This window comes from Chlorocebus sabaeus, chromosome 11 (genome assembly GCF_047675955.1).
Source record: "Chlorocebus sabaeus isolate Y175 chromosome 11, mChlSab1.0.hap1, whole genome shotgun sequence".
Taxonomy (NCBI): Eukaryota; Metazoa; Chordata; class Mammalia; order Primates; family Cercopithecidae; genus Chlorocebus; species Chlorocebus sabaeus.
Window position 1 is genome coordinate 68990616 of NC_132914.1, and position 72089 is coordinate 69062704.

At 37.9% G+C, this 72089-nt stretch overlaps 1 protein-coding gene across 1 annotated transcript; it reads left to right on the plus strand.

Moving 5' to 3' along the window:
• Positions 1-11236: 11236 nt before the first annotated feature.
• On the plus strand, positions 11237-42510 carry RAB21 (RAB21, member RAS oncogene family). Its single transcript, XM_008004034.3, has 7 exons — positions 11237-11647; positions 25676-25735; positions 26475-26582; positions 29813-29876; positions 37628-37682; positions 38160-38248; positions 41136-42510. Exons 1-7 carry the CDS (start codon positions 11495-11497, stop codon positions 41276-41278), a joined length of 672 nt encoding a protein of 223 aa, XP_008002225.1. The 5' UTR covers positions 11237-11494; the 3' UTR covers positions 41279-42510.
• The last annotated feature ends 29579 nt before the right edge of the window (positions 42511-72089 follow it).

Genomic DNA, 72089 nt, shown 5'->3' on the forward strand with positions numbered 1-72089 from the left:
TATTTTTAGTAGAGACTGGTGGAAAGATCTGAGAATCTGAACATTGGACTTAAATTCCTTCTTTGACAAGCATATGTAAAGTTTCTTGGGACACTTTTAGTTAACAACTTAGGGAAAAATGGCTTGTGAACTCTACCTTCTCCCCTCTTCCACCCAAGAGTCATAGGGTTTTGGAATATTCTTGTTTTCTACAACTCAGAAGAAAATCTCCCCATAGTTTCCTTCTTTTAAATGTTGAAAAGGACACCTAAATTTTGAATTACATTGGCAGTTTTAAATGTATGCTGGCCAACCTGGTAAATTTTATTGAGCGGCTAGTGCCTCTCTGTGGCCAGTGACTACAATTACAGCTCAGTTTATTGCCAGTAAGAAGTATTGGAAAGGTTGCTTAAGGTGTAGAAATAGTGGCTTTGGAAGCTGCAGAGGCCAGGCATGGTGGCATTCGCCTGTAATCCCAGCTACTCAGGAGGCTGAGGCAGGAGGATCACTTGAGCCCAGGAGTTCTAGACCAGCCTGGACAACATAGTGAGACCTCCATCTCTGTTAAGAAGGAAAAAAAAAAAAAAAAAAAGCTGCTGCGAAGAACCTAAGGGAATGAGATTAGAACTGACCCAAAGCTGTGGGGACCTGGGCTACACCGGGGAGGGTAGATACCTAAACAGGGACTGGATTCAGATTGAAAGGAAAAAGGGGTGTGTATACTGGGTAGATATCAAACATGATCACTGCACATATTGTGTATTCTTTCTGTGTTGCCTCCCACACTACAACATGATCACTACACATATTGTTGTGTATTGTTTCCGTGTTGCCTTCCACACTAGAACATGATGACTACACATATTGTAATTGTGTCTGTGTTGCCTCCCACACTAGAATATGACCTCCATGATGGCAGAGACATCTTGCCAGGCACTCAACAACAAAGGTTGTTGAATGATTAAGCAATAAAGGAATAAATGGGATTCCTTCATAGAAATTACACATTAGTTGATAGCTGCTATCCTATTACTCTTATTAGAGGCTTAAAATGGAAAATCCTTTGAGTAAATTTTTTCTTTTTTTTTTTTTTTGAGATGGAGTCTTGCTCTGCCGTCCAAGCTGGAGCGCCGTAGTGCGACCTCAGCTCACTGCAACCTGTGCCTCCAGGTTCAAGCGATTCTCCTGCCTCAGCCTCCCGAGTAGCTGGGATTACAGACACACGCAACCATGCCTGGCTATTTTTTGTATTTTTAGTAGAGATGGGGTTTCACCATGTTGGCCAGGCTGGTCTGAAACTCCTGACCTCAGGAGATCTACTTGCCTCGGCCTCCCAAAGTGCTGGGATTACAGGCATGAGCCACCACACCTGCCTGCTTTGAGTAAATTTTATTTAACAAGGCTCTATATGCCCAGGAGTATTTCTCAAACCTCATTTTCGATACACAGTATTTTATAGGCTTAGCTCCATTCATTCCTTTGTTTCGGTTAACACATATTAATTGAGCACTGCATTCCACGAACTGGAGATACAAAAATGTGACAGACACAGTTCTAGCCCATATCAGACAAAAATCCCTGCCTTGCTGGCAAGCCTCCAATTTCAGCTTCCACCACTCTGGCGGCTGCAGGAATTGTGTTTTGTTTTGTTCTTCTTCAGGTTCCTTTATCTCTTTTGTTATACTCCTGTTTTTCTACACTTTAGCTCCTAATACTCAATTTATTCTTTTTTCAAATGATGCATATTATAGTATATTAACCCCACTTCCTTGAAATTTCTTGTACTTGTAGAAAAGTGATACAGAAACAGCGCATCTGTAAGTACTAGAATTTCTCTAAGTAGTTATAAAAGTGTTTTTGAATTCTCCTTTTGTCTCTGAGGAAAAATCTAATTGGAACAAGAATGTATTCTCTGTAACAGTTGCTAAAAGGAACCAATGTTCAATGGAGGATTAAAAATGCCTTGGGGATACAGACAATTCTATGTGGAGAAATGAAGCTGAGAAAAAAATGGCGATGTGAAAGACATGCATAGATAATAGTGGCAAAGTTGGAAATAGTTGCTTCCAGCTTTTGAGTTTCTCATTCTTTTACTACTTGTTCAGCCCTACTCTCTGTTTGCCTCCATAACTTAATATAACCAGTGGATTTATAACGATGATGGGCTGTAAAAATATACACACTTCATTAGGCTAAAGTAGGGTTTCTTGACCTTGGCAACATTGACATTTTGGGCTGGGCCACTTGTTGTAGGGCACTGTCCTGTGCATTGTCAAATGTTTAAATGCATCTCTAGCCTCTTCCCACTAAATGCCAGTGGGCAAAATATCACCAGACATTACCATATGTTCCCTGAGGAGCATAATTACCCCTGGTGAAGAACTAGTAGACTAAATCAACCATGTTTAGTTAAGTTCCTGAGCAAGTTTATTTCAGCTCCTACCACTCAGTTGAAACTGTTCAAATCAAAATTTCCAATTGCTCTCTTGTAGCTAAACCAGTAGATACTTAAGACACATAAAGACCTGTCCATACTTAACTTCACCTCTCAGAAACATTTCATGATTCCCTTTTGCTTAAAATGTTCTCTTCTCCTTGACATTAACTTCCCCAGTTTTCCTCTAATTTCTTTATGTATCCCTTTGCAGCTCCTGTTCCTCTACCCATCTCTTAAAAGTCATTGATCTCAAGTGCTCTGTCCTAGGCCCTCTGACCCTCTCACTTTATACACTCTCCCTGGGTGATCTCCTCTACCCCTATGGAAGCTATTTCTCTCTGTGCATTGATGATGTCTTTGTCTTTTTCTCAAGCCCAGATCTCTCTCCTAAGTTGTTGATTCATAAAACCAATTGCCTACTAGATATTTATACTTGAGACTCCCTCAGGCACTTCAAAATCGAAAAAGTACAATCAAAAAAATGTTTTTTTCTCCTGTGTTTTCTATTCCAGTGAACATCATCACCATTTACCAGTTGCCCAAACCAAAACTGCAGGATTCGTTTTTGATTCCTCCCTATCTCTCACTTTCTCACTTTTCGTAACCATTGCTCCCCAAGTCTTGTTAACTCTACCTTCCAAGTCAGTGCTTTACAAACTTTACCATGAATAAAAATCACAAGGAGGGCTTGTGAAAGAAAAGGTTCTTCTTGGATTCAGTTCCAGAAATTCTGATTTATTGGGGGTAGGGAAATGGCAGAACTGTATTTCTAACAAGCTTCTAACTGCTGCTGTTGCCCTGAAGACTGCATTTTATGTCACACTGTCCTAAAGGACTTCTCATTGTTCCTACAGTAAGGCCCGAGCATGACTTTTCAAGCTTGTATAGAATCTTATTTACCTATTTACAGTCATCTCTCACCACTCCTCTGACTTGCAATCTATATTCCAGCCTCACCTACTTTTAGTTCTCTCATCTCATGCCTGGTACTTGTCTGCCCTGAAATTTGAAAACCTATCACTTTGCTTGTCTGATTCCTCCTTCTCCTTCAATGTTTAGGTCATTTTTTAATTCTAATATTCTAGAAATTCAGGTAGATGAGTTTTTTTAGAAAAAAAAAATTTTACTTTTCTAAAATTAAACTTAATTGTTTGGTTACTATTCTACTGGGTAATATAAACCACATCTCAATGTGAGTAATCTTAATAAATTCCATCTCCTCCACATCTTGCCCAGGTTTTATCTATGTTTGAGGAGACCTATGAAGTTTCAAGATGCTAGGCAGTGGGATCTCAGTTATCACCATCCATATATGCTGGCATCCACCATATATCCACAGTCTCATACGCACTTGGCCTTCAAGTGTTGCTCCATCCTTTTTGTTCCATCAGTAAAGTCCTTTAACGTAGGGTTACCAACCATCCTAGTTTGTCTAGGAATGAGGGGTTTCCCAGGATGCAGGAAATTCAATGTTTAAATCAGGAAAGTGTTGTTCAGCTTGTAAGAAACATATGAAGACTCTGTGTAGTGCTGGCATTGAGGACACTGTGTAAGCCTATTTCAGGCTTTCTGTCTAGACACTCCATGCAGCTCTCTCTACTCTATGCCTCCTGGTCCATATTAGACACAAGTGAGCTTCACAAAGCTTGTTACCTTCTTGGATTTCATTGAGGAAGGGAGAAATATGCTTCCTTTGGTCTTGGATTCCTCAAAATTACTTGAGATGTTATCATTATGAATATATTGGGCTGCAAATAATAGACAACCCTGCTACAGTAAATTATTATATAAGTTAGGTGTTTTTCTCCAATACAAAATCTAGAGACAGGCAATGCAGGATTAAGAAGGCAACCCAATTGGGAGGCCAAGACGGGTGGATCACGAGGTCAGGAGATCGAGACCATCCTGGCTAACACGGTGAAACCCCGTCTCTACTAAAAACACAAAAAACTAGCCGGGCGAGGTGGCGGGCGCCTGTAGTCCCAGCTACTCGGGAGGCTGAGGCAGGAGAATGGCGTAAACCCGGGAGGCGGAGCTTGCAGTGAGCTGAGATCCGGCCACTGCACTCTAGCCCGGGCGACAGAGCAAGACTCCGTCTCAAAAAAAAAAAAAAAAAAAAAAAAGAAGGCAACCCAAGACTATCTTTCTGCTCTGCTGTCCTTAGTGTGTGATTTTTATTTCATAGTTGCAATACAACTGCTGTAATTCCAAGATTATGAATGCAAGTATATCTTTTTTTTATTTATATAGTAGAGAAAGGTAAGGCAGAAGAGTTTGGAATGTTTGAGCAATATACAGTACCTCCCACAAGAACATTAGCGATGTCTAACTCTACTGCTTTTCCTGTAACTCTCTTTCACTAATACTTATCAATCAAGTAATGACTCTGATGGCTTATGTATTTATATTTTATGTTTTTTTGTTTTAAAAAAAACAAAAAACAGGTGGCTTGGGCTTTGGAAAATCAAAATTTGAAAACTAACAGCTAATATCTTATCAGAATCTCCCCCTCTCCTTTTTATTTAGAGACAGGGTCTTACTCTGTTGCCCAGGCTGGACTGTAGTTGGTACAATCATGGCTCACTATAACCTCAAACTCCTGGGCTCAAGCAATCCTCCTACCCCAGCCTCCTGAATCATTGGGATTACAGATTTGAGCCACCATGCCTGGCCACAATCTCCCTTGATACATAGGATGCCTCATGGTACATAGAAGTATTAGGGGCATATACCCACAGGTTAAAATATAAAAATATTGTCCCACCACAATTCATGCAACAAAGTTTTAAAAAAAATTTTTTGCAGGGACAAGTTTTCACTGTGTTGCCCAGGCTGGTCTCAAACTCCTGGGCTCAAGCAATCCTCCTGCCGCAGCCTCCCAAAGTGCTGTGATTACACGTGTAAGCCACCATGCCTGGCCAATAACACATGTTTATTGAGTGACCACTGTATGTTGGGCACAGTGCTAGGCCCTGAAGACACAATAGTATACCAGATATCAAAGCATCTAATAGAGCTCATAAACATGGAAACAAATAAATATTAGGAGTATGATAAAAAGTATGAAGAAATCTAGATCACTTTAGAAAGTATGCTGAGGGCAATCTCCTTGAGGAAGTGATATTCAAGGTAATATGTGAAGAATATTGAGATTAAGCTAGCCACATAAGAGGAGGCACATAAGAGGAATAGAATGGAGGCGTGTAAGCCTGGAGCATAGTGATGAAAGGGAAGAGCAGTATGAGATGAAGGAGGAAAGTAGGCAACATCTTGATTATGTGGGGAATTCTTAGGTCATGGTAAGGAATTTGAGTTCTGTTTTCACTTGTTTTTTCTAATCTCTGGCTACTGTTTGGAGAAAGATTGCAGTAGGTGGTGGGGACAATTGGAGGTAGGGAGATAAGTTGGAAGGCTATTGCAGTAGCCCAGGAAAACCCTGACAGTGGTTTGGACTAGAGTGGTGGTGGAAATGGAGAGTTGATGGATTCAAGGTCTATTTTGAAAGTAGAATTGACTGGATGTGGGGACATGGTAATCGGATCAGATCATGGTAATCGGTAATCTTACTCTTATGTAAGGAATAAGAGAAAATAAAAAGATGTTGACTGGGTCTTAACTTCAGCAAATAGATGAATGATGTGACCATTTACTGAGATGGGAAAAACCAGGGGAGAAGCAGCTTTTGGAGGAAATTTGAAGGATCCATTTTAAGCATATTGTATTTGAGATGTCTACTTGACACCTAAGTGAAAATGGTAAGTGAGCAATCGCTTATACACACGTGGTACTCAGGAGACAGATTAGAGGTGAAAGATATAAATTTAAAAGACATTAATATACGAGGATATTTCAAGTCATGGGAGTGGATGAGATCACCCAGGGAGACAATTTTACTGGAGAGACCTGAGTCTGGCATCCAACTAACATTTAAAAGTTAAGAATGGGTAAAGGACCCAGAAAAGAGATGGAAAAGAAGTACCCAATGAAGGAGGAGAAAAGGAGAAGATTGCAATGATCTGGAAGACAATAGAGGAGCATGTACCATGAAAAAGAGAGTGGTCAGCTGAGTCGAATCTGCTGAAATGTTAAGAAAGTGAAAGATAAGTATGTCTTGATCTGACTTATCTTCTCCTGGAATAGTTGGGTTAGTTGCTGCTCCTATGTGGTTCCATAGTTCCATGTACATGTTCTATAGTATCACCTGCCATACTTTATTGTAACTGTTTTAATTACCTGTAGCTCTCATTAGATTGTAAGTTCCATGAAGACAGAAGCCATGTCTGACTGAATCACATTTGTAGTACAGTGTCTGGCATATAGTAGAACCTGAATATATATTTTTTCAATGGTAAATGAATGAGTGAAGGATGAATGAACCAGAGTTATACAAAGACCACTGACAATCCTCCATCCCAAATGAAAAATAAGAATTATCTGACTCCTCGACTCTAGCTATTTCATCAAAATTCAACAATTGAGGTCTCTACATGGTTATATGATCATACTGGGATCATATTGGTCTTTTTTTCCCCCCCTTGCAGATGGAGTCTTGCTGTATCATCCAGGCTGGAGTATAGTGGTATGAACATAGCTCACTGTAGTTTTGAACTTCTAGGCTCAATTGATCCTCCCGTACAGCTGGGACTATAGGTGCATGCCACCATGCCTACTTAATTTATTTTCTAAAATTTATTGCAGGGCCAGGCACAGTGGCTCACTCCTATAATTCCAGCACTTTGGGAGGCTGAGGCAGGTGGATCACTTGAGCCCAGGAGTTCAAGACCAGTCTGGGCAACATAGTGAAACCCCATCTCTACAAATACAAATAAATTAGCCAGGCAGGTTGGCGTGCAGCTGTAGTACCAGCTACTCAGGAGGCTGAGGTGGGAGGATCACTTGAGCACAGGAGGTCGAGGCTGCAGTGAGCCAAGATTGTGCCACTGCACTCCAGCCTGGGCAACAGAGTGAGACTCTGTCTCAAAAAATATATATTGTAGAGACAGGATCTTGCTATGTTGCTCAGGATGGTCTCAAACGCCTGGCTTCAAGCGATCCTCCTGCCTCAGCCTCCCAAAGTGCTGAGATTACAGGCATGAGCCACCACGCCCAGCCCAGGATAATGGTCTTAATTCACAAGTGTAGTGCAAGAAGAGGGGAGAAAGGAAGAGTCACTCCAAAAACTAGATCTCATATACATTATAAGTAGTCCATAAACTCAACTTTATAACACTGCAAAACTGGTGAGGTTGTTCTTTCCCTCCTATAGTAATAGAGCTGCATTTTACCTCTGTGCAACAATTTTCCCCCATTTGATATTGTGCTACATGTTCATTGTTAACTTGATTTCACCTGTCTAATTATTCCTGTTTTTTTGTTGGGGGAAGAGGAGCTACATGAATTTGCACCCTATCATGCCTCAGTCCTCACCAGTCAGGAATATATTTTGAGTTATGCACTCACTGAAGTGTCCTCACATTTTTGCAGCTCTTCTCTAAGGAGGAACTAGAGTTCTAGTTTTTTGTTTTTTGTTTTTTGTTTTTTGTTTTTTTTTTTGTGGCAGTCCTTGTTAAGTTTATACAGACCAATCATAGTTGACTCTAAGACTGACCTAAATTCTTAGGAGCACAGACTATCCCAGAATTGGCCTGAATTTCTTTCAATCCTTGGACTATTATGGGCTACTTGTTTTCTCACAATATACTTAAGTATGTTTCTTATGGCTGCTGTAACAAATGATCACAAACTTGGTAGCTTAATACAACACACATTTATGCTCTTTTAGTTCTGGAGGTCAGGAGTCAAAACTAGTTTCACTAGGTTAAAATCAGTATATCTGCAGGGCTGAACTCCCTCCAGAGGCTCTAGGGCCTCCTTGTCTTTTCCAGCTCTGGTGGCTGTACGCATTCCTTTGCTTATGGCTACATTGCTCCATAATCTGCCTCTATGGTCACACTGCCTTCTCCTCTTCTGGGTGTGAAGCATCTCTTTCTGCCTCTCTCTTATAAGGATGCTTGTGATTGCAGTTAGTGCCCACCCAGATAATCTCCCCATCTCAAGATCCGTAGCTTAAATCAAAAAGACCCATTTCCTAAATAAGGCAACATTTACAGGCTCCAGGATCTAGGAGCTGATATCTTTAGGGGTCGTTGTCAGCCTATCACAATTTACATCTATATTTACCCACTCTGTGCTCAAAAGTATGCCAACCTACTTATTGTAACCCATGAAAACTTGCACTACCTTCTTAAATGTCAACATAAGCTAAATGTAAAAACTTATTTTAACTTCAAAAATTATTTTGGCTGAGTATGGTGACTTATACCTGTAATTCCAGCACTTTGGGAAGCTGAGGCTGGAGGATTGCTTGAGTCCATGAGTTCAAGACCAGCCTGGGCAACATAGCAAGCCATGCAAGATACCGTCTCTACAAAAAAAAATTTTTTTAAAAATTAACCAGGTGTGGTGGCACACACCTGTAGTCCCAGCTAGTTGGGAGGCCGAGGTGGGAGGATTGCTGGAGCCCAGGAGGTTGAGGTTGCAGTGAGTCATGACTGTGGCACCACACTCCAGCCTGGGCAACAGAGTGAGATTCTGTCTCACAAAAAAATTACTTTGTTTTACAATAAAAAATTTTTTAATTGCTTTGATTTAGTGACAAATGCAAAGTAATGCATTTAGGTTCTTAGATGACCAAGCTGTTACATGATCAAATGCACATGATTTGAACAGTGGTTGAAAGGATTGGCAATATCGAAAAGAAGAAAAGAGAAGACTTAAAGGAAGAACATACAGCTTTCTTCATATGTTTATAGGGAATAGGGATTCGACATGTGCTCTATAAATAGAAACAGAAATAATTAATTGCAGGTGAAGAGAGGCAGATTTCAATCCAATATGAGGAAGTGCTCAGAGAGAACAATGGAAGGTGCTCTCTCAAAATGAAGTTCTTTCCTAGTTCTGGAAGTGTCTATAAATGTGCAAAGGCCCTAAGGGGAGGAATGTGGAGGAGAGAGGTAGAAAATATATCTTTAGATACAATCATGAGGATATTTTATAAAACATAGAGTCTCTTTAATGGTTGGTTCTAAACAAATCTAAAATATTATCCTTCTCCAATTCACTTTTCAAATTATAGCCAGAGTGGTCAAATTTGATTATGTCAGTCCTGTTACAAAAATCCTTCATTTGCTTAAAGACCCTTTCAGTGTTGATCCCCAACTTCCTCATGGTCTCTTCTGGAGTTTTTTCCTCCCTAAATTCTAATCACATTTACAGTTACTCAACTTTAGATGCTCCTTCCTATCTGAAGCCATTGAACATGCTGTTATCTCTCTTTGCAAAGCTCTCCCGTCCTTCCTGCCTAGGTTACTCTTACCCAAAGATAACTTTCTGCAGGGAAAGCTTCTCTAGCATGCTAAATCAGTTGGGTTCCCATATATGCTTGCAAGATACTCTGAACTGTTTCATCAAGATGAAAGCATTTATTGTATAATTGACTATGTTTGTCTCCCCTGATAAAATGTAAGCTCTATGAAGACAGAGACATTTTATCTTGTTGAGCCCAGTGCCTGGCATATGGTGGGTACATTTAAACATTTGTTGAATGAATTAACCAACTCTTTTTTTTTAAAACCTGGTTTGAAGTGTGAAAGAAGTTTGATTTTTTAAAAAATGTTTACCTGACACCAGGTTTCTAGTTACAAATTTTCAGAAATACTAGTATGATTTCTTGGAGGAGTATGGTTTCTTGGAGGCAGGCTGGGCGTGGTGGCTCACACCTGTAATCCCAGCATTTCGGGAGGCCGAGACAGGTGGATCACTTGAGGTCAGAGTTCAAGACCAGCCTGGCCAACATGGTGAAACCTTGTCTCCAAGAAAAATACAAAAATTAGCGGGTCGTGGTGGTGGGCGCTTATGGTCCCAGCTACTCGGGAGCCTGAGGCAGGAGAATCACTTGAACCAAGAGGCAGAGATTGCAGTAAGTCGAGATCACGCCACTGCACTCCAGCCTGGGCGATAGAGCGAGACTCCGTCTCAAAATTAAAAATAAAAACAAATAAAAAAGAATGGGGATGCAGATAAGAAAAAACAAGCAATCATCAAACAAGCTGCCTCAAGGTGGAGTACCATGGAATGTCAGAGGCTTCATGAAAGACAGAAAAACTGAAGAGTCCTTGGGGTTAGGAATTCAGAGGTGGGCAGGTCTTATACAGACCTCGCCCTCAACAAACCTACAGCCTAATAAGAGTCGATAAAATAATTTCCATGGAGTGTGTAAAGCCCTGGTAAAGGAGATATACTGGTGTTAGGAAATACCTAACTTTGTGGGGTGGGGGAATGGAAGGATGGGGGAAGGATTGGGTGGTCAGAGACGCGGTTTAACCTGAGACTTGAAAGATGATGTAGTTGACCACGAGGTCAGAGGAACTGGGAAGCGCTATGATTCGGGATCCCACAGAGAGAGATTCGAGGGCACCTTGACAGATTTGGTTTACAGTGACCTCTGGTGTAAGAGATCATTAGCCTTGTGAACATCCCCTCGGCAAACAACGATGAAGTTCTGCACTTCATTTCACCAGAGGTGGGCTCACCTCAAATTCCTGGTTCCTTATTCCCGCAGGCTCCCACCAACTGCAGAGCAGAGGTGGCTCACAAGCGGCTGGGCTCTGCCCTAGATTGCCAGTAGGCGCTTGACTCACAGCTCCACCCCTGGAGATGCTCCAGAAGCCCCGCCCACGTCCAGGCACGTTCTTCTGTGGCTAGTCGCAGGGGCCGCCCCGGCCGCGGCGCTCACGTGACCCGAGGTGTGACGTAGGAGGAAGGAGACGCCATTAGAGGGAGGCAGAGAGGGATCGTTCTTCGTCTTTCCTCCGGTGCCTGACGTGGTGGGCTGGGGCCCTTCCTTCTCGGACTTTCCGTCAACCCTTCCAGGCCTCGCCCGAGGAGGGAGTGCGGACAGCGCCCGGGTCGGCGGAGCCGGGGTGGTGGGGGCTGAGCCGGCTGTGGTTGTGAAGGCGCTGCCGCGGCTGTGGGGAGGGCGGCGCGACACTCGGGCTCGGGCGGCCGGGAAGCGACGGGATGGCTGCGGCCGGCGGCAGCGGGGCGGCGGCGGCGGGCCGAGCCTACTCGTTCAAGGTGGTGCTGCTGGGGGAAGGCTGCGTGGGGAAGACGTCGCTGGTGCTGCGCTACTGCGAGAACAAGTTTAACGACAAGCACATCACAACTCTGCAGGTGCGGACCTCGGGGAGCGGGAGGGGGCGCCTCAGGGCCCCTACCCCTCCGGGGCTGGGGAAACTTTGCCGCCCCGGTCCCCTGGATCTAGGCTGGTAAATCTCAGGCCTGTCATCTCCGCCTTCGGTTTACCTTTCCGAATTCACTCTGGGGAATCACCAGGTCGGGGCAGCCTGTAGACGCGAGGACAGGCTGGTTGGGAGGGAAGTGGAAGGGCCCTGAAAAGTCCCCAGTGCCCTCCGTGGTGGCTGCGCACGTTGTGGTCCCCGTCCGTGGGCTGTTTTTTTTTCCCCATTTACTGCACTTCCTGGGCCCCAGGTGTCTTCAGCGTTGCAGTCTTCAAATGTTAGCTCCTTTTCTTTGTTTCATAATTAGAAACTTAGCTGCGAAATCGATTTTGCGAATTAGGTGATTTGTAACTTCAGCGCTTACTGATGACTAAGTGTTTATGCAAGTTCCATTTTGTCCTGAGTAACAGGAATGGCAAAAGAGCCATCTCTGGAGGTTTTTTGAAATGACCGCTTGCCCAGGCGTGTTACGCAGTTTCATTGCAGCCTGCGTGGGTCTGACTTGTGGGTCACTCATATTCTGCGAGGTCGATTGACCCACGCTGAAACATCAAGTGAATACTGACCAACAATTGGTCCCCAGACTAAAAGCCGTTGCTGTTACTCATTTTCTTTACCTGTAATAAAAGGCCGGCTTCTACAGGTACATTGGAAAGGTGTTAACATGTTATCATTGATTGAGAGTGAAGCCAGGCCTTTAAGGGAGTTGTACTCTCACCCCACTCTCCCAGAGAAATCAGTTTTCATGTATTAAAAGAAATTTATCCTACTAATTTCACTTATCAATTTGGCCAAAGGCAGTAAAGACTAGTGCACTTTTGAGCCTGATTGTCTAGGTTCATGTCTCACCTCCAACCATTTAACTAGCTGTGTCATACTGGGTAAGTTACTTAACCTGTCTGTGCCTGTTTCTTCTGTTAAAATGGCCATAATGGTAGTATCTAGCTCATAGGGTTGTCAGGATAAATATACAGAAAAAGCCTTGATGACCTGGTCCAGTGTAAGTTGTCTGTCTTTACTGCCCCAACTTGCACAATAGGTCTTAATTAGTAAATGTGTAGTATGTGAGAACATCAACACCACTTAATAGAATGCGTAATCTCCTAATTGTTGTGACTTTGGATGTTTGTTGCTATTATTAAACTGAGTCTAGAATTTACAAGACGCTCTGGCTCTGATTCCATGTTCTATTTTTACTCTTCTGTTTTTACTCGTATGTAAAGCATATCTGAAAAAGTGAGTACCAGGAAACTGCATTAAAAAAAAATCCTTGTACCAGAGCACTAACAAAATTTTAATAATGAATTGTTATTGTTCAGTGTCCCATTAGTGAGAGCCTTGTGTTTTGGATCAAGAAAATTCACTGGACAAATACCCAGGATTGTTTAGAAGTTTAGAGATTTACTTAGGTAAAGTGGTAACAATAGCTAACATTTAGTGAGTTCTTACTGTGCTGATTATTTTGCTTGATTTCTGTCATTTAATTCTTATAACACCCTATGAAGTGGATAGTTTAGTGGATAGCCCTACAGGTGAGGAAACAGGTTTAGTTGAGTAATTTTGCTGACAGTAGTATTACCACAAGTCAGTGGTACAGGAGTGTCCAAGCTCAAATTTGAACCCGTGTCTGACTTCAGATTTTGAGCAATTAAATCACATTACCTCTGGATATTGGTAACTAACCCATCTAGTGTTTTCCTTTATGCAAAGATCTAAGATAAAAGAAAACTATTGTAATTGAGGTCTTCGCGTTTTTTTCAAAGGATAACTTGAATCTTGCCCTTTCACCCAGGCTGAAGTGCAGCAGTCTTCACTCACTGCAACCTCCACCTCCTGGGTCAAGTGATTCTCCTGCATCAACCTCCCAAGCAGCTGGGATTACAGGCACGTGCCACCATGCCTGGCTAATTTTTTTGTATTTTTAGTAGAGATGGGGTTTCACCATGTTGGCCAGGCAGGTCTCGAACTCCTGACCTCAGGTGATTTGCCTGTCTTAGCCTTCCAAAGTGCTGGGATTACAGACGTGAGCCACCGCGCCTGGCCATACCTTTTCATAAATTTCTAAAACATTCTTGAAGCTAAAAGCAAAGTAAAAGTTTTTAAATACATGAAAAGCCACTGCATTCCTACACAGGGGAGGACGAAGTTGTTGTAGATATCCAGTGTTAATATCTGAATTATATTATAGAATTTAGGATTTTGTTGTACACCAATGTATGTAAACAGCAATGTGTCTAATCCCTTTCAGAGATACCAGTTCACCTCATCTTTCTTAACAATTTTTCAGAGGAATTTGATTTATGTGACTTGTAAGACACAGCTTTGTATCTTTTTAATTTCCAAATGGAGAGGAAATGGTGTCAGAAGATATGAGAGGAAGACTTCACCTTTTTTCTTGTCAACAGAGTACCTATCTCTGTAAACTACTTTGTATTTCTATAAAGTACATTCTCATACATTTCAAAGAATTGCAGGATTGACAGGAATTTAAGGTAGTTTATGTATGGATCACTATTTTGGTCTTTTAATGTTTAGTCAAGTGGTTGTCCCCGCCCCTTTTTTTTTTTAACATCTTGCTGGTGAAATGAACTGGTATTATGGAAAGTGGAAAGCTCACTATGTCCTAAGGTGGCCCATTTCATTTAAAATTTTGTTTTGTTTTGTTTTTGAGACAGAGTCTCACTCTTACCACCCAGGCCGGAGTCTAGGGGTACGATCTCAACTCACTGCAACCTCCATCTGGATTCAAGCGATTCTCCTGCCTCAGCCTTCCGAGTAGCTGGGACTCCAGGCGCGTGCCTCCATGCCTGGCTAATTTTTGTATGTTTAGTAGAGATGGGGTTTTGCCATGTTGGCCAGGCTGGTCTGGAACTGCTGACCTCAGGTGATCCACCTGCTTGGCCTCCCAAAGTGCTGGGATTACAGGTGTGAGCCACCACTCCTGGTCCCATTTCATTTTTAGACAGGTCTAATTTCTAATAAGTTTTTCTGTATAGAAAGCCAAAATCTGTTTCCCTGTATTTTTCAGTCCTAATTCTCCCTTCTGAATCTTGGTATCTCATATGACATTCCTTCTGAGAGTTGAAGATGACTATCTAGTCTTCTCTTGGGTAAACAACTCTAGTTCCCTTAACTAGATTTCCAGTGACAGTGACATTGTTTTAAATCCTTTCACTTTTTGTTTTTGGAGGCAGAGTCTTGCTCTGTTTCGCAGGCTGGAGTGCAGTGGTGTTATCATAGCTGCCTGCAGCCTCCAACTCCTGGGATCAAGTAATCCTTCCACCTCAGCCTCCAAGTAGATGGGACCACAGGTGTGCCACAATGCATGGCTAGTTTTTTTCTTTATTTTTAGTAGAGTTGAGGTTTTGCTATGTTGCCCAGGCTGTTCTAGAACTCTGAGCTCAAGCAATCCTCCTGCTTTGGCCTCCTGAAATGCTGAAATTACAGGTATGAGCCACTGTGCATGGCTCTTTCGCTATCTTGTTATCTCTTCTAGACACTGTTTAATCGTTTTCCCTCTTTCCTTAAAGTGTGATTCCTTGAGCTGTAGAAATAATTCCAGGCGTGGTGGTTTGAACTGAACAGAGAATTGCAGGCTATCACCTCACCTGTTGAGAATCCTTTTCCTCAGAATCACAGAAGAAGATTCTGTGAGCTTTTGGGGAAGCTCTCACTTTGGTAAACACTGAATTTGCTGTCAATTGAAACATCTTAGTCTTAATTGCTTCAAAAAAAAAAAAAGCATTATTTGTATCTCTCAAATTCTCTTTTCTTTGGTATTGTAGTTAAGCTTTTTCTTTTGTTTCTAATACACTTGACCCATTAAGGTTGACTTTGGTAGATTTACTCCAGTAGGTAAGCCTGTTAATGTCCTTTTTAATTTGGATTCTGTAATTCACGAAACACTGACTGGGCTCCTGTGGACCAGGCACTGGGTTGGGTCCTGGACATGCAAAGAATAAGGTGTGGAATCTACTGTCTGGATTAGCTACTTTTTAACTTTGCCATCTGGAAGTTAGGTAAGAATGCCTTTAATATTCCCAACAGGTCATTATTAAAGACTTTGAAAGAAAGCAGGGAGAGAGAGGGCCAAGTACAAAGCTCTGTAGCAAGTCTTACTATAGTCCAGTGATGCATGACCGGAAGTTCTATTTTCTGTAGACATATAGAATCTTAGGGAGGGTACAGGCCATCCCCTCCTCCTTCCCTTGAGTAAGAAACAGTTATTAATGGAGTGCTATACATATCAATAATAATGGAAGACTGACTCTATGGGCTACTACCTAGTGGACACAAATCCCTTAATAAAATGTTAACAATTACTCCAGCATTGCAGTACTCCTTTTTGCTCAAGCCACATCTGTCTTGCCCACAAGGTTATCATGAGATGCTTTGTCAAATTCTTGCAGAAGACAAGATACGCTGTTTCTGCAGTACTCAGATATATGAGGAGGCCATATAATGTGATGAAAAGAGAATGGACTTTGAAGTTAGACTGGGGTTTGAATTCTTACTCTTACTTCATAGCCCATCATTATCCTGACAGGATATTCTAATGCCTGTAAGCGAGCTCCTTTTCTGTAAAATGGGAGTACCTTACTTATAGGACTTTATGTGGATTACATGGACAGCCATCATGTGTAAAGCTCCTAGCACAGAGCCTGGCACATGTTTGTTTAATAAATGTTTGCTGTTTGCTGTTAAATGAATAGATGATGCTAGATTTATGTTTTTCTTTCAAGGTAATTCAGTCAAAAAAGGTAATGGGATTATTTTCACGTGAATTATTTTGAGAACTCATGCTGTCTCTGAGGGGTCATTACATTGTAAAATTGCTTATAGATTAGATAAATATTTTTAAAATAAAGCAAATCCATTCTGGTGTTTTCACTGATATCTACATTTCTGCAATTCACTTTCTTTTTTTCTTTCTTTTCTTTTTTTTGATTGTGACATTTGCCATACTTTGGTGTTTTAGTGTGGCCCTCTTTTTCCAGAGCTGCTCCAAGGTTACTGGTAGTTATGGAGTAATCCTGTAGGTAAGCTCTCTTAACTTATATAGAGTCCCCAAGCTCTCATGTGGTTTCCTCGCTGGTTTGAGGCTTTGATAAATTTGGCAGAAGTAAGAAAGACAATTGGAGTGAGGGAGTACTACTGTTTCTCTGGAATTTGTGAAGGCAATACTGTTGAATCTATGCAGTTAAATTCAAGAAACATTTATTTTATACATGGTATATGTCAAACATTGTATTAGCTGGGGAATATAAAGATGAGCAGGGTACTTTAAATATCAGTTACTTTTCTTGACTTTATTCTTAAAGGATTGTGCCATTTTGGTTTTAACCACTTCCTCAATTTGGTATGCCCTCTTTATATCTGTGTTTCTAGGTTATGTACTCCTTTTTTTTTTTCCCCCTTATTGAAGGTGCTTATTGAAGATTAATCGAGATCAACAGTCCCCTTTCTTTTTAGAGTCCCAACTATAGAATTCTGCCTGTCTCCTGAAGTCTAGGATAGGTGCCTGGGTGATTAGCAAAGTAGTGCTATAAGGTTGGCTAGGCAGGTAGTACCCTGACAGTCTGGCAAATGAGGAAACTAAGACTTGGATTCAGCCGGGTGCGGTGGCTCGCACCTATAATCCCATGCTTTGGGAGGATGAGGTGGGAGGATTGCTTGAGGACACAAGTTCAAGACCAGCATGGGTGACGTAGCAAGACTCCATCTCTAGTTAAAAAAAACAAAAAACAAAAAACAGCTGGGCATGGTGGTGCACACTCATATTCCTGGATACTCAGGAGGCTGAGGCTGGTGGATCACTTGCGCCTAAGAAGTTGAGGCAGCAGTGAGCTATGATTGTGCCACTGCACTCTAGCTAGGTCACGGAGTGAGACTCTGTCTCTTAAAAAATAAAAAATACTTGAATTAAATTTCCAAGGTCCCACAAATGGAAATGGTGTACCAGCTAAGCATAGTGGCCCAGTAATCCCAGCACTTTGAGAGGCATAGGGAGGAGGATAGCTGGAGCCCAGGAGTTTAAGACCAACCTGGGCAACATAGCGAGACCCTGTTTTTAAAAAATAAAAATAAAAGGGCCAGGCATGGTGGCTCACGCCTGTAAGCCCAGCACTTTGGGAGGCTAAGGTGGGTGGATCACCTGAGGTCAGGAGTTCAAGACCAGCCTGGCCAACATGGTGAAACCTCGTCTCTACAAAAATACAAAAATTAGCTGGGCATGATGCTGGATACCTGTAATCCCAGCTACTCGGGAGACTAAGGAAGGAGCATCACTTGAACCTGGGAGGCAAAGGTTACTGTGAGCCAAGATTGCACCGTTGTACTCCAGCCTGGGTGACAGAGCAAGACTCCATCTCAAAAAAATAAAAATAAAATAGTAAAAAATAAATCAATAAATTTAAAAAATAGAAATGGTGTGCTTTTTTTTTCTTAAGCCTAGTCTACTGCTTTTTTAAAGTAAATCAGTGGTTTTACATTTTGCATCATAGTCTTAGTCTAGGAATCTTGGTTTCTTTGTTTGCACAAAGAATATTTTGAGTGTTCAGAGTGTCTTTTAAGTATCCTTGAAAGCCACATTACTGTTGATTTAAGTGATTTATTATAATATCTTCATATAGTATAATAATTGAAGTTATTTTTAAAATCTTTTTGCCCTTAGTATTTTATGGAAGTTTGGGTGATTTTACTTAAGAAATGAGTTTTTCTGAATGTGGCCACAAATTTCTATATCTGACTGCCATTTTCTGCTTTGTGCTTTTGAGTTACTCTTTAAATGTGATTCTTTGACTTTCCTTTTGAAAGTCTTTATTTGGACTCTTAAACTAATTAAAATCCTTGTTTTTAGGAACTAAGAAGAAGTGTGGAAATATTCAAGCACCTAGCTTAGGTTTTTTTTTTTTTTTTCCTTTTTTTTTTCTCTGAGATGGAGTATCACTCTTTCGCCCAGGCTGGAGTGGAGTGGCATGATCTTGGTTCACTGCAACCTTTGCCCCCTGGGTTCAAGCAATTCTCCTGCCTCAGCCTCCCAAGTAGCTGGGATTACGGGTGCCCACCGTAGCGTGCAGTTAATTTTGTATTTTTAGTAGAAATGGGGTTTCACCTTTTTGGTCAGGCTGGTCTTGAACTCCTGACCTCAGGTGATCCACCCACCTTGGCCTCCCAAAATGTTGGGATTACAGGAATGAGCCACTGCGCCCGGCTTAGCTTAGTTTTTTGATAGCTAATTTTTATTGCCTTGCTAGAGAGGGCCAATTTTATAAATTAACCTGCCTGAATTCTGTCATGTCTTAAGTCTGGAAGTGGTAATGCTTTATTCATTTATTTTTTTATTTTATTTTAAAAATTGACAATTGTACATTCTTTAAATACTTAAATCTGTACCAGTATTAGCAACTAGCAAGAATATTTATTTTGCACACACACACTCTCTCTTACTCATACACTCCCCCACCCTAGGCCCCCAATTAATGAAGTCTATTGAATTTAGTTGATACTAGATAAAGCCAGGAAAGTATTTGTTCACAGTGTAGTTACTATGTTGCTTTCAACAGATACCTTATAGTTGTTAACTACTACTTTAGGTGGTTTGCTTTGCCAGAACAGTAGTTAGCAAGCACAGCAAATGGTCTGGCTAAGAGAACCAAAAAATTGATTAAACAAGTTATGAACAGACTTTAATTTGGCAGATATATTTTTTTCCCTATTATTTCTTAGTAATCCTTTTCTTTTTAGGTTTTTAAATTTTTAATTTTTTTCCTCCTCCCTGTGATTACCTGTCAATTTTTTTTTTTAATAGCATTTTCTTTTTTTTTTGGTCATCCACCATGATTTCCGGTAAGCAGTTGGGTAAACAAGAATCAGGCGTTAATACAAGTTACAGATGACAACCTGAGCTAATAAGATTGTTAATTTTTTAATCTCACTAAAGCATAGGAGATGAAATAATTGGGATTAGAAGATGTACTGGCGAAATAACTCAGGATTTGAAGGAGATAGGGTGGAAAATGTGCCATTACTTACTTGGATCCTTGCTAGTAATATTTTGTGCCTACCCTGAGAATATTTGGGGAGGTTAGGGTCCAAGAACACTTACTGTCCAAGTGGAGGAGTGCCAGGTTAAGAAATGTGTGTATATTCTAGAATAGTTAGCTTTGTACAGTGGAAAAACTATTGTGGAGTCAGACAAGCTTCCACCCACTGCAGCACCCAGCTGAGTTGTCTGACCTTCCGTGAGTCACTGTATTTTTTTAAATATATCAGGTTCACAGCTGTAAAGTAAGACTAAGTATCTGCTTCACAGAGTTGTTGAAAATTAAATGAAAAAGCCCAAGCACAGTGCTTGGCACACAGTATGGTTGTTTTTTGTTTTTTTTGTTTGTTTGTTTTTTCCACCTTCCTATAGTCCTAGAACCCTTTGAATTGGCTATTGTTCAATGTCACTCTCCCTCCTTCCCTTTGTACACTGGGGGTTCTTTACCGAGATGTTGCCAGGCATTTGTAAATCTCTTGGAAGTACATGGGAATTGTTTTTAGTATGTGCATATGAGGGTGTTTTGGGGAGTTAGTAGGTTCATGGCTTTCTTCATATTCTTAAAGAAGTTTGTAATTACTTCTCCCACCTTCACTACCATGTAAGAATTAAGAACCACTGCTCCAGAGTAATTTATAACTTCAGTGGTATCTCAGTAGTCTGGCCAAATTAAGTGTGCCTGGTAGAGGTGATTAAAAAAGAAAAGACAAATTTCAGCCTTTTGATTGTTTTCTGCTATCTTTTTTTATAAATTAATTTTTATTTTTATTTCAATAGTTTTGGGGGTATAGGTGTTTTTTGTTACATGGATAAGTTCTTCAGTGGTGATTTCTGAGATTTTGGTGTACCTGAGCAGTGTACACCATGTTCAATATGTAGTGTTTTATCCCATACCCTCCTCCAAACTTTCCTCCTTGAGTACCCAAAGTCCATGATACCATTCTTATACCTTTGCATCCTCATAGCTTAGGTCTCACTTGTAAGTGAGAACATACAATATTTGGTTTTCCATTCCTGAGCTACTTCACTTAGAATAATGGCTTCCAGCTCCATCCAAGTTGCTGTAAAAGACATTATTTCATTCCTTTTTATGGCTGAGTAGTATTCTATGGTATATATATACTGCATTTTCTTTATTCACTTGTTAGTTGATGGACACTCAGGTTGGTTCCATATCTTTGCAATTGTGAATTGTGAATCGTGCTGCAATAAACTGTGCATGTGACTTTTTCATATGATGGCTTCTTTTCTTTTGGGTAGATACTCAGTAGTGGGATTGCTGGATCAAATGATAGTTTTATAATACTTTTAGTTCTTTAAGTAATCTCCATCCTGTTTTCCATAGTGGTGGTTCTAGTTTACATTCCCACCAGCAGTGTAAAACTGTTCCCCTTTGGTCACATCCACACTAGCATCTATTGTTATATTGACTTTTTAATTATGGCCATTCTTGCAGGAGTAAGGGGTGTCTCATTGTGATTTTAATTTGCATTTCCCTGATAATTAGTCATGTTGAGTATTTTTTCATATGTTTGTTGGCTATTTGTATATCTTCTTTTAAGAATTGTCTTTTCATGTCCTTTGCCCACTTTTTGATGGGATTATTTGTTTTTTTCTTGCTGATATGTTTGAGTTCCTTGTAGATTCTGGATATTAGTCTTTTGTTGGATGCTTAGTTTACGAACATTTTCTCCCACTCTGGATTGTCTGTTTACTCTGCTGGTTATTTATTTTGCTGTGCAGAAGCATTTTAGTTCAATTAGATCCCATTTATTCATTTTTGTTTTGTTGCATTTGCTTTTGGGGTGTTAGTCATGAATTCTTTGTCTAAGCCAGTGTCTAGAAGAGTTTTTCCAATGTTATCCTCTAGAATTTTTATGGTTTCAGGTCTTAGATTTAAGTCTTTGATCCATCTTGAGTTGATTTTTATATAAGGTGAGAGATGAGGATCCAGTTTCATTCTTCTACATGTGGCTTGCTGGTTTTCCCAGCGCCATTTGTTAAATAGGCTATCTTTTCCCAAATTTCTGTTTTTATGTGCTTTGTCGAAGATCAGGTGGGTGTATTTGGCTTTATTTCTGGGTTCTCTATTGTTCCATTGGTCTACGTGCCTATTTTTATACCTGTTTGCTGCTATCTTGATGTTTCAGCTTTCTTCTTAAATATATTCATAATTTTAGAGCAGGGCTTAAGTTTTTCATTATGAAGGAAAAGAAAAATGTACTAGGGATCCTTTGATAATATGCATCATATATCTGAGTTAAAATAATTTGATTAGTAAGGAAACTTAGGAGCCTATCTCCTACTAAATTGAATTATACCTGCATCGATTTACCAGGGCATATTGTAGATGTGCTTATCTATAACAACAGTATTTGACTGTCTATTATAGGCAGGGTACTATGACTTTCCCCACTTCTTCCACAAGAGAGGAGGTGTTAGAGAACTCAGATCTTAGTCTGGGAAGTATCGTAGCATAGTAGTTACAATTACTATCTGGAGCCAAACTGCCTGGGATTTCAAATGGCACTGTGTCACTTACTGTGTGACCTTGGGCAAGATATTTACCCTCCTTATGCCTCATTTTCCACGTCTGTAATACATAGATAACAATTATTTCTGACTCACAGGGCATTATTGGCACCTGAGAATTAAATGAATTAATATTTGAGAAGCTCTTGGAACACTGCCCATTTCATTGTAAGTGCTGTAAAAATGTTAAATAAAAATATATAATCTAGTTAACAGAATACTTACACCCATGAAAAGATAATTTATAGTATAAGATAGTATAAGCTGCAGTAAATGTAGAGTTGATTCCCTAAAATTCTTTAGGATAGGAAAATTTAGTGTGCATTGCATGCATGAGTATAAGAGAACATGAAATTTCAGGGAAAAAGAGCCATATTTGGATAAGTGGAATTTAGATAGAGAACAGAGAATAGGCCCAGATTAGAGGGGAATTTTATGGGCAGAAGAATTGAAGAGGATGCAAAAAAGCCATACAAGTTGGAGAATAAGTAAAGAAATATTGGAAGCTATCGTAAGAAGATAGATGTAGACACATTGTGGAAGTCTTTGGATATAAAGTTAAGGCTTTGATACTTTTAATTGTAAATGCAGGCTCCCCAACTTTTATAAAGAAGCAGCTTATTAATGATTTTGTGAAAAGTGCATAGCACAGTACTTGGCAGAAAATGAACATTTAATAAATGTTAGCTCATATTAGCAGCAGTAGTAGAAATGACTGTCTAGTGTTTTTACTGCATGGATGGGCTATTTTTGTGAATTTTTAACTACTTACCTATTAATTGAACACAGATAATTTCATTGTTTTTGTTTTTCTGTATAATCAATGTTGTGATATGTACCCTTTCCGTAAAAGTGTTTTGTGTATCCATAGTTCCTTAGGGGAGACTTAATACTGTCCTTTAAATTTACCATGGGAGAGTGGTGGAAAATTTCGGAGGGGACAGTAGAAAAGAAATGAGGGAGCTTTACCAACTCTGATGCACTCCCTTCTTCTGAGAAATCTCTACAACACTCATGACCAAAAGGTTATGATATTAGCTGTCAGCAGGGATATTGAAGCATACTTATTAAAAATGATAACCTATCAGGGAATCCTTCGATGAGTTGTAAGTTGTTGTTGTTGTTTTTTTTAACCAGGGAAGCTTTGGGAAGATAATATGGCGTGCAGAGTAGGGTGTGAGGTGAACCAGAGGTATTTATGTTATGACATAATAAGAGACTTGTGGTCATAGACCCCAGAGGAAATGTGAAGGCAAGGCTTGGTAGATTTTGGAAGCATATAGACTGACAAGGGTTTAAGAAGATATTTTTAAGGTTCTAAACTTCAATGAGAAGGCAAATGTGATCAAAATACTAAAATCAGAATGAAAATCCAATTTTGGGGAGAAGATTGGTTCAATCTTACATGTATTTGAAAAAGAGGCATTTAAATTGACCTATCCATTAAATATTCGGATAGGATTCAGATTTTGTTTTTTTTCCGTATGGCATTAATACTGAAACCATGAAAATGATTGAGTTCAGATAAATTACACAGCTAGTATGTAGCAAAGCTGAGATTCAGATCCACAGGTTCTGCTCCAAAGTTCTTATTCTTAGCCCCTATGCTAGCATAAATGGGAGAAGTCATTCATTGTCATAACATGTATTTGGTCTTTGCATTTTTCAGGTTAATTTGCTGTTTTGGCATTTAATTTATTTTTCTCCTTTTCTGTATAATTTTTATTTTATTTACTAAAATATCTTGAGGATAGCTGGGGCCTTGAGGGCAGACATACATGTGTTTGAACCCAGCTCTGCAATTTATATTTATCTGTAGACTCCTTAGTTAATCACTGCATCCAGTGCCCTTTTCTTAGTTCTAATTTTCTGTGGTGTGCCCATAGCAAAAAGACCTTCCTGAAATTGAGATTTCTTGCGTTTCTTTCCTTCAGTAATTCACTATCCTGACTTTTTATCTGTTTCACCTTTTTTGTACTTACTTCTATATAAATACACCTAAATGTGACTGTCTCTACACAGGTCTTAACTCACCTCTCTATTCCTTTTTTTAAACTTGTCAGCTGACTCTGGATTCTGGATATATTTTGTCTTCAGTAACTCTTGATTCTATTCTTTCTTTCCTATCTTCATGGTCTTAGTTCAGACCTCCTTTTTTATATTTTTCCCTAATTTTGTAATAGTGTTCTTTCTACCTGTCTTTTCTAGTCCAACCTCCCTTCCTATCCCAGGGTCATTCTCTTAAAATATAGATCTGTTTCCCCATTGTTTGAAACCATTCAGTGATTCTCCATTGTCAGTAGTCCTGTGTGTTCAAACAGTTGTTCTTTAGGATGAATTAGGTATTTTTCTAGGAAAAAAAGGTTCAGTGCTATACAGAAGAAAATCAGGGAAAAAGAGTTCAAATGAATTTGGGAAATGCTTGTATAAATACAGTCAGCTAGCCTTCTGTTTAGCAGCATCCTAATGTGTTAATGTGCATTGTTAGTGTATAAAAATCAATAAATAGCATTTCCAAAGTATACCTAGCATGTGTGTGTCTAAATACATGTCTGGTGTCTTAGAACAGGTTTTATTGAGACTATAAGGTAAAGTCCATCTATGTAGTCTCATCTCTGGTATTGACCATACCCACTTGGAGTTCCCTGGGGGATGGGGTCATGTGTTTGAGGCTTCGGTGGCATCACTCATCTATCAGAAAAAACCCCTACTGCTCCTAAAGGGGAGATCATTACCTTCTCTCTGAAGCCTTCTTTGACTCATTCAGACAACTGTTACACTTCCTTTCTCAGTGCTATCTTTACAGTGTATTTGGCAAACCCTCCATTTTAGCAGTTATCACATGGAATTGTAATTCTCTTTATTTTTGTTTCTCTAATAGAGTATGAAAGCTAGAACCATGTCCTTTCATTTCTCTGACTTTAATGTTTAGGATAATTACTGAATATATGTTAAACAATTGAGTTATGAAGTAATTGTGGAACCATTTTGAATAATATTGATATTTGTACATTAAGTAAACCACCAGTAAACATTTATTTTATCTTAGAAATCTCTTAAACTCTTTTTGTGAGTAGATAAGGTAGCATCAAATTAAATGCTCTAGGGAAAATTTTGTTCCACTTAGATAAGGAAAAATATTAAGAAAAAAGTACTTATTTTCTATGTATTTTTAATAACCTATGTTCAGAAAACATGATTTTTTTTAGGTAAAAATGTAAATAGTATCTTTAATGAAACAATTTCGATCATTAATTTGAAACTCAGTGATTACTTTTTCTCCCAGATAACTTTTACATTGAGATGATTCATTCATCTATAGTTGTTAGGATAAAGAACCTTATTTTATATGAAACATTGTTTAATGTATATTTCTCTTTTTAGGCATCATTCTTAACAAAGAAGTTAAATATTGGTGGGAAAAGAGTAAACCTTGCCATATGGGTAAGTGAACTTTTTCAACTATTATGCATGGAGGCTTCTTCCTTTTTTCTTTTTTTTTTAAGTTTATTGGAGCTTAGCCACAACCTTTTTTTTTTTTTAAATTAAAAATAATCTTAAAATCTGGTTGAGAATTATATCTGGAATATAATTGAATACTTGAATATTGCTGTCATAACTTTTCAGCTGGAGAAGGGTCAACTCAGAAGGGTTCCACTTCAGAGAGAGGACAGGATGGGTGGACAGCTTGCCTGGCCTTTTTTCCCCACCCTGTGTGTCCATATTCAGCCTTCCAAGGGAATGACTGATGGAGAGTAGGGTGAGGGTAATGGAGCAGGGTACTTGTTGACTGGTGATCTTGATGCATGTGGTGTTTCCCTGTCTCTCCCAGTGTGGGAACTTAAACTTAGGGCAGAGCCTATTTCTGGCTTATAATACTGTGTTGGCTGTTTTGGCCCTCTGGCAACTGAACTGGTTTTTTAATGGGGTTGGGGAAGTTGCTGAGGAGGAGGAAGGTTGGGAGGGAAAAAGTAACTGTCGTATATCACTAAAACATTACATATTGGTCATAACTTAAAATTTTTTTGTGTGACCTGTTTTGCTGTTTTGTTTCTGTTAGGAGGGTTTTGTGGTTGTCTGTGACTTTATGCCATATTTTCCAATTAATCAAAAGTTCACCATAGTTGCAATTACAGATTTGTATTTTTCTTCTGATCTAATAAGAATTTGTTGCTTTCTTTAGGATACGGCAGGTCAAGAGAGATTCCATGCATTGGGTCCAATTTACTACAGAGATTCAAATGGAGCTATTTTAGTTTATGACATAACAGATGAAGATTCTTTTCAGAAGGTATTCTATTTATGGGTAGATGTCTTAGAAGGACAATAGTAATTTTTCAAGTATCCATTAATATACTTTTGTTCACTAATGTGATTAGTTTTGTTTTTAAAAATAAAGTATATAATTTGTGCATAACTGGTGACAACTTACATTTTATTTTTCTTTTCACCTACAACATGGAGGTATACTCCTATGTTTAATGAAATATTTAATTCATATGAATTAATTTATGTTAGAATAATTAATGGCTTATTACATGGCTTTCTCAAATATTAGGGAAGGAAAATACTTGAAGGTGAGCTTCAGAAAAATATGGGGGCTTTTGTTTCTCCCTCTTATGGAAAAATCACACTTATTTCCTTAATTCCATAGGCATTAGGCTCTTAAACTTGGTGTGACTGGACAAGTTCCTTTATTGTGAAGAGAAAAAAGGAGGAGCAAAATCACATTTAAGCTTTTTCCTTGCCAAATATAATAAAAGTTTTAAAAGGACAGTCTTAAAATTATCTCATTAGTTTACTTCCCTTCAAATACACACCACATATGTATGACTCTTAAAGTTGTTTGGGACCAAAAATGAGTTACCATTTAATTTACCTCTGACTGTAATTTATTTCATCACAGTCAGATGGGTTACTTATTTGACCTTTCCTCCTAAAGCTGTTCTTGGAATATGTCAACAATGTGTAACCACAGGGAGTAATGCCAAGGAAGAAGCTTGTCGTGCCTTGACTTACAGGCTTGTTCTTGGTAAAATTACTTGTTTGTTTTTTCTCTTTTTTTCCCAGTTAAATCTGATAGAGCAGATATACAAGTTAGCCCTTGGGTTATTAACGATATTGGAAAAGCTTAACCCAAGAAGTAGAAAATGAAACAATAGGTACCTTGTAGATTTAATGATTTTTAAAAGTTATTTTGGTGCTGCTGTTTGTTATCTCCCTCTGACTTTTTGCATGAAAAGACATAGTTTAAGTATTTATTAAGAGAAGATTGAGGCCAGGCACAGTGGCTCACACTGTAATCCCAGCACTTTGGGAGGTCGAGGAGGGCAGATCACTTGAGGTCAGGAGTTCGAGACCAGCCCAGCCAACATGGTGAAATCCCATCTATACTAAAAATATTAGCCGGGTGTGGTGGCACATGCCTACAATCTTAGCTACTTGGGAGGCTGAGGCAGGAGAATTGCTTAAACCGGGGAGGCAGAGATTGCAGTGAGCCTAGATCGCGCCACTGAACTCCAGCCTGGGTGACAGAGCGAGATGCCATCTCAAAAAAAAAAAAAAATAGATTGAGTCATTTAGATTGAGCATTAGGTTAGTTCTCTACTGCTGTGTAACAAAACTCCCAAAATTTTTGACTTAAAACAGTAACTTATTATTTCTCATGACTCTGTGGGTTGACCAGGCAGGTTCACTGTTCTTTGTGATGTCACTGGAGTCACTCATAGAGCTGCACTGAACTGGGAGTTTGGCTGGGGCTGGAATATCTAAGGAGGCCTAGTTCTCCATCTGGCCTCTCACTATATCTGGTGTCTTATCGTCCAGTACTCTATGTGCTCCCTCATTATTCTGTGTTCTACCTTAAGCTTTTTATATGACAGCTGGATCCCAAGAGTTAAATGTAGAAGCTACCAGGCCTTCTTAAGGCTTAAGTCTGGGATTGGCACAGCATTACTTCTGCCACATTGTCTTGTCAAAGCAGGTTACAAAGCCAGCCCAAATTCAGAGGGTGGGGAATTTGACTCTGCCATATTTGGTGGGAGGATTGACAAAGAATTTGTGACCATCTCTAACTAACCAAAAATGTATGGGGTAAAGCATAGATAGAGTGCTTGTGGAGGGGTATCTAATTTGAAATGACTAACAAACTTTTTTTTAAAAAAATGATTAGATTAGTAGGTTGTGATACTATATGCACATGGAAGAGAGGAATACATAATTAGATTTTGCTGTGTTTCTTTTGAGGTGATGAAGATGTATATTTTATGCCAATATGGTCAAATTTTTCTTATGTGAAATCAATAAAGAGTGGAAGTTAAATGCTTTGAAAACTTTATACATATATGTGAATGAAACAAAAAGGTAGGGCTATACTGAGAAAACTGTCATTCAGTGCTGCTATAAAGATAATGTGATGATAACTACCTTTGCTTTTGTAAGGATTTTGGGTTTGCCAAAGGTAGTTCCTCTGCATTCTGTAGAGAATAGGAATGTGGAAGTGTTACATTTGTACACCATAAGACCAGATGCACAGTAAGTGGTTACCACATAGCTAATGTAATTTTTGGAATTTACAGATACACGTGTATTTTTTCAGGAGGGTATATAAGTTCAGTGTGATTTGATTACATCCATATTAAATTTCATTGCAAAGAATGAAGGCAGGTGTCCAAGTTTGCCTTTTATTCTGTTGTTATAATCAACATTTAAAATCATGAGTTCAAAAGAGTAATCTACTTAATTCCAGTTTACTGCCAACTGTGTCTACTATTATGCTGCATTCATACCAGAGAATCAGTTCATAACTGGAGTTATTGTGTATCATTGGTTCTCTACAGGGGATGACAATGCCTGGAGATATCTTTAGTTGTCACAACTGGCGGATGCTCTTGGCATCTAGTGGGTAGGAAGTCAGGGATGTTACTAAACATCATACATTGCACAGGACAGTGCCTCACAACAAAGAATTATCTGTATTAAAATGTCAGTATTGCCAAGGTTGCAAAACCCTGTCATACACTAAATGATGAAATTATTTTAGCACTCTTAATTTTTTTAGTGCTTATATAAATTATTTATTTTTTGTCTTTTATTATGTGACACTGAAGCTCCTATGCCCTCTATTTAGGAATCAATTAGGGTACAAAAGACTGTTTTAAACCCACATATTCCTAAGTCCAAAATGACACTGGTAATCTATATTGTAAAGCATCTATTATCAGAAGCTAGAGTTGATACGCTTTTTCTCTAGTGAATAGCTTTGCTTGGATCTGTGGAAGACTGATGCAAGTTTATAGTAAGAGTTGCTTCTGTGTATTTTTCCATTGTTGTGTTTATGTGTATATGGTTTGCAATACTATCTGGCAATAAATGATTCTTCAGTGAATCATTTCTGGTAATAACTAAATAATATAGACTCTTAAAATTCTGAGGTATTTTGACAGTGTTGAGTTTTTGGATGTTGTGATAATAGTAATTCTAACAGGATTTGTTTTAATATGTGCTCTTTTGTTTATACAGGTAAAAAACTGGGTCAAAGAATTAAGGAAAATGTTGGGAAATGAAATCTGTTTATGTATAGTTGGTAAGCATCTTACATTTTTTTTTAAAGAAGTCCTTTGTTTCCTTAATGTTTTATTGAAGGAATTATAAACAAGTAATTTTTGTTTTAAAGTTATATGAGAAAGGAAGAATGACATATTAATATAAATATTTTAGAATAATTTAGGATGTAGCCTGGTGCAGTGGCTCATGCCTGTAATCCCAGCACCTTGGGAGGCCAAAGTTGTTGGATCACCTGAGGTCAGGAGTTCAAGACCGGCCTGGTCAACATGGTGAAACGCTGTATCTATAAAAATACCAAAAAAAAAAAAAAAAATAGCTGGACATGGTGGTGCATGCCTGTAATCCCAGCACTTAGGAGGCTGAGGTGGGAGAATCGCTTGAATCCAGGAGGCAGAGGGTGCAGTGAGCCAAGGTCACACCATTGCACTCCAGCCTGGGTGATACAGTGAGATTCCATCTCAAAAAAAAAAAAAAAAAAAAAAGGCTGGATGCAGTGGCTCACGCCTGTGATCCCAGCCCTTTGGGAGGCTGAGGCAGGCAGATCATCTGAGGTCAGGAGTTCGAAAAGAGCCCGGCCAACATGGTGAAACCCCGTCTCTACTAAAAATACAAAAATTAGCCGGACATGGTAGTGGGCACCTACAGTCCCAGCTACTTGGGAGGCGGAGACAGGAGAATCACTTGAACTCAGGAGGTGGAGGTTGCAGTGAGCCAAGATCACGCCATTGTACTCCAGCTTGGGTGACAGAGCGAGACTCTGTCTTTAAAAAAAAAAAAAAAAGGCCTGGCACGGTGCCTCACGCCTGTAATCTCAGCACTTTGGGAGGCTGAGGTGGATCACGAGGTCAGGAGATCGAGACCATCCTGGCTAACGCAGTGAAACCCCATCTCTACTAAAAATACAAAAAATTAGCCGGGCGTGGTGGTACGTGCCTGTAGTCCCAGCTACTTGGAGGCTGAGGCAGGAGAATGGCGTGAACCCAAGAGGCGGAGCTTGCAGTGAGCCGAGATGGTACCACTGCACTCCAGCCTGGGCGACAAAGCGAGACTCCGTCTCAAAAAAAAAAAAAAAAAAAGAATTTTGGATTTAGAAGTGATTTTCCAGGAGATTTAAACTCTAAGGAATGCCTTGGGGAGCAAATTGAAAACTAAACACTTGGGGCTTTGAGTTTCCTAGCCTTGCTTCAGTTTGATCTTTTGTTTTTCACTGTATGGTTTTGCCTAGAAAAAGTTTAGTAACTACTTTATAATAAAATTAAGGAGCTGACTTAGGCCTGTGTTCTTGTTCTGTATATTTAACTACACATTTTTGAGTAATGGTCAAATTTGACCACAAGGATACAAGGAGATCATGATCCCAGCGTGGAGGAATATTCCTAATGGGTATAAAGGAACTCTGCAACTCACTTTTGGACTTCTGGAATTTCTCTTTGGTTCTCTTTTTCTTTAGATTGTTATTTCTATGATATCACAATTATTGAACAATAAAAGTGTACTAGACACTGTGCTGTGTACTCACAGACATTATCTCATGTAATCCTCATAATCCTATGAGGGTTTTATAGAGGAAGCTGAGTCCTGGAGATAATAACTTGCCCAGTGTCAGGTAGCTTTCAGAGATCGGATTTGAAATGAAGTCATTCTGACTCTTAGGTTACTAAACCTTACGATGTATAGCCTCATGCTGTTTTCTCTCTTTTTTCTACATACCTGATAATACTAAAAACAATATGGGAGAAGCCAGAGTAGGATCATTTCAGTGGAAGACAAAGGTAGTATCTGGGGAAATGAAAGAATGGAATGGTCAGTGTGGGGAAATTCTACTTTTAGCCTTAAGAATTTTTTTTTTTTTTTCTTGAGACACAGTCTTGCTCTGTCGCCCAGGCTGGAATGCAGTGGCGTGATCTCAGCTCACTGCAACCTCTGCCTCCCGGGTTCAAGCGATTCTCCTGCCTCAGCCTCCCGAGCAGCTGGGTACAGGCACGCACCACCACGCCCAGCTAATTTTTGTATTTTTTGTAGAGACGGGGTTTCAACCATATTGGCCAGGCTGATCTCAAACTCCTGACCTCATGATCCACCCGCCTCAGCCTCCCAAAGTGCTAGGATTACAGGCATGAGCCACCACGCCTGGCCAAGAATTTTAACTTGAGTTTACATTTCTTATCTCTTGTCACCATTACATTGGTAGCTTTATAGTCCCAGATCAGGGGCAAGTCTTGGGGGAGAAGAGCAAGATGATTTCCCATGCGTTTTGATCTAGATGCTAGATGTCAGGCTAGGCAGGAATATTTCAGACTGGAACGCTGAAGTAGTAGGCTACTTGTAGGTTTGGAACCAAAGCAACAGCTAATCATTACTGAGTTTTGTGTAACTTTGTGTGGTATATGGACTTACTACGAGTGGAAGTGGCCACAGTAGATGAATGACTGAAGATTTAATATTTTGGGATTCTGATCATCTTTCTGAAGATAGAAATTACTAACGTATACATAAAGTCAGGGAAACTCCAAAAGCTTGTTACTTGACCAAGGTCACAAAGTAACATTAAAAAAAAATCATCTAAGTTAAATAAGCTCATGAATAGTTTAAAGTGTGTGTGTGTGTTTGTTTTAATGTTCAACGAAGTACCTTTTATGTTGCCACTCTAAAAGTTGAAGGCATAACATTAAATTGAACCTCAAGGAAGATACTTTCACTGGAGCATCAGAGAGAGTGGTTGCCAGATAGTGTACCGGTTTCTTTAAAAATGTTTATATATAAAGTGTATATTTTTAATGTTCATATTATAAGAAGTTTTAGGACTATTGGATCTGGTAGCCTACTGCCTCCAGTAGGGTCAAATACTCCATTTAATATTATAGGAAAAAAAAAAAAGTTTTTGGGCCTCATTATAGATACACTAAATCAAAATCTCTGTGGATGGGACTAAGAATTAATTCCCTGTTTCACCCCACCTTTCTTCCTTCTATAAGTATTTTTGAGTGGCTTCTTTGTACCAGGTACTGTGTGCTGTTAATTCTGATTTAGTGTACCTACACGCAGGTGTTGGAGAACAACTTATTTTTTCTGACAAGTGCAAGAAACGAATTTGTCTTCACATTTAGCTAAAATCATACTCCCTGTATCCTTCACTTTGAACTGATTTTTTAAGTGAATTTTTCATCGTATGTAAAGTGTACAAATCTTCAATAACATAATTTTCACAAAATGAAAATCGCACAGTGTAAGCAGTACCTAAGGACCCTGAGTTGTGTTACTTTTTCATCCCAACACTCACAGTTGTTTTCCCCTCGCCATTCCCCACCCCCTGCCACTGTCCTTTTTACTGCATGAATTAGTTTTGTTTTGAATTTTATATAAATGAAGTCATATAATATTAACTCTTCTTGTGTCTGGCTTTTTTGACTTTACTTTGTGTTCCTATGATTCCTCTATGTTGTATATAGTTGTAGTTCGTTTTATTCTGATTGCTGTCTGATACTTTATGAATACTCCACAGTTTATCCGTTTTGCTATTGATGGACATTTGCATTGTTTTTCCCACTTGTTGATTTTTATTCTCTGTTGTTGTTCAGTGTTTATTCTCTCTTCTGTTTTATTAGTAATTTTGAAATAATACTGCTTCTCAGGGTTATGATGAAGATTATATAATGATTTGAAAAATACTTGGCATAGCGGTAGACATTTGACAAGAATTTATTCTGTTTACATAAGATAACCCTTCAGGCATTTGAAGACTACTTAAACAACTCACTTTAAGTCTTAAATTCTCTAGATCAGCGGTTTTTTTATGTGGCCTACCTTCTAGACATTCTGATCATCCTGATCATTTTCTCTCCTAGGTTTATTTTTACTGTATGAGTATGTCACCCACACTTGGAAATCAACAATAGAATCCAAATGTTGTTGAGCTAGTATGTCCTTATAGGCCCTGTCTCTCTCCTCACACCGGCCTTCTATCAGGATTGCCTGAGATTGCTTAAACTTTTTAGCAGACATGTCAACTAGTCGCTCTTACATAGATGATAGTTATCCAAAATCTCAAGTCCTTTTTTGTAAGTATTGCTATTCAGCCTGGTTTTTCCCAGCTTGTTCTCATGTGACAATTTAAAGCTAAGTGGAAATTTCAGTTTGTCATGTTTTTGAAACTTTATGTTTGATATATAGTCTACTAGCATTTTCATGTGTAAATTAGATACTTAACCTCCTAGTTCCTTATCTAAGCCAGTGATCTCCGTGTGCTAACCAGTAATAGAGAACCACATGTTTCAGTAGCAGAGACTTTTTCCTCTAGGTTGTCTTTAATCCATTGATAGGCACCCTTGGCTTTGGTTGATAGTATTCTGCATCTAGTCTGTCCTTAACATGTGTATGTTTCTTGAACAAGTATTTATTATTAATCATAGTCACCATTCATTGAGTGCCAGGCACTGTTTTAAGAACTACACATTTTTTTTTTCATTTAAGCCTCCTGACAATGCTGCAGGAAGACCATTTCATTTTACAGATGAAAAAATGTGCTTAGAGAGCTTGAAACTTCCCAAAGTCACGTAGCTTGTTAGAAGTAGCCCTGGGATTTTAACTCAGATCTGCCTGCCACTTCAAGCCCATATCCTTAATAAACACTTCATTGCTCACTATGTACCAGGATTTAGGAATAGTGTAGTGAATAAGTAAACAAAATAGATATGGTTCTTGTCCTCCCAGAGTTACTTGTGTAGAAAAAGAGAGGAAAACAAGCTACTTATTGTGTATTGTAATAAATGCTATGGAAGGGAAATGCAGAATGGAGTACTATGAGAGCACAAAAGCAAACCAACTAGATTTGAGGTACAAGGGGGAGATAAGGGAAAATTTCCTAGACCAAGTGTTGTATAAACTAAGTTAGCTAGATGAAGCCAGTAGGATGATGGTAGAGTGTGTTACCTCCAAGGCACGGTGGCTCACCCTTGTAATCCCAGCACTTTGGGAGGCTGAGGCAGGCGGATCATTTGAGGTCAGGAGTAAGTTTGTGTTACCTATCATGGACTTTAATTCTCTCATAACAATATTGACTTTCCATTTGATCATTCACTGTGATGAATGTCATTAATATTAATAACTGTTCTTTATTGAGCATATAGTATATGCTAGGCCTTTTACATATATCGTATTTTCACATCAACCCTGCAAGTTTTGTTAGCCACACATGCACAGAGTGAGGCTAAAAGAGGTTAAGTAATTTGTCCAAAATATTATAGCCAGGCGTGTTGACTCTCGCCTTTAATCCCAGCATTTTGGGAGGCCAAGGTGGGCAGATTGCTTGAGTCCAGGAGTTTGAGACCAGCCTGGGCAGCATGGCAAAACCCCATCTCTACAAAAAAATACAAAAATTAGCCAGGTGTGGTGGCGTGTGCCTGTAGTCCCAGCTACTCAGGGGGCTGAGGCAGGAGGATTGCTTGAGCCTGGGAGGTGGAGGCTGCAGAGAGCCGTGTTCATGCCGCTGCATTCCAGCCTAAGTGACAGAGCAAGACCCTGTCTCAAAAAAAAGTAAAACAAAAAAAATTACAGTTATGGAGTAAGGAAGGACTTAAAAACAAGTTTTATTACATTTAAAAGCTTTTTGAAAGCTTTTTTTCACTGTGCCCCACAACCATCCAGTCTAAGCATGATGTGATTCTAGTTCTATATCGTTAGGCCCTTTGCCTTTAGCAGTGGGCATATCCCTTCTATATTCTTAATTCAAATATGTATTTTTAAGGAAGATCTGCTTAACTTAGAGGGTAGCTTTTTCCCTCCCTTTCCAATAGTCTCACCCTATTTGTTTATTTTTAAAATTCTTTATAGTACTATACCTTTAAGTAGGTGCTTACTTTGGTTGTTGTCCTTGTTTTCGGATGTTTTAAGCCTATCAGAAAGTTCCTTATGTAGCTGCACAGTAGTGTTGAAGCAGATATGAGTCTCAAAGCCTTAATCCTTAGCTATCTTGCTTTTGAAAAAATACGGAAACTAAAAAGGTTTTTGAGCTTTGGAAAGAGGTCAGTCACTAGTCAGTCAGGTTTTTACAGTGTATTCTGTGCTATCAATCCATTGTGAATGCTGATTATTCAAAGAAATAGTAGTTGTTTAGATTTAAAATGTTTTAAGTTTAAAATAATAGGTTATTAAGATAGATAGCTATTTATTAATGGCCTGATTTATTAAAATTAGTCATTTAAAATATTATTAAATAATAATGCAGTGTCTGAATAATTTCTCCTAAATGTTCATTTGAGGCAGTAAGGTGATTGCCTACTTTTCCTGTCTTCACTCTTTTTATAGGTATTGATGAGATTGGTGGAATTTGGAAAATGAGGCATTAAGTACCTAGAAAAAAAATTTCATAGGGTTTTAGATAATTGAAGCAAAATTAATACTGCTACCTTTAGTAGGAGACTATCTTATTTTACCTTTATGAGGCAGAATCTTGTTCCTGTTTGTTGGAGCCACTGGCCACCAGGTGGTGCTTTTTGCATTCTTGGCAGAATAACACGACAGTTTTTTCCTCTGGTTACTGTCAGACTTTGTCATATTTAGATAATTAAAATTTCCAATGACAAATATAATGTAGGAAGTTAGAACTAATATGAAACTTCTTGCTATGGTAGATAGCTCTTCAAAGAAGGAAGAGTTTGTTACTGAATTTGTTGATATCCACTGAACTTTAGTATTGTCTACTTCCCTCTCTCTGATTCTTAGGCTATGGTGGCAGATAGTTTCTAGCCGTTGCCAGCAACTAGGTTATCAGATTATTCGAACCTTTGGACTTGTCCACCTCAGTGCTAAATATTTTATCTTTTATTGGGTGCTTATTTCAATGCCTTATCTGAAATTTATCTGAAATTGTCTCCTGGAATATATATGGTTCCAAGAAAAAAAGTAACTTTATAAGATTTCTCTTATCCCTAAAAGCCATAATAGAAGAATAAAAATGTTTGTTTGAAGTATCCTTCCGTAAGGTATTTTTCCTTATCGTTATCTACTGTTTTTATTACCTTTAGCACTCTGTGTGTCCAGTCAAGTCATCTTAAGTTCAAGGAATCAGTATTTTGCAGTTTCTTCATTTTTGTTCTGGTGGCTTTTTTAAAAAGTATAATCTCAGCTTGGTTCCATTGTTTAAGGAGAGCTAACCTTATAATTTAAATCTGCATGATACACATATATTAAGTTTTAATAACTCACTAAAATTGTTTTTTAAACAAAGAATGCAGTTTTTCCCCTTATGATAGTGGAGTACTTAAAAATCCGTACACTTTAATTTTTACTTTAACCGGCTTATATCATCCAGGAAACTTGAATACTCGTAGGATCCAAGAAAAGCTTAATATATTTTAGTAAACACTAAGATAGCCATACTTGATTGTTGACTGGCTTTAAGTTAATGGGAACTGTAGAAAATTTTGCTCTTACTTTCGATCATTTACACTTGGCTAAGAGTCATAGGTTTATCTCTAGGTTTCTGGTATCCCCCAAAATCAAAAAAGAGTGCCCATCTCTTTGGAAAAGTTGTTTTCTTTGTCAGAGGCTGCAGATTCAGGAAAGGTATGAATTGAGTCATTTGAAGGAGGATGAGGCATGATCAGCCCTCAGATCACAAGGCTTAACTTTATAATTTCAAGACATTTAGAAGTCTGGTGGGGATTTGCATTGTTTTTGCTGGTAATTAATATGGCAATTTTATATTTAGAATTGGCTTAATTTTGTTACGAAAATCAGTATAAAGATAAATATTTACTTTTTTCAAAATAGGTAATAAAATAGACTTGGAAAAGGAAAGACATGTTTCCATTCAAGAAGCAGAGTCGTAAGTACTGTGACCCTCCCATTCCCCATCACTCCCTAGTAGAAGTCTTCCTCTTTATACGTTTTGCTTTACATTTGGGTATTACTCAAATCTCTTAACATAGATTGAGGTATTGGATTCAGTGAAGCATGTTTACATGGTAGTTTCTGGGCTTGTGGCAATAAAGCCCTTCCCTTTTTGACTTCAGTAAAAACTACGAGTGATATAAAACAAAACTATCATGATCAAATAGGCGGTAAGCCACAAAAACTTTTTAAAGTATTTGAGTCCCAAATTAATCTATAAAAATTTCAAGGCTTATTATATTTGTATTATTTAAAATTTGATTTAATGTATAGAGAAGTTAAAACAGCTAAACTTAATTTCACTAAACTTGAATAAATTGATATGTCACTAAAACTGTTACTATAAAAAAGCAGTTAAGACAAAATCATGAATAATATTTTACATCAGTCACTGATGTTACTTTTTTTTAAGGTATGCAGAGTCTGTGGGAGCAAAACATTATCATACTTCAGCCAAACAGAACAAAGGAATTGAGGAACTCTTTCTTGACCTTTGTAAAAGTAGGTATATTCAGATTTAGTTTGTTTAGAAATGGTTTTTGGTTTTTACTTTTTAAAAAATAATAATCTATTTTACACCAGTGTTATTTTTCAAATTGGTTTTTTTTAAACTATTGACTATTGGTAATATTTCTAAAGTGCTGTAACTTTTTTTTTAATGGTTAAATACCTACTTTAGTTCTGTTTCAAGCAGTAATTAATGGTTATGAAATCATGTATGATATGGGCTAAATGTGTATTATAATATTCTATGCATAAGTGTTAAAAGTGGAAGGGGAATTTACATATTAAAACAGATTTAAGACCTGTAATGACCTGCTGTAGTGAATGGACCTTATTTGAACACCGATTTGTCAAACTAGTGAAAAAGAGTGTTTGTGAAACAAGATATTTGATTATATTGAGATACTATTAATTTTTTGGTGTGATTATGGTATTGTGGTTATGCTTTAGAAAAGGAGTTCTTGTCTTTTGAAGACACATTAAAATAATTTAGGAATAAAATTATGGGTCTGAGATTTGATTCAAAATAATGGTAGGGATGCTTAGGGTTATGGATGAAATTGGGTGATGGATTTTCATTATGCTGTATTTTCTACTTTATGTTTGAAATTTTCCATATTAAAAAGTGTATAGTTTTAAAGAAAAAGGAAAATAAATTTATATATACTCTGAAAGTCATTTCTCATATTACCAATAAAATGCATATCTGAGTTTGTGGACTTTAGACTCTTTTAAGAATTTGATGAAATCGTGTACACACACACACACACACACACACACATTTTGGAATAGTTTTATAAAACCCTCAAGTCATTCATAATTCTTCTAGAATAGTGATTATCTAAGTGATGTCCCCTGATCAGCAGCATCAATATCACTTGAGAATATGTCAGAAATGCAAATTCTTGGGCTCTCCAAGCCTACGAAATCAGAATTTCTAGGGATGGCCCCCAGAATCTGTGTTTTAACAAACGCTTCATATGATTCCAATAAATATACACAGTAAAATATAAGAACCAATGCTGTACATAACAACTTGGGGGTCTTATTAAATGCATATTTTGATTTAGTAGGTGTGGGATTGATTGAGGTCCTCATTTCTACCAGCACCCAAGTGGTGGTGATGCTAGTCCTGAGGATAACCTCCTTCCTTTCGTTTCTTCCTTCCTTCCTTCCCTTCCTTCCTTCCTTCCTTCCTTCCTCCCTTCCTCCCTTCCTCCCTTCCTCCCTTCCTCCCTTCCTTCCATGCTTTTAAATAGCAATGCACTAAGTCAGTGGCTTACAAATGTTATAAATGTCACATCTTCAAAACAATTTTTGCATGCTCCACATGTTTATTTAGAAATTATATAACATGTACAAGTACTAATATGTACATTTTAAAATGTAACTAAAAAATAGAAATTTTGAAAAGTTAAAAATAAGTAGATATAGAATTTGTAATGTTTTCTTATTTCATCTTGTTGGATTGTCCCATATACCTCAACTTGTAAACCATTAATCAAGAGCAGTCTCTAAGAGCCCTTTTCTATTTTAAGGACACCCTCTTTTCTTCCTTCATTTTGTCAAATACATGTTTTGTAAATATTTTCTCCCAGTCTGCATCATGTATTCCATTTTTCTTACCTGTGTCTCTTAAAGAGCAGTTTTAAGTTTCAGTGAGGTCCAGTTTATCTATTTTTCTTTCATTCATGTTTTGTGTCTTACGTGAGAACTCTTTATGTAAACCAAAGTCACAAAAATTTTCTCCTATGAAGATTTTTCTCCTGTGTTTTCTTCTGGAAATTTTGTTTCATGTTTTACATTTAAGTGTATAACTCATTTTTTGTTGTTTTTTGCATAAGGTGGTTAAGGTATGGGTTAAGGTTTATTTATTTATTTATTTTTACAATAGATATCCAGTTCTATTAATAGTACTGTTTCTTGAAAATATTATTCTTTCTTCATTGAATAACCTTGGCAACCATGTCAAAAATCAAGAGACCATATCTACGGGGGTCTGTTTCTGGACTGTGTTTTTTTGTTCCACTGATCTCTCTATTTCTTCTATCATCGTCTCACTGTTTTGATAAGTGTAGCTTTACACTAGTTCTTGAAATCAGATAGTGTGAGTCTTTCAGCTGTGTTCTTTGAAGTTCCCTCATCTTAAACTCCATTATTCTTCAAATATCTGGTCAGGGACAGTGGCTTGCACCTATAAGCCCAGTGCTTTATGAGGCCAAGGCCATAGGATCGCTTGAGCCCAGGAGTTTGAGACCAGCCTGGGCAACATAGTGAGACCCCCATCTTTAGCAAAAAAAAAAAAAAATCAGCCAGGCATGGTGGTGCATACCTGTAATTCCAGCTACTCAGCAGACTGAGGCAGGAGGATCAATTGAGCCCAGGAGTTAGGGGCTGCAATGAACGAGTGATGATCACACCACTGCACATCCAGCCTGGGTATCAAAGCGAGACCCTGTCTCTCAAAACTAAAAATAAAAAAAATCATTTACTTAAAAGTATTACATTTCTAGTCGAAGAATAAATCCTGCACCCTAAATATTACTTGGAATAATCTGAACTTCTTTGACATATTTCTAAGTAAGTTTGGAAAATCTTAAGGATTGTACTTGTACACAGACATTTGTTCAGAGCAAAAAAAAATTTTTCTTTATTGATGTCACTGTGGCCATTATACCATTGGATAAATAAGCTTACTACTTGATACTAGTTTTTTAAAACATGCAGGTGAAGCTATTTTAGCGAGCTGACACAATGTTCATTATATTTAGTTTATTTGTTGGTCGAAAGTCAGAAATAGCTATCATAGTGTTACACTGAAATTTTAGAAAGAGAAAACGCAAAGATTGTGATTCTAATAATGTTTGCTTTCTCTCTCTCTTAGGGATGATAGAAACAGCACAAGTGGATGAGAGAGCAAAAGGTAATGGCTCTAGTCAGCCGGGAACTGCAAGGCGAGGTGTACAGATTATTGATGATGAACCTCAAGCCCAGACCAGTGGTGGAGGGTGCTGTTCTTCTGGATAACTGTTCACGCCTAAGAAATTAAAAGACAGAACAAAACTGTGGATCATTTCCCTCAACATGAAGACTGCCATATTCCAAGTCACATTATTTTACCAATGGAATTATAGAATTAACAGTATTTTAAATTACGTTTATAACACTGCAGAGACCTTAAGTGCTAAACTTAGTGGAGTTTGTGACCAGAGAATTGGCATTTTCTACAAATGTTAACAAAGCAATTACCAATGGCCTTTTTACATTTTTTTTCTTTAATGAGGAATAATATGCATGTAGAAAAGACCTACTTAAAGGCTTCATTTATATTCTTTCAAATCAAATCTTTATTTAATAACTTATATATGTTGTTGGAATGGTTACATTTTTGCAGCCCTTTGTATTTTGTGGTAGTTTGAATTGTATCACTTTTAAACAGCAAACTGTTTTTGTTTCTGTTTTTGTTTTTAATTAGCAGATATCTGAAGTACTATTTTTGCAGGGTTTGCACAGGCCCATAACTGTCTACTACTTTGATATAATCTGTATACATCCTGTATGCTGAGCTGGTAAAATACATTGTAAATTACATATTAAATATTTTATCTGCTTTTACAAGCGCAAGGTGCAAAAATATATACAATAGTCTCACTGATGACTGTAAAGTGAATTAACATTTGGTGATTATGCCTAAGCTTTTTGACTAATATAAAGATCATAACTCCCCTTCACTTCTGTCTTAACTTGAACATGGCGTGTTTAAATTTTCATACATACTTTACTTGAATTATTGCTGTTGTCACTTATTTTTGCCTCTGTGAGTTCATCTGATGATTGAGCAGTAGCATTTGCCTTTTGGTTTCTTTGTTATTATAGAAGAGATGACTTCTGCTGATTTTGCTTTAGAATGGTTACCTTAGAAGAATTTGGGTGGCTCATGTTGAATTTCACTTTTGCAAAAGCTTTAGTTTTCTTATAGGCTTTATAAGAGATGGGTTAAGTGGTATGAGCAGAGGAAGTACCCAGATAGTAGCCAGTTACCAAGACTCATTCATACAGCATGCCTGAGGCAGCACTTTTAGATCCTTTGTGAGCAAGTTCTATTTGTTCATTGCTTGCCAGAGATGAACACAGAATGTTCTGTTTCATTTTATAAGAACTATCCTGAGTTTCTGTGGATGGAAACGTTACATGTAATGCAGTTATAGTGAACACTGGAAAGATTTATTAAAGAATTATATTTGTGTATACTTTATAAATTCGTCCCTCATTAGATTTTTTTTCTTAAGCATAAGACTGAAATGTGTTAATTTTAGTAGAATCAGGCACTGCTCACAGAAGGAACACAGATTGTAGAAATTAACATAAATTGTTCTTGTTCTAATATATATATTTTTTCATTTCTGTCATGCTTGGAAAACTAGTAAATATTATGTCTAAGATAAAATGGAATGGCCCCTGGATTTACTTCTTATAAGAAGCAGTAGTATGTAATAAAGCTGTTAACATGAGCAATTAGGAGGCTATAAAGAGATTATAGTTACAAAAGAAATACGGCCATATTTTTAAGTTAATAACTTAAGCCTTCCCAAATGGGTTAAAAGTTGAATGAATTGACACCCTGATGTTACGATGTTAGAGTTTTAACTTTAACTAGAAGGCTTTCTGTGAGCCTTCACTTTACCTTCTTTAATTATTGTCCTTGCTAAACTCAACACAGACTTTTCTGTTATGTGTTTTTGAGGAAGTTGGGGTGGGAAGAGTCGGAGATAAGCTAAAATTGTCGTCTTTTATGGGGTAATTGTACTGTTGGTTTCCTGTGAAGTTAGTGTTTATGTAGGGGTGGGGGAAGGCAGCAAGAATCATGAGTATCACTTGTTTTTGCCCTCCTGGCTCTTTCAGACAGAGTGAAGAAAGCTTTTCCATTCTTACTGTTGTAGATGTAGGTGGGAAATAAGCTTTTCTCATTGCAGTGAAATACGTTTTAAAAACTAGAGTTGCTGGGCGCAGAGGCATGCACTTGTAGGGCCAGCTACTTGGGAGAGTGAGGCAGGAGGGTCACTTGAGCCCAGGATTTCAAATCTAGCCTAGGTAACACTGAGACCTCCATCTCTAAAAGACACAAAAACTAGTTAGAGATGAAATTGAGCTTTATTTTAAAAAACGTTCTAAAGCCTGATAATTGGCGAGCTATGCTTTGGCTTTTCATCGTACTTTAATGAAACAGCCAGATAGGAACCTCTGCTCCAGAACTGCCAGATAATTATTGGTGGGTTATAACTATTCTCCATATATGTTTTTTTCTTTTCTCGCCTTTGGTTTCTGTGTTATCTTTCTTAACTTCCTGCATTTCTTTATCCTTTTTAGTGGGGGCCTGTAATTCAGGCTAATTCAACAGCAACAATAGACAACATGATATGGCTGCTGTCACTTTAAAACCTGAAAGGTCTTTGGGTAGGAACTGAGTAGTGAAAGAAGACCAGTCAACTTCAATATATATACAAAGGAAAGATAGATGATAAACCAAGGCTGAGGAAATTTTTCTGATACTTTCTTCATTTCTCCAATGTATCTTTTGCATTCTTTTTCTGATAATTGTGCTATTAGGAGGAAGATACAAGTTACCACATTGTGTATTAAAATCAGTAGGTAGGTTGAGCCAGTATTTTTTCAACTGGTAAGCATATACAGTTAAATTATATAATTAAAAATTGATTTAAGATAGTGATTAAAAATACCTGAATATAATGTTAAAAGTATACAGTCATTGTTTCTGTAATGATGATGGGTATTCTGCTTCTTGTTTTTCATTGTAATTACAGGGGAAGATTGTTTTTAAAAATGTATATTGCCGTGCTTTTGGGGTAAGCAGTAATATGAAAAGAAAAAAGCATTATGTTATTGTATGAAATATAAGTGTTCAAATTTGTTTTGTCTGGGGTGTTGCCTAAGAATACCCTAAAGCTATGGCTGCTACTGCATTGAAATCTTTTTTTTTTTTAACAGTAGCCATATGTTATTAGTGGAGTTGTTTATATTTGACATTAAAGGAAGAAGAGTAGTACTTCACTTTTAGATTTTTAGTAATGAAAGATAAAATTTAAAAAATAGGGAAAGAGCGTAGGGAGGAGTAGAATGGAAGTCAAGTAAATAAAAAACTACAACCTGACAGTTTGTAAAATCACTTTGAAAAGTACGTTACTTTTATCAAAGAGTTAATAATTAAGGCAAACTATGCATTATGCCAAATATTAAGAACATTTTGAAAATAGATTGTGATACTGTTTGTTTCTTTTATTATATAATTTGCAATTTTCTGTGTTATAAGTGCTACCAGGATTCTACATCGTTGACCTTACATATTCAAATAATACAGTTTACTCTTATAATTACCACTTATATTATCTCTAAAAGTAGTTTGATCTGTGCCTTTAACTTTTGGAATTTATCTGTTGACTTGTTTGCCATTGTAGAGTTTTCAGTTTTCTCTGTAGATTCAGTGTGACAAAGAGGGAATACATAATTTGTGACCATTTAAGATGGTGAGATTTTCTGGAAAAGGATATAGATAGTGGTAGTGACCAGCAGGAGCCTCACGATAATGTCTGAAGATATAAAGACTGAGTAGATCCCTAAGTACTCTTCTCTAAATTACAAAATGCATTACCTAGGCTTTAATAGTTACAAGCTGGGATTCATTGAACCACATCTACTTGATTTCATCATATGCATTGATTTTAGTATGTTGCTGTTCTGTTATCTGTAATCAACTATAACAGAGTAATTTATTTGGTGTTCTGGACCAAAATTCGTGCTACAAATATGTCTGACTTTGATGGCCTTTATCTTTTCAAGAAAACAGTTGCAATTTTGAGCAAAATTTTCCTAGTTGTAATATTTTAATAGTGTCATGTAATGGAAAAAATTTAGAAATATACTCCTAAGAGAGTTTTCAATTTCAAGCAGAAATGCTTCTCTTCTAAATAAATACCACTTAATTGATAGACCTTTAGCAGTTCTTGTGCTATCTAGGATTTATACATTTTTGCTTTTCTGGAAAACTGCTTTTGCATGTTAACCCTTCTACTGCAACATTTTCTCTTCAGTAGATACGTGAGTAAACGTGATGAGTTAATGTTACACAGCATACCCAGTTAGGACTCTTCTTCTTAAAGCATCTTACTCTCTTTAGAAGTCTGCACATATTTTCAAATGCATCACATTAAAGCCACAAGTCAAGAGGAGGTGGGGTTGCCTACTTCGATGGCCTTTATTCCCACCATACTAGATCTGATTCTTGATTTTGATACGTCCTGGCAACTGTATCATCTCTTCACTATCAAGTATTTAATAAAAAGCTAAGGTGATTTCCTTAAATTTGAACATGTGTAGATCAATGAGAGAAAGGTGAGGGATAGCAAGGATAAAGTATCATGCTGAAAAGTAGAAAGCAGTGGTATCTGCTAAACTTTAGCTTACAGTAGCAAGCTATTTTAAGGAAATCATCATATGTAGTACTTCCTAGATATGTAAAAGTTCCTCATTTTGTATTTAATTATGTAAGAAAATGTTCTAGGAAAAGAATAAAAAATATATATCGTCAAAGTCCCCTTTGGTAGTGCTCCCAAATGGTAGTAACTGTTGGTCTTTAGTATATACTCCTCAAGTATCTTTTTGCTATGTATTAATATATCTATATGTTTACATATAGAAATACATAGTATTGTGGGTTTTAAGTTTTCACATAAATTGTGTCTTATCCATATGTTTTGCCATTTGCCTTTTCTCTTGCCAACATGTCTAGGAGCTCTTTGGTAAATACAGACTTTTTCATTTTATTTCCTCTCGCATTTCTGTGGATGTGTCTTGCTCTTTTTTTTTTTTTTTTTTTTTTAATAGCCTCTGACTCCATGAAACCTGAAGAGGAATCTGGTCTGTTTGGTGGATTTCATTAGTATCCAAATTTATTTATTTATTTATTCATTTTTTTGAGACAGTCTCGCTCTGTCACTCAGGCTGGAGTGTGGTGGCTCAATGATAGTTCACTGCATTCTTGAAATGGCCTCAAGTGATCTTCTTGCCTCAGCCTTGAGTAGCTGGACTACATGTATAAGCCACCATGCCTGCTAATTTTTGTATTTTTCATTTTTAGTAGAGATGGGAAGTCTTGCTATGTTGCCCAGGCTGGTCTTGAACTCCTGGCCTCACCAGTCCTCCCACTTCAACCTCCCAAAGTACTGAGATTACAGTTGTGAGCCACCATGCCCAGTCAGTATCATAGAATTCAAATGCAAGCCAATGCTTAGACAGAATCAGGGTCTGCTTTAAGCTTGTGAATCAGGAAACTACAAGGCATCTTATAATTCATTTGAAGTTCATTACTTTTGTCTGATGGTTGACTGCTTAGTATATAAAGTCTAGCAGTTAACTTTAGCAGATTCTTTTCTCAGAATACGTTTTTATTGGAGGGAAGAAGGCAAAAGAGGAAAGGTATAATTGATGGGGAAAAGTACAACATAAACTAAAACAAGTCTTTATACAACTCTGACAGCAACTCCCATAACACAAGACATGATGCTACCAAAAATTCAAACTTGTGTTTGATCTGTGCCTTTAAAACAGAGTAAAAACAAAAGTCCCTTTTTAGATCTCCCTTCCCTCATCATCCCACATCCCTTTTTAGAGGTAACCATTGTTAACAGTTTGGTTTGTGTCTTTATTATGCAGTTTTACATTTATATTTGGCCTTTGTAAATTTTTCGTTCCCTGAATGGAACTTCTACCCTATATCAAATTCCACCCTCAACTGACCAGTTTACCAAGGCAAACTAGAATGATACTTCTTTTTCTAGAAGTATTTTTGAGACAGGATCTTGCTTTGCCACACAGACTAGAATGCAGTAGCATGATCATAGCTCATTGCAGTCTCAAACTCCTGGGCTTAAGCAGTCCTCCCACCTCAGACTTCGAAGTAGCTGGGATTACAGGTGTATACCACCACCACCCACACCTGGCCAACTCTTATTTTTTGTGGAGATGCTCTCACTTTGTTGCCCAGGCTGGTTTTTAAACTAGTTACAAAGTGATCCCCCTGCCTTGGCCTCTCAAAGTGCTAGGATTACAGTCATGAGCCACCATGCCCACCCTAGAATCATACTTTTTTAAAGCAAGTTAAATCAGCAATGATAGTTCTGGAACTAGAAGTTAACTACTTACTGGACTTTTAAGATGTAAGTTTATCATACATCAAGCTTAAAAACTAGCATTCTGGGAAAGTAGTCAAACTCTTGAATGCTATCCTCTGGAAATAGGGTTGGGAAAGAGCAATGCGCAAGTCCAGGCGCCTTAATACACATATAACTCTGGGTTAGGCTCATCCTCTTGGTGTATTTTCCTACTTGGGGAGCATTGCAGTGTCCAACAATTTATAGGATCTTCTCTGCACTGTCAAGACTATAGCTTAGCATAGGTGTGCTATGACACAAGGTAAAACGTGTGCCCCAGAACAAACACATTTATTCATGTTTGACTGTAAATGAAAATTCAGAAAGCAGGTTAAGCACATATGTGAGTTTAATAATTGTTTCTGTATTGTCTTTTTAAAAATTTAAAACATTCAGCTTTTTATGACTTTGGTCAGTTTCACTCATTTGTTGAGTGCCTTCTGTATATGCCCAGTGCACAAACCGCTGTGTGCCCAGTGTTCGTACAGGGGAGAACCAGATAGCCAAAGTGCCTTCCTTTATCGTTGGAACCTAGAGATGAGGAGCTGATACCTGTTGCCCATAGTCCAAGATATACGTAAGTTATATGGGGATATAAGGTCACCCATGCACACATGTTCACATTCTGTATTTGATCAGATATGTACCTGCCAACCTTTTGGAGTGAGGTAATTAAAATGACAGTCCTTGAAGTTTACAGTGAATTTGAGGTAAGGCTGGAAAGAATGTTTTTGAATTTTGCAAATAATACATTTTTTCAAGCCAGATTAAAATTGAGTAACTTACTTTGTAGCTTCAAGGGTGTAAGTAAGTGATCCTCTAACCCAAATTGCTTTTCCAGATTTTGTGGTAGCAGTGAATAAACTGATGCCTTCTGCTTATTTAGACAGCTGCCATTTTTGTTTCGTTTGGTTTTGTGGTAATTTTTTTTTAACCTAGAAAAAGTGCAATTTAAAAAGCAATCATATTGTTTGCTTTGCTTTTGACAGATGTGGCCTTGTCACCACACAGTGAGCCAGAACACAATCCATTCCTGAGTCGTAGTAGGATAGTTTGTGTAATTCTAAATGCGCTCTCCAGTTTGAGAGTGTGGGTCCCTGTTTTCCTCTCTGAAGTTGAAGATATAAGTCAGAAAGATAGTTTAATGAATATGAATTTTCTAAACATCTTTTCGGTGTCTTTTAAGGATGTTTTTGATATTATAATATAAAAAGTTAAATCATCTATTCCTCCTGGCCCTTTCTGGGGAGAAAATAGAGGGAAATTATCTGTTAAAACACATACACACACACTATCCCATTAGTTGGTTATAGACAAGTAACTTTGCATTCTTACTAGTTCACAAAAGGTGAGTAAATTTAGTGATTTAATGAGTTCTTCAAAACGTAAAAGTCCTGTAAGGGAAAAGCTAGAGGGTGTGTCAGGAGTAATTCCTCCCCATCAAAAGATTTTAGCCAATAGTAGTGGCATAAGAAATTTATTTATGTGAAAGACATAATTTTGGGTGAACTTTCTTGAAGATGGTCAGGGCATTGTTAAGGAGATGGTAGATTTTGGGTTCTAGGTTCTAGGCTAATAATTTACTAAATACTTATCTTTGGTATGTTGCCTTGAGGCTGACATTTGACAGTTCCTATTCTTCAACATTCGGTTTGCTGCTCTGCTAAGACTAAAGCTGGCCCTTTGCAATCAAAAATGTTAAAAGCTGGCCAGGAGCCATGGCTCATGCCTGTAATCCCAGCACTTTGGGAGGCTGAGGTGGGTGGATGGATCCCTTAAACCCAGGAATTCAAGACCGATGTGGACAACATGGCAAAACCCCATCTCTATCCGAAAATATACAAAAATTAGCCGGGTGTGGTGGTGTGTGCCTGTAGTCTCAGCTACTCAGGAGGCTGAGATAGGAGGATTGCTTTAGCCTGGGAGTTAGAGGATGCAATGAGCTGAGGTCGCACCACTGCACTACAGCCTGGACAACAGAGTGAGGCCCTGTCTCAAAAAAAAAAAAAAAAGAAAAAGTTAAAAGTTGTGGCTGGGCACAGGGGCTCACGCCTGTAATCCCAACACTTTCGGAGGCTGACGCGGATGGATCACCTGAGGTCAGGAGTTCGAGACCAGCCTGACCAACATGGTGAAACCCCGTCTACTAAAAAAAAGAAAATAAAAGAAAAATCCATATATATATTTAGCTGGGCATGGTGGTGAGCGCCTGTAATCCCAGCTACTTGGGAGGCTGAGGCAGGAGAATTGCTTGAGCCCAGGAGACGGAGGTTACAGTGAGTGCACATGGTGCCACTGGACTCCAGCCTGGGTGACAGAGTGAGACTCCGTCTCAAAAAAAAAAAAAAAAGTTGTTAAGTGGATGTAGAATTATTTGCGTAGTATTCACCATGTGTAAGCAATTCTTATCTGTGGAATGTTTGACAGGGATAAGATTATTAAAAATTGGGAATTTTCTTAAATATGTAACTAAGAGCTAAAGCTTAAGAGCTCAGTGTTGATTGAGACCACTAATCTGGCAAGTGACTTTTATTTGTCCTTTTCTATCGATAATGAATTCTAGGAATATGGATGGATTTCATTAGAGAAATAAAAATGGGCAAGATGTGATTCAGCATATTAAAAGTTAAGAATCCATAAATAGCCACTTAAAAATATTGTCAAGGCATCATGGTATTTGTAGTGTTGCTTAAAAAAGAAGCAGCAGCAGCTCTTCTAAGCCAAGCGCTGCTTCAAAACAAAACAAAACCTTATATTTAATAAAATGGAGAAATTTGGGGATGCCCCTAGCGTAATAATGCCTTCTACTGACATTATTTAAAGTCAGCTTAAATATCATTAGGGAAGACTAAGACTGTTTCTATTTTCTATGACCTCTAGTCACTAATTTTTTTTTTTTTTTTTTTTTTTTTTTTTGAGACGGAATCTCGCTCTGTCACCCAAGCTGGAGTGCAGTGGCGCGATCCTGGCTCACTGCAAGCTCCGCCTCCTGGGTTCACGCCATTCTCCTGCCTCAGCCTCCCGAGTAGCTGGGACTACAGGCGCCCGCCACCGCGCCCGGCTCATTTTTTGTATTTTTAGTAGAGACGGGGTTTCACCGTGGTCTCGATCTCCTGACCTTGTGATCCGCCCGCCTCGGCCTCCCAAAGTGCTGGGATTACAGGCGTGAGCCACCGCGCCCGGCCTCTAGTCACTAATTTAACTAATTTAAGGTTTATACCTCTTTCAGAGTTGGCCAAAAGAAAAAAAAAGCCTTTATTTGTGATCAGTAAATTATAAATCACACAGAGGCTTCCAGCTACCTGGTATTTGCATGAATAATTCTAAATTTTTTATATGCCGTAATTTTTAGTAATGCTGTCCTTGAATTCACTTACATCTCTGCTCTGGTTTTTTGAAGCTCATTAGGATGATGCCTGTCATCTCTTGGAAACACTGGAACTAGAGAACTGAAGCTGTTCACCATTTTTTGCTACACTGTTGAAAACTGAGTAGAATTTCGTGTCCAAAAATCCTTAGTCTGTGATGGAATTTTTTAAAGTATATGTGAAGTTTTTTACTTCTTCAGTTTTTCAAGATAATTTTGCTGTTTTTGCTTTTTATTTCTTTGCAACTAGAAATTTCATGTGCCAGTTACTTAATTTAATACATCTAATGGAAGATTCAAAGCAAACCGTTAAAACTACCATATAAACTCAAATGAAATTTTATGACATTTTAATGTACATACTCACCAAGAAATGCTACAAGGAGCCTCTCTGCAAATGCCTGATGGGGCGCTCTGAGAATTAAACAGGAAATGGACAGGAAAAGAGGCAAAGCATAGAATAGCTTCTGTGGTATACACACAGACAATATAAAATCCAAGAAATATAAGGTCCAAAGAAGAATTGGTTATCGAAGTAGAGAAAGAACCTCATCATAAGATTTGAGAATAGCTTTAGAGTTACTCTTGGGATAGTGTCTCATGGCCCTGTGACGGAACTCTACAAATTTTATCCATTTTGCTGGGCAGTTTTAAGAGCTACTTTTTGTCTGTACTTCCTTAATTTTCATCTTATTTCTAGCTTTTACTTCATCTTATGAAAGATTAACTTAGAGGTTAGAATGCTTGCATTTGCAAATAGCCTGAGGAATAAACACATGCTTTATCAAAGTGCAACTTCTGATTTTCTGTAATATTAAGATGGACATGTGACTGGCTTATCCTTCCTATCTAGGAAACTGGTGTCATTTGGAAATATGTTCACATAAGATCCCTGACTATAAAGTAAGACTTACTATCCTGTATAGTTTGTAGCATTTAGTCTTCTATTTCAGTGGTTGGTTTGGATCTATTTAATTTTAAGCTTTCCTGGTCATTTGTCCCCCTCATGTTGTACCTAATATGTGTGTAGTTTTTAAGTGAAATCATACATAATTTCAAGGAAACTGCTAGAGACAATGTATGAGTATCACCAAGAACATTTAAGCAAACCTGTTGACTAAAAACTTAGTTTGGCTGAAAATTTCATATGTAAATCCAAGAAGAAAGACTTGTAAGGTAAAAGGCCTGTTTGGTTTGGAAAAAAAGTATGTAACATTTTAAAGATTTGTGAGAGGAAAAAGGTATTAGATGGGATAGAATCGATTAATCTCTTTTTAGAAGTAAATTAGTTTTTGTTTCATTTGCCAGTGGTATTGACAAAAGTGGTATAAATAAATTACGCAGATTCAGAATTTAATAGGCACTTCGTGTTTCCATTTTCATAATGGAGGTTAGTCATAAACCATTTCACAGGGGCTCTGAAAGGTATACAAAATGTACTCCTATAATTAATGTCCTCAAGGAACTTAAAAACCTAGGGAAGATTTATTTAACAGAGGTGAGAGAATTTAGATCCATTAAAAATGGAGGAAAAGGTAAAGTTAATATTTGTAGATGACAATGCAAAGCTTAAAAGAGTCAACTGAAAGTCTCTTAAAACTAATCCAGTACTGGGTATAAAATTCATCACAGAAATAAAAAGTTTTCATTTATAAAAACAACAGCCAGTTGGAAGATATAATAGAAGAAAAGGCCCCATTTAAAGTAAGACCAAAGGAGAGAAGATACCTAGGAATAAACAAGTTATATGCAAGACCACAAAAACAAAACTTTTTATTTCACCGGAAAAGAAATTCAAACACATGGAGATGCATATCATATTCTTGGATAGGAAGACAACATACACATCCCAGTTCTCTAAATTGAATGCAATCCCAATAAAGATATAAGGATTTAAAAAAAAAAAAAAAAAAAAAACTGGATCACTGATTCCAAATTTTCTTTCAAAGAAAAAGAAAAAAGCAAGGCTGGCCAGGAAAACTGAAAATCAATGAGGAAAGACTGGCCTTATGAAATATTTAAACAAGAGAGCTCCAATAATTAAAACAGTTTGGAACTGGCATATGACTAGACAGATCATTTCCTTCACACAAAAGGAAAATGAACCCAGATACAGGAATTTAGTGGAGGAGAAAGTTGATATTTCAACTCAGTGAGGAGAATTTGGTTTATTCATTAAAGGTAGTAGGACACCTGGGTAGCTATAGAGAACAAAGCTGGATTCATACCTCATACACCAAAATAAATTCCAGTTTAAATATGGTAACTGAAATGTTTAAAGTACTCGAAGAGGTTGTCAGAGAATTTTTAAAGATTTTAGTGTGGTAAAGGCTTTCCTGAATTTGATATAAAATTTGGAATAAAATTTACAATAAGAAATGATAATGTTTTCACTATAAATTTGTAACAATAAATTATTATTATTATTGAGACAGAGTCTTACTCTATTGCCCAGGCTAGAGGGCAGTGGCACAATCTCGGCTCACTGTAACCTCTGCCTCCCAGGTTCAAGCAATTATTCCTACCTTAGCCTCCCAAATAGCTGGGACTACAGGTGCACACCACCACACCTGGCTAATTTTTGTATTTTTAGTAGAGACAGGGTTTCACAATGTTGGCTAGACTGGTCTCGAACTCCTGACCTCAAGTGATCTGCCCACCTCAGCCTGCCAAAGTGCTGGGATTATAGGTGTGAGGCACCATGCCCAACATATAAAAATAAATTATATCACTATATAAAATAAATTCCTCACGGCAAAAAACCACCATAAGCATAATCTAAAGAAAAATGACAAATTTGGAAAAAATATTTTCAAATCATATCATACATTGCTTAATTTATAAAGAACACCTAGAAATGAAAAAGTCTGACAATCCAAAAAGAAAAAGGTGCAAAATTGTAAACAGTTTTCACAGAAAAGTATAAAATGATTCAAGCCGGAAAAAAAGTTCAACTTTACTATTAAGAGAAGTATAAGATAAAACTATACTGAGATACTAGCTTTTTAACCTATTAAGAAAGATTTTTTAGTTTTATAAAACATTGTAATATTCTAGATATTATTGGTAAGAACGGAGGGAACAAGTATTTTTGCTGATAGAGGGGTAAACTGGAACAACCACTAAGGATGACAGTGAATTCTGGATTTATTCACCCAACATACTCTTCAAGTTGTAGAGGCTGAGAAATTATTAAACTGTTACCCCGAAGTGTTTATGCAGATGGGGGGCAGTCTGAATGCTAATTAAGTTTTCCCAGCTATATGCTCTCTCCTCATGATTTGAAAGGCAAAAGTGAGGCAAAGGCCAAGTTTTGAAGTTCTTGAATGTTACAGATAGTGAAAAAAGTTTCCACGCAGCAGTGATCAAGTGTCTATCGTTCAGCTTTCTGACTATGGAGAGGCTGTGGTGGTGGCAGCAGCTTCTTTTTTTTTTTGAGATGGAGTCTCGCTCTGTCGCCCAGGCTGAAGTGCAGTGGCCGGATCTCAGCTCACTGCAAGCTCCGCCTCCCGGGTTTCCACCATTCTCCTGCCTCAGCCTCCCAAGTAGCTGGGACTACAGACGCCCGCCACCTCGCCTGGCTAGTTTTTTATATTTTTTAGTAGAGACGGGGTTTCACCGTGTTAGCCAGGATGGTCTCGATCTCCTGACCTCGTGATCTGCCCGTCTCGGCCTCCCAAAGTGCTGGGATTACAGGCTTGAGCCCCCGCGCCCGGCCTGGCAGCAGCTCCTTAATCTGACATTCTAACCCCTAGATTGTGGTGTTACATCTTCTTTCTCCAGCTTCCCAGGAGTGAGAGGTTGTAGTGGCTGGCCTCTGGCTCCCAGCAGGGCTGCATGGTGACCCCAGAGGTTGTAGTTCTTCCAGTGAATCATGTTTGTGTCACTGTGGGATTCATTCCCATAGGCTCAACTTAGATTCTTAAACCCTGCTCCTTCAACCTTTCCAGTAACTTTATAAGCACCAAATTCCGTTGAAAAAGTGCCTTCCTGTTTAAAATATCTATAATGGCCTCTATTTCCTGCACTGAAAACTGACTGATCTGGAGGGCAATTTGGCAACAGCAATCAAAATTGTCTTTTCTTTTGACCTAGCAGTTTCACTTCTTGGAATATATCCTGTAAATATGCTTATGTATGAAGGAAATGAGTTTGTACAACATTTTTCAGTGCAGTATTGTCTGTAAGTTGACATCAGTAGGGGAATAGTAAAATCAATTATTATGCCTGTATATAATAGAATTTTAGGTAGCTATAAAAAAGAGAATGAGAAACTTTGTATATTTAAAAGAAACCATCAACAGGAATATTAAGTTTTAAAAAAAGGGCAGAACAGTCTGTATACTGTATATTTTAAAATTGAATAAGTATAGTAGACAAAAATTAATTGAAGTATAGTAAAGATAAAATTAACTGCACAGGCCGGGCACAGTGGTTCACACCTGTAATCCCCGCACTTTGGGAGGCCAAGATGGGCGAATCATTTGAGGTCAGGAGTTCAAGACCAGCCTGGCAAACATGGTGAAATCCCATCTCTACTAAAAATACAAAAATTAGCCAGGCATGGTGGCAAGCAACTGTAGTCCCAACTACTTGGGAGGCTGAGGCAGGAGAATTGCTTGAATCCAGGAGGCAGAGGTTGCAGCAAGCTGAGATCGTGCCCCTGTACTCCAGCCTGAGCAACAGAGTAAGACTCTGTCTCAAAAAAAAAAAAAAATTAATTGTACATAAGGTGTACAAGTTTGATTTGTGAAACCACCATCCCAGTGAAGATAATTAACATATCCATCATCCCCAAAAATTTCCTTACACTTTCTTGTAATCCCTTCTCCCTCCCATTCCTGCTTTCTTTAAACTATAGATTAGTTTGAATTTTCTATAATTTTGTATAAATAAAATCATATATATACTTTTGAGTCTGAGTCTGACATCTTTCATTCTGCGTGACTACATTAAGGTTCACCCATGTTGTTTGTATCGATAGTTCATTCCTTTTTACTGGCAAGTAATATGCCTTTGTATAGATTAACTACATTTTGTGTGTTTATTCACTTGTTGATAGACATTTGTATTGTTTCCCATTGGGGCTATTACAAATAAAGCTACTGTAAACTTTTGTGTGCCCACATCTTTATAAGACAGATGCTTTTATTTCTCTTTATTAATCAGGCGAATGGCTGGATTATTTGGTAGGTATATGTTTAACTTTTTGACAAACAGCCAGACTGTTTTCCAAAGTAGTTGTACCATTTTACATTTCCACCAGCAGTATATGAGTGTTTCAGTTCCTCCACGTTCTCATCAGCACTTAATATGATCAGTATTTTCAATTACAATCATTCTAATAGGTGCATTTATCATTGTGGTTTTAATTTGCATTTTCCTAACGATATATTACATTAAGCATTTTTTAATGTGCTTCTTTGACTTCTATATATCTTCTCAGTGACATGTCTGTTCAAATATTTGTGCATTTTTTAGGCTTTTTAAAATTTAGTTTTGAGAGTTCTTTGTATATTTTAGGTATAAATCCTTTATCACATATATGATTTGCAAATAGTTCTTTCTTGTCTGACTTGTCTTTTTACTCTCTCCGTGTCTTTCTTTCATTTTGTGAGACAGAGTTTTGCCCATGGAGTGCAGTGGCCACTATCTCGGCTCACTGGAACTTCCGCCTCCTGGCTTCAAGCGATTCTCCTGCCTCAGCCTCCTGAGTAGCTGGGATTACAGGCACCTGCCACTACGCCCAACTAATTTATGTATTTTTACTGAAGATGGGATTTCACCATATTGGCCAGGCTGGTCCCAGGCTCAAATGATCCACCCACCTTGGCCTCCCAAAGTGTTGGGATTATAGGCGTGAGCCACAGCAACTGGCTCTCGAGTGTCTTTTGAAGAACAAAAGTTTTTAATTTAGTTGAAGTCCAACTAAATCTTTTTCTTTCTGAATTGTGTTTTAGTGGTGTTTCTAAGAAATTTCTGCTTAGCTCATGGCCACAAAGATTTTCTCTTATGTATTCTAAAAGTTTTATTGTTTTAGGTTTTACATTTAGGTTTATGATTCATTTGGAATTATTTTTTGTATATGGTACAAGGTAAGAATTGCAGTCCATTTTTTTTGTTCCAGCACTATTTGTTGAAAAGACTATCCTTTCTCCACTGCGTTGCTTTGCACTTTTTTTTTTTTTTTTTTTTTGAGACAGAGGCTTGCTCTGTCGCCCAGGTTGGAATGCAGTCGTGGGATCTTGGCTCACTGCAGCCTACCTCTGCCTCCTGGGTCCAAGCGATCCTGCCTCCTCAGCCTCCTGAGTAGCTGGGACTACAAGCATGCACCACCAGGCCTGGATAATTTTTTAATTTTTTGTAGAGACAAAGTCTCTCTATGTTGTCCAGACTGGTCTCAAACTCCTGGGTTCAAGTGGTTCACCTGCCTCAACCTCCCAAAGCAGTGGTATTATGGGTGTGAACCACTGTGTCAGGCCTGCTTTTACACCTTTAAAATCAATGGTTTGTTTATCTTTGAGTGGTTATATTTTGAACACTATTCTGTTCCACTGATTTGTCCGTTTTGATGCCAATACCACACTGTGCTGATTCTTGTAGCTTTTTATAGTCTTAACATCAAATTGTGTTAACCCTCCGCCTTGTTCTTTTCCAAATTGTTTTTTTATTATTATTGTAGGTTCTTTGCATTTTGCTATGAATTTTAGACTCAGCTTGTTAATTTTTATAAAATAATAAAAATGCCAGGTATGGTGGGAAGCAAACTTCTATTAACAACTGGATACCTGTTTGTATTTTTTTCTTTTTTTTTTTTTTTTTTTAAGACGGAGTCTTGCTCTGTTGCCCAGGCTGGAGTACAGTGATGCAATCTCAGTTCACTGCAACTCACTTGAACTCCCAGATTCAAATGATACTCTTGCCTCCATCTCCTGAGTAGCTGAGATTACAGGCACCCACCACCATGCATGGCTAATTTTTGTATTTTTAGTAGAGACAGAGTTTCACCATGTTGGTCAGGCTGGTCTCGAACTTCTGACCTCATGATCCGCCCGCCTTGACCTCCCAAAGTGCTGGGATTACAGGCATGAGCCACCGCGCCCGGCCCTGTTTGTATTTTTTTTAAGTAGAAGCCATGCCTATTGCCTATTCCACAAAAATAAATAAATAAAAATAAAACTTAAAGATTAGGTGTAAACAGCGTATACTGAAAAACTGAGTATTTTTGCAAAGAAAACAAGAAAAATGGGACAAAGGAAATAACAAAGTAATAAATTAACAAAGATAAATTTAATCATTTAATAATACTTGGTACTTGCAATGGACTTTGAAAGAAGAGAGACATGGATCAAGGGTAACATTTTAAGAGGAGTAACATTTTAAGAGGAGTAACATTTTAAGAGGAGGATTTATGCAAAGACATAAAAATGGGAAACAGCAAATTTTAACTAGTAAATTAATTTGGCTGGGGCACTGGGCTTGGTAAGGGAAATAAAAAGGAAAGATGAGTGGGTGCCTTGCAGGAGAATCAAGACTAACCTAAATGGCAATTTCATATGGTTCAACCCAATACCTCAGGCACGTATTTACCTTCAACTTTCTTGATTTGACCAACAGATATTTAATAAGTGCCTGTTATTCATCAGGTCGAGTGCTAGGTGCTGCATGTGTTACAGTGGTAAACCAAATGGTCATGATCCCTGTTCTAATAGAGATTTTAGTCTAGTGGGCATTTCTGGGCCTCAGGAAAATGAGCAACATTTATGTTTCTTTTTGTTCCAAAAATCTGGCTGTATATTCAGTCTGACATTCTCTGAAAATCCCTAACCCTTTGTCTATTCTTACCTTCATCTATGTAAAATTCAATGTATTCTTTAAACTCTTTGAGCTCCGTCTTCCTCACCTTTCTCTCTTATCAATATACAGTAGGGATTGAGACTGCGGACTTAGAGGCCAGATTCCTGGGTCTGAAATATGGTATTTTTCTGCATGATGTGGACAATTAACTTGCTGTGTCTGTTTCTTCACTTATAAAATGGGGATAATAATGTACCTCATAAGATTTCTGAGAATAATAAATGAGTTATTACATATAAAGTGCTTAGAATACTCTGACACATGGTAAATTTTTAAATAAATATTAGCAATTATTGCTATTAGCAGAAGATCTTGCTTATATCATTCTTTCCCTCCAGTGCTAACACTCTCCACTACCTGTATCCCACCGCTTTCTACCTGGTGGTCTTTTTATAGATTATCCCATTTTCCCCACAGTATATTGAACAAACAGTCTCTTTACTGGTCCTTTTTATAGAATTATAAACATGATCAAGTTCCTCCCACAAAATTCATCCTTGTGAACCTCTCTTTTTCTTTCCTGCGAAAGTTCACACTGTTATTTCCATGTTCTCCTGTTCTCTTCTCAACCTACCACAATTTTTGACTTGATCCCGTAACTCTACTAAATTGCTTTTACCTAGATCGATTACAACGTTCTACATAATTCTTGTGTCACCCCATTGAACCCCATAACTTCCTGTTCACCCTTTTTAAAATTATAATTTCTTCAACACTTCCTATTCCCTGTAACATAGTGTACTTTTTAGTCATTCTTTTATGTCTGTCTTCCCTGGTTGGAAGATAAAAATCAGGAAGTGATATGTACAGGAGTCAGGGAGATACTGGGTAGAAGGGGGCAGTTCCCCGGCAAAGGCCCCACCCTCAAGTCTGGCAACCCATGACCCTGAATGGGAACAGGGATTTCTGTTTTCAGGCCCAAATGTTTCCTTTTGGTCTGCCACAACCCCCTTTCCTGTACCCAAATAAACCCTAAACCCCGGGCTCCGTGAGCAGAAGAACAGAGGAGTTAGAAGAGCAGTGCAGCAAAGAAGGAGAGATTAGGAGTGAATGAACATTGAGAGGAGTTCGGCTGGGGATGGTTGGAGAGATTGGTGACAGGATGGCCGAACTCTAGGGGAAGATCATCTTCCCACTCCATTGTCTTTCCAGCTCCCCATTTATCCTGCTGAGAGCCACCTCCATCCAGCAATAAAATCCCCTGCATTTACCAGCCTTCAATTTGTCTGTATGACCTGATTCTTCCTGGATGCTGGACAAGAACCCATGTATCAAGAGGGCACTGAGCTGGTTAACACTTAAGCTGTCTGTGGAGAGCAGAGCTAAAAGAGCACCTTAACATGCCCACTGGGGCTTCGGGAATTGCAGGCACTCACCCCTAGATGCTACCATGGGGCCAAAAGCACTCGCATTGGCTCCTGCACCTGCTCATCTACATGCTCCTCCTTTTTGCAAGGGGTTTGAGCATGACAAGCCACACATCCCTGTCGCACATCCTGTGAAGGGGGCCAGGGAACTCTCCTATTTCAGAAGGACAGTGATTTTGTCCACGTTGTTCACTGCTATATCTTAAGCATCTAGAATAATGTCTGGTACGTCCTAGACTGTCACAAAATATTTGCTGAATAAATATTGAATTGTGGTGATCTGTTTTCTTGTCTTCTAAATTAGAGCAGGAACTCCTTTGAAGACCGGAGCCATTGTTCTTATCTCTTTATTAGTCCTGTTGGCTCAGTGCCTGGCTACAGGTGAATGTGACTGTGATGAGTGCATGGGGAGTCATTATGGTACCAATATTTTTTATTTCAATAGTCTTTGGAGTACAGGTGGTTTTTGGGTACAGGGATAAGTTCTTTAGTGGTGAATTCTGAGATTTTAGTGCACCTGTCACCTGAGCAGTGTACACTGTACTCAATATGTAGTCTTTTATCCCTCACCCCTCTTCCAACCTCCCACCTGGAGTCCTCAAAGTCTATCATATCACTCTGTATGTGTTTGCATCCTCATAGTTTAGCTCGCACTTATAAATGAGAACATACAGTATTTGGCTTTTCACGCCTGAGTTACTTTGCTTGGTACCAGCATTTTTGTAAATGCTTCTGGATGATACTCAAAGGCCTGAGAAAGTCATTTTTAAATTCTACTCTACTTTGTAGATCTCCAAAGAGGTGATATTAGGATTTTGCAAACAATGATGATTTAAGTTGCCTAAATAAACTGTTTATCCCTTTAAATTCTATTATTTATTGAGATTTCTTTGAAATAATTCTATGCTAAAGTAAGTTTGAAATTATAGGTTTAAATTAAAGATGGGAAGAAAGAAGTACAAAGAAAGAACAGAAGGCATAGTTCTCAACACTGAGTGCATATTAGAATCATTTAGGGGAGTTTCTATACTGATATCAGGACTGCATTCCCCCAATATTATTTAGGGCTAGGGGCTGAGCATGGACATATATATGTGTGTATATATGTGTGCATATATATATATATTTAACTCTTTAGATGATTTTAATGTGCAACCAGGGTTGAGAACCACTGGAATAGGTAATCCTTGAGGAATAGGACAGGCTACAAGGGAAAATGAAAGCAAATGCAGTGAGAGGCAGACTGTCCCCAACAATTGTTTAAGGTCCTCTTTAGTAATACAGGACCATAGACAGTCCCTGTTATTGTTATTTTGTAGTCGTGACCAGTAATTGGATCCAGACACTTGAGGGGACATAAGAGCGAGACCAAGTACTTAATGGTTAGTTTATAGGACACTAATAACAACTAAAAAAGTTAAAAAAAAATTCTTCCTTGAAGCTTTCTAAAAGGTTAATTATCAACCAGTTCTTTCAACCCTTAAATTACTTTCTGAGAGTAAATTGGAAAGAGGGGCATGAATTCTATTAGGAGATTGTGGTACCACTGTAGATTAATTCTTCTTATTAAACGGTATCCTGTTGTTCATTTTTCACCACAAAGAGGCTAACTTAATCCTTATTCTGAGCTTGGATATTGAGCAATTCTGGATAATTGCATGTAGAATGATAACCTTTATAACAGGCACAATTCAATACAAAGAAAAATTTGTTCTTGGAATGCAATTTAAAATTCATAAAGCAAAACTTAATATCTTAGAGAGTATATGAGTTTCATGGTATAGTATTATTATACCTAAGGGAAATTTCCAATATTCTGTGATTCAATATAGCCTCAGGATAAGTATATTCTACTGGCACCACCTCAGGCATGCTAACAACTTAGCCACATTTGACCCATTTGAAGATAAGTATGGTTAATCAAAGGTTATATAATTTTGGTCATAGGCACCTATTCTCTTTATGAAGAATACATTTCAATTGCAAAAAATCTTCATATAAAAAGAACATGTTATAATCCAATTCTTTGTAAAGAGTAAGGCTATTTTCATGGGATATACTGGAAGTATTTTTTTTTCCTTCAAATTAACTGGTTTTGGTGAGTAAATTTGATGAAATGGTTTATACAAGAATTGCCTTTTAAATTCCAAAACAAAAGCATTAAACACAAGTTGACTTTAACAGAAATGGATGTTGCGTTATTTCTTCTGCAAGTGCCTGTACGTTTTATTTTGTAATGATTTATGTTCCCTGATATGCTTTATCTCATGCTTGACTGATTACAAGTGTGAAGGAGGGTTAAATGTATTTGCTGCTGGCAATTTAGCATTAATTGTAATACGCTGTAATCCAAATTACAATCTGTCATTTCCAGTCAAATTGTGAAACACTGTAATTGTATTTTAGAGTTCTACTGCCATTGATTATAGCTACCTCATTTGTGTTTTAATATACCATGACGAATTTGTGAATGGAAATACAATCTTGTAACAAGCCAGGAAACAAGTATTGTTCTTTCTTCCTATTATAACAGCAATAGAATTATTTCTTAACAAATGAAAAGAGAAGGCAATGATAAGACAGTAAAGTGAATTCATTTAAAAATGAAAAAGATACAAAAAGATTTCAATTTTCAAGCAATGCGTAAACATAAGCCATGAATTTTCTGAAAACATTTTAAAACAAAATATTACAAAAATATTTTTTAAATTAACTTTATTTTTGAAATCTATTCATACTCATACAAATTGCTCTAGTTCATTCATTTGACAGCCATGTAATATTCTGCAGCTTATTTAGTTCCATTATTTGCTTGATGTTCATTCAGATTGTTTATAAGATTTTACTATTACCTATAACGCTTCAGTGGATATTCTTGTACATTACTCTTCATGCATATAGAAGATTCACTAGGGAATATACTTAGAAGTGGTAATTCTGGGTTGTAGAGTATGCACATCCTCTGTTTTACTTGATGTTGCCAATTGGATCCTCAAAATTGTTATACCAATGTATACTTCTGCTACAGATAGGCATGAGCAGGGCAGGAGAGGGCTCTCCCCCTACTCACGAGAAATGCTGGGTGATGGTTTGGCAATTATCATATTGCCTCTCTAAAAATGATAATTCGGCAGCCAGGGAGAGACAATCCTCTGATGGTCCACACCTGTTAACATTAAAATTGTTCATTGAATGCAGGTCCCAGGAAGAAACAGCTTCTTGGGCATGCGAGTTAAGAGACAAAATCGTAAAGTATGACGTTCCAGGGACACCTGCCACCTGAAAAAGGAAAACAGCCTCAGATGGGCATGCGTATAACTCCCTAAACACATTGCAGCATGCTCAATTCCAAAGGGTAAGGAAAGTACTGCATGTGGGAAGCCCACTGGAGGGGAAGAATTTTGGGAAAGAGGCAAGCCTAGAAAGTCCTAGGATCAAAGTTAAAGGCCCTTTTTTCCTGCGTCTTCTCTCTCTTGAACCTTCAGGCACCCGCGTGGGTCTCTTCCAAGCAAATTTTCCTTTCTTTCCTGTTCTAAAGTCTTTTAAAATAAACTTCCACTCCTGCTCTGAAACTTGCCTGGGTCTCTTTTTCTGCTTTATGTCCTTCAGTTGAATTCTTTCTTCTGAGGAGGGAAGGACTGAAGTTGCTATGGACCAGTAGGTATATAGCACCAGTAACTGGAGGTCTCTCGGATCTCTTCCACGGCTAACACTTCAGTCAGAAGTATAATTCACTTCTCTACATCCTTGCTTTAGTCAGATTAAAAAATTTTGCCTATTTGATGGATGCAAATGACATCTAATTTTGTTTTTTTTTTGTTTTGTTTTTTTGTTTTGCCTCGTTACTAATAAGTATGAACATATTTTCATACATGTATTGGCCATTTGGATCTCCTGTGAATTGCTTATTTATATTTTTTCCATTTTTTCTGTTAAATTATTTATCTTTTTAATTAGTGAGAGTCTGTAGGTACAAATTCTTTGTTGGTTATGTGTATTTCAACTGTATATCCATTCATTCAAATCATTTATTGTGCTTACTACTGTCTGCCAGGCACCGATTTAGATGCTGGGGACACAGCAATTACAGAAAACAAACAGACAAAACCTCTGTCCATATGCAGTCTTTAATCTCATTGAAGTGACAAACTGTAAGCAAATAGAAATACAATATGTCAGATAAATGGTATGAAGAAAAATCAATCAGATTAAAGGCAATTCCAAGTGGTAAAGTTTCCCTGAATACAGTAAGAGAATTAGCTATTCTATCTGAGGGAAGAGGCTTGTAGGCAGAAGGAACAGCAAGTTTCAAGGCAAGAGTTGGGACCATACTTGACATATTTGAGGCACAACATGGTTCTCAACTAGAAAACAAGAGGAAGAGTGATAGGAGATGAATTTGGAGAGAGAGATCATTTAAGACCATAGTAAGAACTTAGGGCTTTATTTAAGTGCAATGGGAAGTCTTTGGAGATTTTTGAGCAAAGGAATTACAATATTTGTCAAACATCTTAAAGGACCACTCTGGCCATATGTGGAAAATAGACTTTAGGTAGGCAAACCTGAAAACAAAGCAGCAACAGCTATAGTATAGGTGAGAGCTCATGGTGCCTTGGATTAGGATGGTGGTGATAGAAGTGGTGATTCCGAATATATTTGGTAGTAGAGATGAGATTTTTTGATTAGAGGATTAGGATTAGGACATGAGAGAAACAGAAATTTAGGATGACTACAAGGTTTTTGGCCTGAGCAACTGAATGTTAGTTCTGAAAATAAACCTTATTTCATCAATTCAAACACATACTTATGTTCTTAGCAGTTAGGAGGCATCTTACGAATGATGGTGATTCATAATCTAATCATTGAGATAGTAATGTCATTTCATTGACTATTTATAAATTGGTCATAGTTGCTATATTGTCATCATTTCAACTGAATTGTGTATATTATTGATATTACACATGTTGATTTTAATTGCCACTAGTAGCTTTTTAAAAGTACACTATGATTTATCAGTGAAACTAAAATTCATTTGCTATTTAGAAAGGCCCAAACAAATCAATATTATTGAATATTTACTTAGAGGATCAATCATAATTCCATATTTTTCCACAAAGCAACAACTAGGGACTTTACAGAGATCTCAGAGATCAAGATACCCACAAGTGGATGAAGCTGTGCGCTGAAATATGTGCACTGAGATACGTGCATAATTGCCTATCACATGCCAAGTCATATAACTGAAAGTGGGAGAAATTAACAAATTCCCTGGAGTAGATGAGGGAAATGTCAAAATAACATAAGGGTGGTGTAACTGATTTATTCATCATGCATAATTATCATTAAGGCATTAAGTTATCAATTGGCAGCATTTTTTCCTTTTCTAGTTTTAAGTAAAGTATTGGTGAGGCTTAACAACTAATGACTTCTTACATTTGATAAGATGCAGTATACTTAGGAAATTTCAGAATGTACAGATAGTCAAGTCATAGGACTACATGAGATTCCCTTACAAAGGAATGTAGTTAGAAAAGAGCTCTAGAGATTCACTGGGAAACTCCAGCATTTGGACATCGGGAAAAGGAGTGCATCTGGTGAAGATATTAAAGGAATGGGTAGTTGGGTGGGAAGAAAAATGGGAGAGTGGGGTGCTCTGGGAAGCCAAGAGAAGACAGTGTTTCAAGGAGAAAGGAATAATCAGTGGAACCAAATGTTACTGATAGGTTGAGTAACACGAGGATTGAGAACTGGCCCTTAATTTGGCAATACGGAAGTTATTGATGAATTTGACAAAAGTGAAACTAAGGCTGGGTTGGGAGAGAGCATGGCAAATTCAAGGTTTCTGTATCTGAGAAACCAGATCTTCTGTACTTACCACTTTTAAATTTTACTAATCAAGATCTCTCAGGGTCAAAAAAGACCCCAGAGATCATAACCCTTGATATTCTATCTCTGAATTAGTCTGGAATATTTGATTTGCTCTGCATCTAACTACTCCAGAGCTTTCCTGGGTCCACTGCTGCTCATGTTCTGTTACAACAGCTGTTTAGTAGAACTTTTCTGGAAATGGGGCATTCATACTATTAATTTGGACATCAGAAAAATATGTCCTGCTTAATAGTTTAGGGCACATTCAAGGATATTATTAGTAAATAAAAGGAAACATCAAGTAAATGAAACACTGTACCTAAAAGAGCCTTGTTCTTCTTTATATTCGGAGTACATAAGCTGTAGGGGTGAAAATAGAGGAGCATGTTGCTGTGCATAAAACTGAGAATCATCTTTCAAAAGCCATGGCAAGTCTTTTCCTCCTCTTAAAAAAGCCAAAAATATAGGTAAAGAGGTTTTAACACTTTGAGGCTTCGTAATCCTGTTATATTATCTTAGTGATGTTCCCAATGAGTCACTTTCATTAAGACAGGTTTATCAAGCTAGATCATGGTGCTAGAATATTATGCCTAGGATCTGGGCAAGGTATAGAAGGAAATGAAAGGATATAATTCTTCAAATAGCATATGAGCTGAATTGCAGAGCTTCCTTTTGGTAGATAAATGATATATAAAAACGATATCACACGAAGGTTACCACCCTCTAATTTTGTGTGCAAAGGCTCCAGTTTCCTGATTCATCATTATGACTAAAATTATGAAAACATTCAGATCATGTTTTACTTAACCAAGTTTTTAATCAGTCCTATGAAAAATGTAACTATGACTATAGAAACAAGAAAAATTATTGAAGATTAATAGATTATGTGTTTTAACATTAGTATTATTTATTCAAAACCTAACACAAGACAGATAATGTTTGTGGAAAATCCATTTTTGTGAGTAACAACAGGTCAGTTAGTAAAATAATAACAACAGCAACAAAAATTTGTTATCTAGGATTCATTATAAGAAGACAAATTTAGAAAACTTCATTATGTATTAGAGTTGTAATAAACGAAAAAAAATTAATAAAAATATATTCAGTTTACTGAAGGCCCCAATGGAAGAAGTATTCATAATTTCATGATCAACATTAATTGAACGCTATATAAACAGAATGCTAGGCATTAGTGCCATTAAAAGTTGGCTCATGCCTGTAATCTCAGCACTTTGGGAGGCCGAGGTGGGTGGATTGGGCCAGGAGTTGGAGACCAGCCTGGGCAACATGATGAAACCCCATCTCTACTAAAATTACAAAAATTAGCCTGACATGGTGGGCACGCCTGTAGTCTCAGCTACCCGGGAGGATGAGGCAGGAGAATTACTTGAACCAAGGAGGTAAAGTTTGCAGTGAGCCAAGATCTTGACACCGTATTCTAACCTAGGCGACAGAGCAAGACTCTCTTAAAAAAAAAAAAAAAAGAGGCCGGGCGCGGTGGCTCAAGCCTGTAATCCCAGCACTTTGGGAGGCTGAGACGGGCGGATCACGAGGTCAGGAGATCGATACCATCCTGGCTGACACGGTGAAACCCCGTCTCTACTAAAAAATACAAAAAACTAGCCGGGCGAGGTGGCAGGCGCCTGTAGTCCCAGCTACTCAGGAGGCTGAGGCAGGAGAATGGCGTAAACCCGGGAGGCGGAGCTTGCAGTGAGCTGAGATCCAGCCACTGCACTCCAGCCTGGGCGACAGACCGAGACTCTATCTCAAAAAAAAAAAAAAAAAAAAAAAAAGAAGAAAAAAATTCTACTGTTTGAATGGTTTACAAACTGAATAAAATTTAAAATTTTAGACATGTATCTCATTTGGTGAGTGCTATAAAACTCAAAGTTTGAAATAGGTGGTTCTATCTTTTTCTACTTAGTGATCAAGGTATTTATGAGCTTTGAAACCAACTTATGAGAGGTGATATTGTTGCTCTCCTTATGATACTGAAACAGCAACCTAACAAGATTGCTCACGTCCACTAACAGGAAAAAAAAAAAAATTTCCACCTCAATCTATAAGAATTGATAATACTCAATAGAATTTCTATGAGAACGATCTTTATCTACTGCTATGGAGTGATCTCCAGGATATATTATTAAGTGAAAAACAAGCAAGTTTCAGAATTGTACATATAGCATGTTTTATTTTCTCATTTTATTTATTTATTTATTTATTTATTTATTTATTTATTTTTGAGACGGAGTTTCACTCTTGTTGCCCAGGCTGGAGTGCAATGGTGCGACCTCAGCTCACTGCAACCTCCGCCTCCTGGGTTCAGGTGATTCTCCTGCCTCAGTCTCCCCAGTAGCTGGGATTACAGGCGCCCGCCATCACGCCTGGCTCATTTTTGTATTTTTAGTAGAGATGAGTTTCACCATGTTGACCAGACTGATACTGAACTCCTGACCTCAAGTGATCTGCCTGCCTCAGCCTCCCAAACTGCTGGGATTACAGGCATGAGCCGCTGTGCCCAGCCTATTTTCTTATTGTTTTTTTAAGACAGAGTGTTGCTCTGTTGCCTGAGCTGGAGTATAATGGCATGACCTCAACTCACTGCAGCCTCTGCTTTCCAGGTTCAAGTGATTCTCCTGCCTCAGCCTCCCGAGTAGGTGGGATTACAGGCTCGCCCCACCACTCCCGGCTACTTTTTGTATTTTTAGTAGAAATGGGGTTTCACCATGTTGGCCAGGTTGGTTTCGAACTCCTGACCTCAAGTGATCTGCCTGCCTTGGCCTCCCAAAGTACTGGGATTACAGGCTTGAGTCACTGTGCCCAGCCTATTTTCTCATTTAAAAAAAAGGAGCCAAAATCCAACATTTAAAAATGTTTATCTATAAAAGAAAGAAGAGAACAGGAATAGAAATTAGAATTTTTTTAGTATGTCTTGATTTGTAAATAGTAATTTAAAATTATATAAATCGTTTACATAATTATTAAACAAAAATGCAGATGAAATAATACCCACATTGAAAGGAAAATGAAATAAATGAAGAGAAGACATAAACATGGTAGTTTGACTGTATTTCTCTTGTGGAATAATTCAAAAAAGACTTACTGTTTTTAGAGGTGGTGACGCTATTCTCTGAAACTAGTATGTATTTTAGAGGACATATAAGAATATAAGTAATTATGGTAATGATGTTAGGCGCCAAGATTTTTATTATAGGAGAAAGATGTAAATATAAAATCCAGTAAGTTCAGTAGAAACTTTGTAATCCTAAATTTAAATGGGAAATGTCAGTGTGAACTTATAATGTTCTTTTCAAAAATTAGCCAGGCATGGTGGCGCATGCCTGTAGTCCCAGTTACTTGGGAGGCTGAGGCAGAAGAATCGCTTGAACCTGAGAGGTGGAAGTTGCCGTGAGCCGAGATCACACCACTGTACTCCAGCCTGGGAGACAGAGACTTTGTCTCAAAAAAAAAAAAAAAAAAAAGAAAAAAGAATTCCTACCTCTGTCTGTTTAAGTGGCCTAGAAATTATCTTGACCAACTAAACAGCAGTGCATACTTACAGCACCCAGCTATGGTCTTTAAATATTATTCTACTCTGAAATGAACCCAGGGTCCTTGGGGAAAAAAAGCTGATTCCAGGTTTAGGTTAGGGGTGAGCCTTGAACATCCTGACATCCAGAAAGGAAGGAAGCTACCAGTAACTAGTTAAGTTGTGTCAGAAGGTCAACTTGAAGGGACTCATTAGCCAAGATGGGGCAATCCGAGCTTTGAAAAAATAACTGCAGTGGATTTGAACGCACCTAATGTGTTAAAGTTACTGAATTAATAATAACAGAAAATAGGGGGGGAAAAAAGTAGGGAAATAACTTATTATTCTGAAAATTGGTTAATAGAGTAAAAGAGTCAAGCTTTTCTTCAACAAGCTATACTTCAAAGGATCTAAATAGTTGATGAGGGAAATTTTTTGGCTCACTGCAACCTCTGCCTCCCAGGTTCAAGTGATTCTCCTGCCTCAGCCTCCTGAGTAGCTGGGACTACAGGCACATGAGGGAAAGTGTTTTTATTGAAGAATTTCAGCTATTAAATAATGAAGGAATGACAGAGTAGCACCAATTTGTAACCGTTAATGAAATAATCGCTTTAGACAGTTATCATCAATGGCTGCCAGAACTGTTAGATGAAAGGTGATGGAGAACGTTATAATAAATAGATAAGGGCAACAACAACTGAACCCAGCAGTCAATCTTAATTTCACACAAAAAGAGACAAATAGACATATATGCGTTTTGATAGATGTATAGAAAAAATAGGTATGGCGTATCCACGCCAAAAATTCAAACCTAAATCTGAACAAGCCTGTCTATGTATTCACCAGTTACACAAAGTTTAGGGGATAGATAACACATTATAAGTAGGCAAATAGTAAAATCCAGATGTTGAAGACTCTACTAGGTTAATGTCTTGGTTTTTTTCAACAAAAAAGCAGTAAGAAAAAAAAAATAAAGAGGGAGCGGGAACCTACAGATTAAAAGAGATTTAAGAAACATAAACAAATGCAAAATATGGACCAAATGATGAACATGGGGAATTTGAAAGTTGACTGGATATTATTATGAAGGATTTATTATTGTTTAGGTATGATAATGTTTTAGTTACATCAACAACGATTCTTAAATGTTTTCCGTTGCTCAAAGAACAACAACAACAATACAAATCTGGTAATTAATGGACCATAGAAGAAACGGCATCCTATTTTTGAGTCTGATCAAAGTGGTAGTTATAAATTAAAGCTCTGCAACATGCAGCAGGCAGTACCTGTGCAAATTTCACAATAATGTAAAATCTGCCATTAGTATTCAAAGTCCAAAATAATAAGTATCACTAATGTGTTGGCTACATTTGCTCACTGTATAGTTATCGCAGAGACAATTTTTTTTTTGAGACGGAATCTTGCTGTTGCCCAAGGCTGGAGTGCAGTCGCACGATCTCCGCTCGCTGCAACCTCTGCCTCCCAAGTAGCTGGGATTCAAGCAATTCAAGCAATTCTCATGCCTCAGCCTCCCAAGTAGCTGGGATTACAGGCACGTGCTACCACACTTGGCTAATTTTTGTATTTGCAGTAGAGATGGGGTTTCATCGTGTTGGCCAAGCTGGTCTCGATCTCCTGACCTCAAGTGATCCACTTACCTTGCCTCCCAAAGTGCTGGAATTACAGACGTGAGCCACTGTGCCTGGCCCCTGGCAGAGACAATTTTTATAGTTCAACTTTTACAAACAAGAAGAACCTTAGACTGAAGCATCACCTTGGAATAGAATAACATGAATTTTATGTAATGCCTGTCCATCTCAAACTCTCCTCTTTTCCATGATGTATGTTACTCTGGTACATGATCCTTGATCACTGATTTGCTGTGATATTTCTGGTATCATTCTTCCACTCTCATGCTGCAGTGGCAATTCTAGTTTTCAAAATGCAATTGTCTTTTGGATTCTCTCTCTGCTTCTCATATTTGTTTCCACTCATCATTTTTTGTTTTGTTTTGTTTCTATCACCCAGGCTGAAGTGCAGTGGCATAATCATAGCTCACTGCAGCCTTGACCTCCTGGGCCCAACTGATCCTCCCAACTCAGCCTCCCCAGTAGCTGGGAGTACAGGAACAAGCCTCCACGCTGGGATATTTGTGTGTGAAGAGCCCAGACTGGTCTTCATCTCCTGGCCTCAAGTGATCCTCCTGCCTCAGCCCCTCAAAGTACTGGCATTATAGGTGTGAGCCACCATGCCTGACTGATTCATCATTTTTTGTGTGTGATATTTCTGGGTAAATTTAGCTACTTTTATTCATTCAATCATTCTGTAAATATTTACTGAGTGCCTTTATTGGTTTAGACATTGCAGATTCAGTGGTGAGAAAGACAAAGTTTTTGCCCTTTGAAAGCATACAATTCTAATGTGGAAAGGCAGAAATTAACAAATCAACAAACAAGGTAATCTGAGAGTATGATAAGTGCTAGGAAGTATAGGAAGAAAGTGTTAGCAAGTGCAAAATTTGTGGGGGCAGTAGTTTTTTAAGTAGAGTGGTCAAGAAAGACTTCTCTGAGGGCATTAGTATTTAAGCTGAAACTTTAATAATGAGAGAGAGCCTGTCATGAGATGA

Excerpts from the sequence above, each read along its gene's own strand:
- RAB21 (XM_008004034.3), top strand. The coding sequence starts at position 11,495 with ATGGCTGCGGCCGGCGGCAGCGGGGCGGCGGCGGCGGGCCGAGCCTAC. Across the intron at positions 26,583-29,812 it reads ATGAAGATTCTTTTCAGAAG|GTAAAAAACTGGGTCAAAGA; the intron begins GTATTCTATTTA and ends TTGTTTATACAG. Across the intron at positions 37,683-38,159 it reads TCCATTCAAGAAGCAGAGTC|GTATGCAGAGTCTGTGGGAG; the intron begins GTAAGTACTGTG and ends CTTTTTTTTAAG.